Here is a 71,006-nt window from a genome sequence, read left to right as displayed (position 1 = left end):
CATATCAGAATGTACTTTACAGCCATCACCTGCAGGTGAATACTTCTTGAACATGATGACTAACCTGACATGTTGGCAGAGTGAAGAAATGCCCAGAAAAATAGGGACAGTCAAACTCAACCAGGCTGTCACACTCCTCGCTAAACAAGAGCATCTAGTATGGGGGAGGCTTCCCAACAGCGTGCCAATGTCCCCAGGGAGCACTATTGTGGTCGAACCCACATCATTCAAGACCATGCCACAAAATATTATGGTGGGTCGAGTCATTACACCCATGTGGGGCGACAGGTGGGTGCCCATGAAAGTCACTAACCTATCGGACAAACCTATCACTCTAAAGAGAAATTGCAAGCTGGCTGATGTGTCTCCCTGTCTGGCTGTGGAGGACTTCACCATTTTCCAAGGCTCCTGCAAGATGGAAGGGGGAACTCTAGGAAAGCAGCCCATCACAATCGACTCCGTGAAATTGAAGCAGAGACTACTAGATGTAGGGTTGGGAGAGATTGACATCGAACCCTGTAAAATCAGTCAAGCATCAAGAGAGGAATTAGTTCAGTTACTTATTAACTACAACGATGTGTTCTCCAAGAGTGCTCTGGTTGTGGCGAAGCCAAGGGCTTTGAGCATCGCATTCGACTCACAGATGACAGACCGTTTCGCCTACCATATCGGAGGGTTCCGCCTGCCCATTACCAGGAACTACGACAAGTGTTGACGGAAATAGAGGAACAGGAAATAATAAGGAAATCCGTGAGCGACTATGCTTCCCCTCTAGTAATGGTGTGGAAGAAAGACGGTGGGCTTCGTATATGTACAGATTTCAGATGGCTAAATGCAAGGACACACAAAGATGCACATCCACTTCCACACCAATCTGACAGTCTTGCAGCTCTAGGGGGCAACACCTACTTCAGTACGATGGACTTGACGTCAGGCTTTTACAGCATACCTATGTGTGAGGAGGACAAAAAGTATACAGCCTTCACTATATCACTGGGTCTACATGAATACAATTGAATGCTGCAGGGCCTATGCAATAGTCCAGCTTGATTTATGAGGATGATGCTTAGCATTTTTGGAGACCTAAACTTCAGTAGCCTGCTGTGCTACCTAGACGACGTCTTGGTGTTTGCACCAAGCGAAAGACAAGCCTTGGATAGATTGGAGCTGGTGTTCCAGAGACAGACAGCATAACCTGAAACTGAGTCCAAAGAAATGCAATTTCTTGCGGACGTCTGTGAAATCTTTGGGTCATGTCATTAATGGTGATGTGGTGGCTGTGGACCCGACCAAGGTGGCTGTGATATCCAAAATGATAAAGTCGGATCTAATGGAGGAAGATGGGTGCACGCCATCAGTACGAAGGATCAAATCCTTCCTAGGAATGATATTCTACTATCAACATTTCATTCCAAACTGTTCTGCTATTGCCAAGCCACTCTTCGCTCTCACTGCAGGTCTGAAGAGAAGGGGGAAGGTGAAGCCTGAGAAGCAAGCTGGCAGCTTCAGAAAGTTGAAACCTACTGACTGGACTAATGAGTGTGATTCTTCACTTAACAGCCTTAAGGAGAAGTTGTTAAACTGTGGTGTTCTTGGTCATCCGGATTTCACAAGGCCATTGATCCTGTCAATTGATGCCTCCCTGGACGGGTTGGGTGCTGTACTGTCTCAAATACCTGCTGGTGAAGATGGAGCACGTCCCATCGCTTTTGCCAGTAAAACATTGAGTGGGTCACAAAAAATATATCCTTCCCACAGACTTGAGTTTTTGGCCTTGAAATGGAGTGTGTGTGAAAAGTTTAGCCACTGGCTCAAGGGACATTCATTTACAGTTTTGACTGATAATAATACCCTCACATACATAATGACAAAACCAAAACTTGACGCCTGCGAGCAATGATGGGTAGCCAAATTGGCACCTTACTCGTTCGATCTGAAGCACATAGCAGGTACAAAGAGCGTTGTGGCTGATGCCGTCAGTAGGGACCCATTTGCCAAGTTAGTTAGTCACAGGTTGATCAGTGAGAACTATGTCAGTCTGCTTGCTGAAGCCGATGCTATAGGAGAAGATGGGATTCAAGATGTGTTTCGCTTGAAGGTCCAGAGTCACATAGTGAAAAAACAAGCAGAGACAATCTCTAAAAATCAGTCTGACAGCTGTCCGTTAACCTGTGGCTCTGCAGTAATGAAAGCGATCTGTGAAGTCTATGATCAGTGTGATGTAGCGACCAAAGCTCGAGCAGTACAGTTAGTGCAGTCTGTGCAACAACTCATATCTCCAAGCCATGACTCCCTTCCTGTGATCTCTTTTGAGGAGCTTCAGCGGAGTAAAGAACTTGATCCTACGATTTCTAAGGCTATCCTGTTTGTCAACCGCAAAAGACGTCCTTCAAGACGAGAGAGGCATGGATTTGATTCACAAACCCTTGCTCTCGTCAAGCAGGGGGAAAGGCTCAGGGTCCAAGATGGAGTGCTTTACAGGGTGACAAAGGATCCCCTGAGCAAACAAAAGAGACATCAGTATGTGCTGCCCAAAAATATGAAGGAGAAAGCACTGAGTGGTGTGCATGACCTTGCTGGCCACCAAGGGCAAGTTAGAACTCTTTTTTTGGCAACGCAGCATTTCTTCTGGCCCAAGATGGAGCATGATGTGAAGGAGAATGTCAAGTGCTGTCGGAGATGCATCCTGGCTAAGTCTCCCGAGCCGTCTGCTCGACCTCCCCTCGAAAGCATCAGAACCTCTGCGCCTATGGAGTTAGTATGTCTTGACTTTTGGAGTGCTGAGGACAACAAGCAACGTTCAGTGGATGTATTGGTTCTGACAGATCACTTCACCAAGTTAGCTCATGCCTTTCCATGCTCAAATCAAACGGCAAAGCAAGTTGCCAGAAAGATATGGGACAAGGTATTTTGTGTTTATGGATTTGCTGAGCGGATCCACACGGATCAAGGGGCCAATTTTGAGAGTGAGCTAATCACAGAACTTCTCAAGCTCTCTGGTGTCGCCAAGTCACACACAACTGCGTATCATCCCATGGGGAATGGGGGAACAAAAAGGTTAAATTGAACTCTGGGAAATATGCTTCGCTCACTCCATCTAAAAGCTAAAGAGAAATGGCCGCAGCTGATACAAACTCTAACGTTTGCCTACAATGCTACTGTACACGAAACCACTAGCTATGCTCCATTCCAGCTAATGTTTGGTCGTGTTCCGAGACTCCCTATTGATGTAATGGTCAAGCAAGTTTTGAGGGAACCTGTGGTTGTTGACTATAGTAGCTATGTCAAAACACTGATGTCCCATCTTCATGAAGCAGCGAGCATCGCTCAACGGCATACAGTTAAAGAACAACAGAAACAGGCCAAACATTATGACAGAAAAGTCAGAAGCACTCACCTGAACAAAGGAGACAGAGTGCTTCTCGCTAACAAAGGAGAAAGGGGAAAAAGTAAACTTGCCGACAAGTGGGAAGCTAAGGTATACACGGTCATTGACAGAAACCTACATACACACATATACTGCTCAAAAAAATAAAGGGAACACTGAAATAACACATCCTAGATCTGAATGAATGAAATAATCTTATTAAATACTTTTTTCTTTATATAGTTGAATGTGCTGACAACAAAATCACACAAAAATAATCAATGGAAATCCAATTTATCAACCCATGGAGGTCTGGATTTGGAGTCACACTCAAAATTAAAGTGGAAAACCACACTACAGGCTGATCCAACTTTGATGTAATGTCCTTAAAAGAAGTCAAAATGAGGCTCAGTAGTGTGTGTGGCCTCCACGTGCCTGTATGACCTCCCTACAATGCCTGGGCATGCTCCTGATGAGGTGGCGGATGGTCTCCTGAGGGATCTCCTCCCAGACCTGGACTAAAGCACCCGCCAACTCCTGGACAGTCTGCGGTGCAACGTGGCGTTGGTGGATGGAGCAAGACATGATGTCCCAGATGTGCTCAATTGGATTCAGGTCTGGGGAACGGGTGAGCAAGTCCATAGGATCAATGCCTTCCTCTTGCAGGAACTGCTGACACACTCCAGCCACATGAGGTCTAGCATTGTCTTGCATTAGGAGGAACCCAGGGCCAACCGCACCAGCATATAGTCTCACAAGGGGTCTGAGGATCTCATCTCGGTACCTAATGGCAGTCAGGCTACCTCTGGCGAGCACATGGAGGGCTGTGCGGCCCCCCAAAGAAATGCCACCCCACACCATGACTGACCCACCGCCAAACCGGTCATGCTGGAGGATGTTGCAGGCAGCAGAACGTTCTCCACGGCGTCTCCAGACTCTGTCACGTCTGTCACATGTGCTCAGTGTGAACCTGCTTCATCTGTGAAGAGCACAGGGCGCCAGTGGCGAATTTGACAATCTTGGTGTTCTCTGGCAAATGCCAAACGTCCTGCACGGTGTTGAGCTGTAAGCACGACCCCCACCTGTGGACGTCGGGCCCTCATACCACCATCATGGAGTCTGTTTCTGACCGTTTGAGCAGACACATGCACATTTGTGACCTGCTGGAGGTCATTTTGCAGGGCTCTGGCAGTGCTCCTCCTGCTCCTCCTTGCACAAAGGCGGAGGTAGCGGTCCTGCTGCTGGGTTGTTGCCCTCCTACGGCCTCCTCCACGTCTCCTGATGTACTGGCCTGTCTCCTGGTAGCGCCTCCATGCTCTGGACACTACGCTGACAGACACAGCAAAACTTCTTGCCACAGCTCGCATTGATGTGCCATCCTGGATGAGCTGCACTACCTGAGCCACTTGTGTGGGTTGTAGACTCCGTCTCATGCTACCACTAGAGTGAAAGCACCGCCAGCATTCAAAAGTGACCAAAACATCAGCCAGAAAGCATAGGAACTGAGAAGTGGTCTGTGGTCACCACTGCAGAACCACTCCTTTAATGGGGGTGTCTTGCTAATTGCCTATAATTTCCACCTGTTGTCTATTCCATTTGCACAACAGCATGTGAAATTTATTGTCAATCAGTGTTGCTTCCTAAGTGGACAGTTTGATTTCACAGAAGTTTGATTGACTTTAAGTGTTCCCTTTATTTTTTGAGCAGTGTATATAAGCTGGTGGATGATAAAGGAAACACCAAGGTGGTACATCAGAACCTTCTTCTAGTCATCAGCTTTCTGCCGGTAGAGACGCGTAAGGATGATTCACGTGAATCTTAATCAGATGGAGCTGTAGATCCAGAGTATGAGGGTCAGTCAATGGACCTTTCAGGCTTTGATGAAGAGGAAAGCTCTGTAGATATGACCAGTTCATGGATACTCAGTGGAGTAGATGACCCCACAAGTATGGAATCTTCCGAGAGACAGGAGATAGTCAGAGATGAGATGGAGCAAGAACAGTCAGCGTACAGCTGCAGGGACAATCCAACTCAAGACCGTCAAGCTCAGCTATCTCTCGATAATGAGACAGCTATTAGCATTCCTGACTATGACAGGGTAGCTGTAGTCCCTGACACAGAACCTTCAGGTATTCCTGACTCAATTGCACCAGCTGATTTAGCTAGTGACCAAGACTTACAAAGACCGGGTTCACGTGATTCGCAAGATGTGGTCAGAACACGCACTGGCAGGGTAGTGAAATCTGTAAGTCGACTTATTGAGACAATGGCTCAGAGACCATTCACTATGGAGGGCTGAGCCACCACACTAGGAAAGAAGTCCCAGTCTCTTCTAACTCTGTTTTAAAAAAAAGGTTTTCTTTATTTCTTCTGTTGTTCTGAGGAATATTCATGGATATGTAAAGCCATCTAAGTGATGTGTAGAATGGTGTCAAGGGATAATGTGATGTGAGGACGAGTGTTGTATGATGTACTTGGCATCGTATTTGTCCAGGAGGTTCTCAGGCCTGATCAACCTTAGATTCCTCTGAATCTGCCTGCAGATAGCTTGTATAGCAGAGACCAAAGATGAGATCTTGGTGTTCACTTGTGCCAGTAGTGACTCAGTAGAGTTTGGTGTCCCTTGTGTTCCATACCTTGTTTGATATGCATTCAGGATTTTGGTGAAATTCAGGAGGGGTGAATGTAACAGGTGTAAAATGTACTTTATGTATTTCACCGAAAATCCCTCATATTTATTTTAATGTATTATTTTAAGGTTATTTTAAGATGTATTTCATTGCTTTCAAGAGTGAACTATTTTATTGTATTTCTTTTCTAAATTGTGTTAATGCTGTGATGTCATCAGCAGGAGCCATGCTCTTACTCCTCAGTTTGCTCAGAGTGTGATGAGGAGAGGCAAATATACTTGTATGGAGTCCAGACTGCAGCAGTAACTTACTTTTGCCTTGTATTTGTATCCATTCCGTGCTGTCATTAAAAGAGAGAGAACCGGCTGAATTGTGTCCAGAGCCTCATCTTCCACCTACACCTTACCAGAACACAACGCAGAAAGGGACCGGTGCAGAACCAGTTACACTTGCAGCTGGAGGTTGTTAACATAGCAAAACACACAGATGGCAGTGGTTAACTTGATTGCTTGCTGACATTTATTATAGGCATCGCCAATTGACAATAACCCTAACCCCTATTCTAATCCTAACCCTGGCCCCAAACCTGAACCCTATTCTAACTCTGACCCTGCTAACTGGGAATTAGCTAGCTATGCTAATAGACATTCTATTATGCTATCTAGCTGGCTAGCATTTATTTCACCTCAGACTTTCTGCTAGTGAGGTTGCGAACTGGGCTAGCCGGTGCCTAAATTACAGCTAGAAACAAATGATCAACCATAAAGAGGAGAGATATCTTGCCGCATAGGCGGGGCATCCTGCCCTCAACATACTAACCTAGCATTTACTACTTTACTAAAAAAACAAATGTTTCTCTCTAAACAAATTTGTTTAAATCCCTGTTAGTTAGCATTTATCCTTTGCCAAAACAATCCAAACAATCCACTTTGACACCTTGTGCTAGGGACAATAAAAGGCTTCTCTAAAATGTGCCGTTTTCTCACAACACAATGCCACAGATGTGTCAAGTTTTGAGGGAGCGTGCAATTGCCATGCTGACTGCAGGAAAGTCCACCAAAGCTTTTTTTGCCAGAGAATTGACTGTTAATTTCTCTACCATAAGCAGCCTCCAACGTCAATTTAGAGAAATTGGCAGTACGTCCAACCGGCCTCACAACCGCAGACCACGTGTAACCACGCCAGCCCAGGACGTCCACATCTGGCTTCTTCACCTGAGGGACCCTGACAGCTGATGAAACTGAGGAGTATTTCTGTCTGTAATAAAGCCCTTTTGTGGGGAAAAACTCATTCTGATTGGCTTGGCCTGGCTCCTCTGTGGCTGCGCACTTGCCCTCCCAGTCCCATCCATGGCTGCGCCCCTGCCCTCCCAGTCCCACCCATGGCTGCGCCCCTGCCCAGTCCTGTGAGATCCATAGATTGGGGCCTAATGAATTTAATTCAATTGACTGATTTCCTTATATGAAATGTAACTTAGAAAAATCTTTAACCGTTGCTTGTGGCGTTTATATTTTGGTTCAGTATAGTTAACGTTAGCGAACTCTGCATTCGATACGGGGATGACTGTTTCAATGCCAATGGCCTGCTGCGATGCCCACTATATAGCACTTTTCAGATCTATTCATATATTTAGCTACGGCAGATAGCTAGATCGGTGATGAGATGATCATTCAGTATGTGCCACACCAAACTGGAAGTCTTCCGACTAGCTTGGAAAGACAGTACCGTGCAGTATCGAAGAGCCCTCACTGCTGCTCGATCATCCTATTTTCCCAACTTAATTGAGGAAAATAAGAACAATCCGAAATGTCTTTTTGATACTGTCGCAAAGCTAACTAAAAAGCAGCATTCGCAAATGGAGGATGGCTTTCACTTCAGCAGTAATAAATGTATGAACTTCTTTGAGGAAAAGATCATGATCATTAGAAAGCAAATTACGGACTCCTCTTTAAATCTGCATATTCCTCCAAAGCTCCAATGTCCTGAGTCTGCACAACTCTGCCAGGACCTAGGATCAAGGGAGATACTAAAGTGTTTTAGTACTATATCTCTTGACACAATGATGAAAATAATCATGGCCTCTAAACCCTCAAGCTGCATACTGGACCCTATGCCAACTAAACTACTGAAAGAGCTGCTTCCTGTGCTCGGCCCTCCTATGTTGAACATAATAAACGGCTCTCTATCCACCGGATGTGTACCAAGCTCACTAAAAGTGGCAGTAATAAAGCCTCTCTTGAAAAAGCCGAATCTTGACCCAGAAATTATAAAAAACTATCGGCCTATATCGAATCTTCCATTCCTCTCAAACATTTTAGAAAAAGCTGTTGCGCAGCAACTCACTGCCTTCCTGAAGACAAACAATGTATACGAAACGCTTCAGTCTGGTTTTAGACCCCATCGTAGCACTGAGACTGCACTTGTGAAGGTGGTAAATGACCTTTTAATGACGTCAGACCGAGGCTCTGCATCTGTCCTCGTGCTCCTAGATCTTAGTGCTGCTTTTGATACCATCGATCACCACATTCTTTTGGAGAGATTGGAAACCCAAATTGGTCTACATGGACAAGTTCTGGCCTGGTTTAGATCTTATCTGTCGGAAAGATATCAGTTTGTCTCTGTGAATGGTTTGTCCTCTGACAAATCAATTGTAAATGTCGGTGTTCCTCAAGGTTCCGTTTTAGCACCACTATTGTTTTCACTATATATTTTACCTCTTGGGGATGTCATTCGAAAACATAATGTTACATTTCACTGCTATGCGGACGACACACAGCTGTACATTTCAATGAAACATGGTGAAGCCCCAAAATTGCCCTCGCTAGAAGCCTGTGTTTCAGACATAAAGAAGTGGATGGCTGCAGACTTTCTACTTTTAAACTCGGACAAAACAGAGATGCTTGTTCTAGGTCCCAAGAAACAAAGAGATCTTCTGTTGAATCTGACAATCAATCTGGATGGTTGTACAGTCGTCTCAAATAAAACTGTGAAGGACCTCGGCGTTACTCTGGACCCTGATCTCTCTTTTGAAGAACATATCAAGACTGTTTCAAGGACAGCTTTTTTCCATCTACGTAACATTGCAAAAATCAGAAACTTTCTGTCCAAAAATGATGCAGAAAAATGTATCCATGCTTTTGTTACTTCTAGGCTGGACTACTGCAATGCTCTACTTTCCGGCTACCCGGATAAAGCACTAAAGAAACTTCAGTTAGTGCTAAATACGGCTGCTAGAATCCTGACTAGAACCAAAAAAATTGATCATATTACTCCAGTGCTAGCCTCTCTACACTGGCTTCCTGTTAAGGCAAGGGCTGATTTCAAGGTTTTACTGCTAACCTACAAAGCATTACATGGGCTTGCTCCTACCTATCTTTCCGATTTGGTCCTGCCGTACATACCCACACGTACGCTACGGTCACAAGACGCAGGCCTCCTAATTGTCCCTAGAATTTCTAAGCAAACGGCTGGAGGTAGGGCTTTCTCCTATAGAGCTCCATTTTTATGGAATGGTCTGCCTACCCATGTGAGAGACGTAGACTCAGTCTCAACCTTTAAGTCTTTACTGAAGACACATCTCTTCAGTAGGTCCTATGATTAAGTATAGTCTGGCCCAGGGGTGTGAAGGTGAACGGAAAGGCTGGAGCAACGAACCGCCCTTGCTGTCTCTGCCTTGCCGGTTCCCCTCTCTCCACTGGAATTCTCTGCCTCTAACCCTATTACAGGGGCTGAGTCACTGCCTTACTGGTGTTCTTCCATGCCGTCCATGGGAGGGGTACGTCACTTGAGTGGGTTGAGTCACTGACGTGGTCTTCCTGTCTGGGTTGGTGCCCCCCCCCCCCCCCTCCCCCCTTGGGTTGTGCCGTGGCGGAGATCTTTGTGGGCTATACTCGGCCTTGTCTTAGGACAGTAAGTTGGTGGTTGGAGACATCCCTCTAGTGGTGTGGGGGCTGTGCTTTGGCAAAGTGGGTGGGGTTATATCCTGCCTGTTTGGCCCTGTCCGGGGGTATCATCGGATGGGGCCACAGTGTCTTCTGATCCCTCCTGTCTCAGCCTCCAGTATTTATGCTGCAGTAGTTTATGTGTCGGGGGGCTAGGGTCAGTCTGTTACATCTGGAGTATTTCTCTTGTCTTATCCGGTGTCCTGTGTGAATTTAAATATGCTCTCTCTAATTCTCTCTTTCTCTCTTTCTTTCTTTCTTTCTTTCTTTCTCTCGGAGGACCTGAGCCCTAGGACCATGCCTCAGGACTACCTGGCATGATGACTCCTTGCTGTCCCCAGTCCACCTGGCCGTGCTGCTGCTCCAGTTTCAACTGTTCTGCCTGCGGCTATGGAACCCTGACCTGTTCACCGGACGTGCTTGTTGCACCCTCGACAACTACTATGATTATTATTATTTGACCATGCTGGTCATTTATGAACATTTTAACATCTTGACCATGTTCTGTTATAATATCCACCCGGCACAGCCAGAAGAGGACTGGCCACCCCTCATAGCCTGGTTCCTCTCTAGGTTTCTTCCTAGGTTTTTTGGCCTTTCTAGGGAGTTTTTCCTAGGGAGTTTTTCCTAGCCACCGTGCCTCTTTCACATGCATTGCTTGCTGTTTGGGGTTTTAGGCTGGGTTTCTGTACAGCACTTTGAGATATCAGCTGATGTACGAAGGGCTATATAAATACATTTGATTTGATTTGATTATGTAAACTAGCGGACTTGGCCACCAATTAAATAGCTGGTCTTACCTTAACCTTGATCAGCATTTTGACTGTCGCATAAAATACGCTTTAAATCGATGTAAAAAAATACCTAATCCACACTTAGTGTGGTACTGTCAAATTGAGCAAACCAGATTGTTCAATCTTTTTGATTCAACTTTATTTCCTGTGTAAGTCACTATTCCGTCCGTCCATCGTGTTTTGTGAGACATAGGTTCCGCTTTGCAGACTACTTTATGGGGAAAAGATGTGACTATTACAATTTTTACTTTTAAAACCCATAAAAATTCAAGGATGTTTTCAGACCAGGAAATACCAAAACTGATGACGTTGGTAAGTTTTTAGGTCTATAATTATCGCTCCTTGACCTCTCACAGGTGTTCAGAATTAAGATGATTAGGATCAATTGGTCCATAAATATTTGTAGTTTGTAGGCACTCCTAGATCATTCAGTCATGTCTCTCCTTTGGCAATGTGCAATTGTTTTGGCTGTTGTAGCAGCAAGCGCTGCCAATGAAGGTACGTCTAATAATGAACGCATAATATGATTACGCAGCGCTGAGACCATGTTAACTTGAATAGGCTACTTATCGCATGCTGACCCTTGAGATGTGAATGATGACATTATCAAATTAATATTTTTAGATTTTAATGTGGATTGTGAGAAACACTCCATTAAAGTGACATGGAAGGTCAGTCCAGAGCTGGTTGAAAATGCTGCCCGTCTTTTCCTTGGACACTGTGTTCCGTCCACATTTTCTGTTCTACCCACGGGAGAAGGGATGGCGACATTCCACTACAACCTCAATGGCTGTGCCATCAAGAAACGGGTAATGTCTGACTCTTGACCCAATGTATGCCATTTTGAATCCTGTGACGACTAATGCTTCTCCTTCTGTTCCCTAGGTGACTGGCAAAAAACACATCTATTCAACCAACCTGACTTACAGACCTGACCGAAAGCCCAAACCTGCTGCTATTAGTCACCATATTAAGTGTGTTTACATAAGGTAACCATCTATGCCAGGGGTACTCAACTCTTACCCTAAGAGGTCTGGCGCCTGCTGTCTTTCGGTTCTACTTTATCATTAATTGCACACACCTGGTGTCCCAGGTCTAAATCAGTCCCTGACTAGAGGGGAATGACTAACAAAATGCAGTGGAACTGAGTTGCGTTTTAGGGCTCTATTGGGTGTAGTGTACTGTAGCTATGGTGTTGGAATCAAATCTTCCTAAGCCTTCGCCACCTTCATTATTAAACCAAACATTCCCCCTTGTTTGTAGACCTGAGGGGTGGATTCCCCCATTCCTTATCCCTGCCTATGGTAGTGCTGAGGGTCATGGAGGATTGGTTTTCCACATGGCACTCCTCAATGGTGAGTGACTCATACAACATCAATTATTGTAAGAATATGTTCAGTCAACTTACCTGGTAAAGAAATTCCTAGCAGAGGACACTGCCCAAAGCTAGTTGAAACCTGTGGCTGTACAGTACGTATGAGCATTGCGCCCCTTCCCCTCTCTGTTGCATGTAGAAGACCTTACTGGTCTGGCTAAGACCAGCCTGTTTCCCCTGGGCTCTTTCATCCCCATCTGGGCAGCAGTGGATCAGAAGGACCATCAGCCCTTGCTGCTGCTCTTGGAGGAGTGTGTGGCGGCCACAACACCAGAACTGCAGTCTGCGAGCCTGGTGTACCCCATCATCACCAACAAGGGGTATGTACCAGACCTGGCTATGGCCATGTTTTGGTTTTTGACTGCCTAGCACTACACAGCCTACTCAAATGACCAACTCGTCATCAAGCTTTGATTATTTGAATCTGCAGTGTAGTGCTAGGGCGAAAGCCAAAATGTGCACTGGGGGGATTCATCCCATTAAAGTATGGAATACATTTTAAAGTTAGATTATTTGCTGGATGGAAGTTCTGTTTGTCTGCTCATTGCACAATGCATTTTCAGTTGCCTTGCTGATGGGAAGACGGGGAACTCCAGGTTCCTGCCTAGGTACCACTCGTCTGCTATTCTGCTTTACCTGCAGTCCTTCAAGTTTGCCCTAGGCGAGGAAGTGAGTGGACCACAAGTTCTCGGTATGACTGGGTTGTTTTCATACTGTAGCTCTTGACTGTTCTCTTTCACCCCAGGTGTATATTCATTGTAAGCTTGTTGCATGGGACCCTGAGGTTTTTGATATAGAAAAGAAGGCCTGCCACTACATTAAAGAGACTGGAGAGTAAGTATTGGTCACATTCTTTAACATTGGACCATAATGACGTTAGTGCCAATGCAACAGCCAACTTTTTTTATTCATAGATGGGAGCTGCTGGATGACCCGTCTCAAAGTGACCTCTGCAAGTGCTGTGACTCGAGTTGCAAGCCTCGGTTGAAGAGGGGTGTGGATTCAGGTATTTTGAGGCACTTCATTTCAAGCCTGAATGAACTGTTTAGTTCCATATTCATTTGAGCTGATCACTCTTGAGTTTCTGATGGGAATGCAGCTTGAAGTAATTCATTTTTTTTTTCTCAGGACCCCAGGGCCTGGTTCAAAACTCTGTTCTTGGACCGCTCACAATAGTGGAATACTCTGAAACCCGGATCCCCAGTGAATTTGTAAAATATCCTACTGTAAAACAAGGTTGGTGATTTTGGCATTGAAGACTATAGTTTACATTTAGAAATGTATCAGATTTGATGCCAAATGAACTTGAACCTGTAACCTACTCATCTGTCATTGTGTTCTGTGTTCAGTTGACTGGTTGGTGTAATGGTCTGGAACACTTTGCTTGTCAGGTGTGTGTGCTGGTTATTGGCGGTAATTTTACTGTAACATCCCCCAACGGCAATGAGATGCATGTTACTAACAATTCTTCAACCTGTTACAGGGATGGCTGTCTTTTCTGTCTCCACAGCCATCTAATTGTTGGTGGCCTGAAGGGTGTGCATCACAGTACATTTAGAGAAGTGGTGGAAACTACAACCCAGTATGGATTTGAAGTCCTTTGACTTTAGCATGTTTCAATAAAATGAGTACTTTACAATGGTTTTTGTCTCTAATGGTTGTCAAAATGCTATGATCCTGATGAGCTGTACCCTAAATCCAGTAGTGCGGAGCCGGTATCTACACAAAATAGCCAAGAGGTGACCATCTGGTTGTAAGAAGATGATCACAATGTGAGTGCTCAGTGTTTTGCGACTTTGTGTTCTGGACTACCCAGTGTCCTTTTTACTCTTGAACTGTAACACTTTCTTCTCTTGGCATAATTAGTTTGCTAATGATAGTCACAGCAGGTGTTCATGCAATGGTAAAGCTATTTGAAAGATTGTCATAAGTGAACCTGGTTATTGTTGGCTATACTTTTTCAGCAGTAGCCCACCCCAAGATCAAATTGACACAAGCCAAGTTTAGAGATTGTAGGTGGCTGATGGCCATGCTTAGGTAACAATCCAGGAAAATGGCAGCAGTTTACATTTTAGTTCAAATGTAATTATTTTATTTTTTTAAGCAAGTGCCCATCAGGGGAATTTACCCCAAAGATTATGCCTTGGTTTCAGTGCCTTTCATACATCACCTGCAAAAATGCGTACCTTTCTAACGCTTATGTTCAGTTTAACTAGACTAAGGCAAGATTTAAAATCCCAGCAGTTCAAGATTAAACTGTTTCCATCAGTTTAATATTTTTGGCACATTCATTGGAATATAACTGATTAAACATTTCATAACACTGGCATTTCCCCTCTGACAGGTCACAAATGAATCCCACCCCAGTTAAATTTCAGCATAGCTCATGAGCCCAGTATTTGCACTGTATCCGGTAACAGAACAAGCGTCACGGGTTTCGTTCTGCTTTTTTTTTTTTTTTTTTTTTTGCCTTGTCCTCCAGGAACCTCTTGTGGGGTGACGATGTCGACTGTAGCTGACTTGGCATTTTCCTTGGCCTGGGGGGCGACTCCAATATGGCCACTGTTTGTAGACCTGGTACTTTTGAACAGGAACTCATGACTATTGGTTCAATTATAATGGGCTCCCGAGTGGCGCAGCGGTCTAAGGCACTGCATTTCAGTGCGAGAGGCGTCACTAGACCCTGGTTCAACCGGCCGTGATTGGGAGTCCCGTAGGGTGGCGCACAATTTGGCCCAGCGTTGTTAGGGTCTGGCCGGGGTAGGTGGTCATTGTAAATAAGAATTTGTTCTCTACTGACTTGCCTAGTTAAATAAAATACACTGCTACTATATTTCCTAAAATGTGTGCTGACGTTTCCCTTTCTTACCAACATTTGGAGGAAGGTCACTGGAGACCTGTGGGGTGGAAGTTGTGGCAGGGGTAGAGGTCATGGTGGGTGTGAAGCCTTCAGCTTGAGCCAGACTGGTTGCTTGTGGGATATACGGATGGCTAATCCTGGGTGCCGCTACATAAAACTGTTAAAACCAGTCTATGCCTGCCAACTGCCTTTCCTTATTCAATGTGTTTTGGATTCCCATCCTCTCCGCCAGGTCAAAAGTAAGTTTTCGGACATCCCAGGGCTCTTTCCATTTTTGGGGTATGACACACCAGGTCTCATTCTAAAGAACCAATGAAAGACTGGTTACCCACCCAAATGGCCGTGGCCTGGGATTTGACCTGCTTGTCTCAGTGGCACCTCAGGGTTTTGGGTGGCACATTAAAAGCCCGGGCAGCTGCCTTAATGCCCTGCCTATGTTCAATAGCATTCAGGGCACAACGAAGCGCCTCTTCGCCATAGCCTCACAATCAGATATTTTCTTGTTAACTCATCTAAAAATAAACCAGAATTATCTTAGGAACGGTGGAGAACTGAACCTAGCCTAACCGTAAACCCTATTCTGACCCTAACCCCTATTCCTGCTAACTGGGGGATTAGCTGGCTATGATAGACATATTATGCTAACTAGCTGGCTAGCATTTATTTCACCTCAGACTTTCTGCTGGTGAGGTTGCTAGCTAGCTAACTTGGCTAGCCAGTGCCTAAATTACAGCTAGAAACAAATGATCAACCATAAAGAGATATCTTGCCGCATTGGTGTGGCAGGCGGATTCCTGCCCTCAACATACTAAGCTAACGTATTACTACTTTACTAAAAAAACAATCAAAATGCTTCTCTTTAAACAAATGGATGATTTATCTTAAGGCTTCCTTACATGTATGTATCTAACTTCATTGGAATATATCTGCAACTTTTTCTAAATTATAAATAATTAAACTCAATTGTTTTGATGGAATGACTTCAAAAATGTTGAAACAGAGGACATTTGTAGTTGATCAAGAATAGCGGCAGCCAGAGGAACTGTTGATTTTTGTTGTTGTTGTGAGTTACAGGGGGGAGGGCACGTCTTACCCCAGGGTGCGTCTCGCCCCATAGTACCCTATATCCCAGTTGATTTGATGTTGAATTTACAACACTTCTAAGCGATGAGTAAGAAATGGGAAAGTTCCAATTCCAAACAAGCTTAAGTCTCTTTCTGTACCTGTTCAAATACTCTGGAAATGCAGTATTGCTTTCTTCCTTCCATGAGATCACTAGCTATTCCATTACTTTTCCAGTGATTTTTTTTGTTTAAAAAAATTACATTTAGAAAGTTGACATAAACAAATAGTCTCGACAATTGAATTTCCTGCTACGGTGCGTTTCAAAAAAATTGCTAAAAATGCGAATTAATACATTTGAGACAGCCTGTATGCACTGCCACCTATCTGTTTCATGTCTCAGGTAGCCCTCGAAAGCCAGCATGGACAGAATGCAATAATTGTCTCATGCCATATTATAATTGCACTCCTCTAGATCTGAAAAAATTGAACGGTGAAACTTGCATCCATCCAGTCAACCATAAAAGCAAGCCAAAGCAATTCAGGCATTCTTGAAAGTCTGGACAATCCTTGTCCTGCAAATAAAACATTTTATAGCAGAAAAAAATGATTTTGCAAGCAGTAGGCATTTCTAAATAAATGCAGTGGAACTTTATAGTTAGACCTGCTGGATGATGTTCTACCTTCAGAATTATTTGTGAATTTGTGTAAACAGGCAGCCCAATTCTGGTCTTTTCCCACTCATTGGCCTTTTGCTCAATCAGATCAGATTTTGGGCAAAAGATCAGAATTGGGATGCTTGTGTAAACGCAGCCATAGAAACCACAATCAGTTTTATTGGCACAAGATTAAGGGTGTGTTCCTCTGACCAGGCTTTGCTGAGGCATGCCAGATCTTACAACGCCTGGATAAGTATCAGCTAACCACATATGTTATAGCAATCTGGTTCCTGACACACTCATTGGTTGATGCATGTACTGTCTGAGCAAGGGATCGCAACCTAATGCTGTGTTCACTAACCAAGTGGTAATTCACCATATATGACTGGGAAGATTCCACTTGAACGGGCCTCCAACTGGTAATTACTAGTGGGAAACTTGTCTATCATCCTGAGCTCCCACATGCTGACCTCTGATGTCATCTACTATGAAAATTACCTCGATAATTGCATTTTCTTCAGGTAAATGCAACAACAAAACATTACTTATAAAAAGCAATCTATTAATATGGTTTTTGAACACTATAGTTTGTTTACAAGCATGATAGCTGTACTTTTAGTTTATTGTTTATGCAGCTTGTTCGCCATTAGCCAATCGGCATTTCTCAACGAGTTCAAAGCACGGGAATGCATCCAACTAGTTACGACTTCACAACTGGTAAATTCACATCTCCCACTTGGTTACAAATGCAGCATAAGTATCTGATAATTCATTGCAAGATTGGAATGAGTTCATACTAATGATTTCCAGATCAGTGATTGATTGCCTGTGTAACAGGAGTAAAATATACTTTATGTATTTCACCGAAAATCCCTCATATTTATTTTAATTTATTATTTTAAGGTTATTTTAAGATGTATTACATTACTTTCAAGAGTGAATTATTTTATTGTATTTCTTTTCTAAATTGTGTTAATGCTGTGATGTCATCAACGGGAGCCATGCTCTTACTCCTCAGTTTGCTCAGAGCGTGAGGAGGAGAGGCAAATATACTTGTATGGAGTCCAGACTGCAGCAGTAACTTTTGCCTTGTATTTGTATCCATTCCATGCAGTCATTGAAAGAGAGACAACCGGCTGAATTGTGTCCAAAGCCTTATCTTCCACCTACACCTTACCAGAACACAATGCAGAAAGGTACCGGTGCAGAACCGGTTACATTGGTGCCGTGACCCAGATCAGCGTGGATCATTGTGAATCGTCGTTGATCAACACCAGCTTGGTCGCCGGGAGTTGCTATGCTATAAATAGGTTGGAAGTGAAATCTCTTATACACGCAAGGGGGAAAAAAGCTAATGTTTTGTTAGGTATATCTCTTAGATTAACTGATTCATTTGAAATTGTTCATACATATTTCATTTTATTTGTGTATATTGATAGTGAATATGACTTATATTGTTGGAAAAGGAGAACGTGTCTTCGGTGATGAGCTTGAACTGGTTCTTGGGAGAGGGAGATTTTCCAGGGAGTTGCCTCAGACCCCAGCTAGAACTATAGATGTAGATTCACCAAAGTTTTGCTCTACTCGGGTGCCTAACGACACACCCTCAGCTCCTGTAATTATGTCTAGTGACACTCACTCAGATAGTTCAGAGGTGGCCAGTCCTGACTTGGGAAATCTTATCACACAACTCGCCCATCAGATAGGACAGTCTATATCAGCTCAAATTAGGAAGGAAGGTGAGAGGAAGGAGGATAGCGGCGCACATGCTCAGAGCTCCAGTGCAGGCCAGACCTTCGCTGACACACCCTCCCTTAATTTATTCGGTATGAACTTGGTCATGCAGTCGGACGTGAGAGAGCCTCTATGTTTCAGAGGGGATGGGTCTGACAAGTACTCAGTACATGAATGGGAGGAACTCATGGACGTTTACCTGAGAAAGAGGGGTGTGCCGGTCATAGAACAGTCGCAGGAGATCATGTCCAAGCTTATGGGGAGAGCTAGAGACGTCATAAAGATAACACTCCGCAGCAATACATCTCTGAAACCTCACGAGAACCCAAAGTGATAATAGATATACTGAAACAACATTTCAGTGAGTTGACATATTCATCCATGCCTCTTGCCGATCTTTATAACACTTTGCCAGTACTAGGAGAAATTGCCATGGAGGACTGGATCCGGTTGAATAAGGCATTAGATGTGGCCGACGAGTGTTTGAGGAGGCAGGGTCGGAGCACCGAGGACTCCAGCCGAGAGGTAATGATGATGTTTGTGAAACACTGCCCAGATCCTTCTCTTTCTGCAGATTTAAAGTTCAAAAAAGCTGATAGGTGGACAGCAGCTGAGATACAAGAACGTCTAGATAAGTATTAGTCTGAAATGAAAGCCCAAATGTTGACCAGGTCAAAGCACCCTGCTGCTGTGAGACAGGTGGTCACACATGTCCAGATGCCTGTACTTGAAGATGAAGTGACATCTTGTCCAGTGTCTCCTAACTAGAGTGACGTAATTGTCGTGCTATAAATTCTCAGACAACCCAAAGATTCCTTGATGCCCTTCCAGACTACCTCTGCATACCCAAGGACGTCAGAGGACAAAAATCAGTTAACCACCTAACCGAGGAACTCAATTTAACCTTGCGCAATACCCTAGATGCATTTGCACCCCTAAAAACTAAAAACATTTGTCATAAGAAACTAGCTCCCTGGTATACAGGAAATACACGAGCTCTGAAGCAAGCTTACAGAAAATTGGAATGGAAATGGCGCCACACCAAACTGGAAGTCTTCCGACTAGCTTGGAAAGACAGTACCGTGCAGTATCGAAGAACCCTCACTGCTGCTCGATCATCCTATTTTCCAACTTAATTGAGGAAAATAAGAACAATCCGAAATTTCTTTTTGATACTGTCGCAAAGTTAACCTAAAAGCAGCATTCCCCAAGAGAGGATGGCTCTCACTTCAGCAGTGATGAATTCATGAACTTCTTTGAGGAAAAGATCATGATCATTAGAAAGCAAATTACGGACTCCTCTTTAAATCAGTGTATTCCTCCAAAGCTCCGTTGTCCTGAGTCTGCACAACCCTGCCAGGACCTAGGATCAAGGGAGACACTAAAGTGCTTTAGTACTATATCTCTTGACACAATGATGAAAATAATCATGGCCTCTAAACCTTCAAGCTGCATACTGGACCCTATTCTAATTAAACTACTGAAAGAGCTGCTTTCTGTGCTTGGCCCTCCTATGTTGAACATAATAAACGGCTCTCTATCCACCGGATGTGTACCAAACTCACTAAAAGTGGCAGTAATAAAGCCTCTCTTGAAAAAGCCAAATCTTGACCCAGAAATTATAAAAAACTATCGGCCTATATCGAATCTTCCATTCCTCTCAAAAATATTTGAAAAAGCTGTTGCGCAGCAACTCACTGCCTTCCTGAAGACAAACAATGTACACGAAACGCTTCAGTCTGGTTTTAGACCCCATCATAGCACTGAGACTGCACTTGTGAAGGTGGTAAATGACCTTTTAATGACGTCAGACCGAGGTTCTGCGTCTGTGCTCGTGCTCCTAGATCTTAGTGCTGCTTTTGATACCATCGATCACCACATTCTTTTGGAGAGATTGGAAACCCAAATTGGTCTACAAGGACAAGTTCTGGCCTGGTTTAGGTCTTATCTGTCGGAAAGATATCAGTTTGTCTCTGTGAATGGTTTGTCCTCTGACAAATCAACTGTAAATTTCGGTGTTCCTCAAGGTTCCGTTTTAGGACCACTATTGTTTTCACTATATATTTTACCTCGTGGGGATGTCATTCGAAAACATAATGTTAAATTTCACTGCTATGCGGATGACACACAGCTGTACATTTCAATGAAACATGGTGAAGCCCCAAAATTGCCCTCGCTAGAAGCCTGTGTCTCAGACATAAGGAAGTGGATGACTGCAAACTTTCTACTCTTAAACTCGGACAAAACAGAGATGCTTGTTCTAGGTCCCAAGAAACAAAGAGATCTTCTGTTGAATCTGACAATTAATCTGGATGGTTGTACAGTCGTCTCAAATAAAACTGTGAAGGACCTCGGTGTTACTCTGGACCCTGATCTCTCTTTTGAAGAACATATCAAGACTGTTTCAAGGACAGCTTTTTTCCATCTACGTAACATTGCAAAAATCTGAAACTTTCTGTCCAAAAATGACGCAGAAAAATGTATCCATGCCTTTGTTACTTCTAGGTTGGACTACTGCAATGCTCTACTTTCCGGCTACCCGGATAAAGCACTAAATAAACTTCAGTTAGTGCTAAATACGGCTGCTAGAATCCTGACTAGAACCAAAAAATTTGATCATATTACTCCAGTGCTAGCCTCCCTACACTGGCTTCCTGTTAAGGCAAGGGCTGATTTCAAGGTTTTACTGCTAACCTACAAAGCATTACATGGGCTTGCTCCTACCTATCTTTCCGATTTGGTCCTGCCGTACATACCTACACGTACGCTACGGTCACAAGACGCGGGCCTCCTAATTGCTCCTAGAATTTCTAAGCAAACAGCTGGAGGCAGGGCTTTCTTCTATAGCTCCATTTTTATGGAATAGCTCGCCTACCCATGTGAGAGACGCAGACTCAGTCTCAACCTTTAAGTCTTTACTGAAGACACATCTCTTCAGTAGGTCCTATGATTAAGTGTAGTCTGGCCCAGGGGTGTGAAGGTGAACGGAAAGGCTGGAGCAACGAACCGCCCTTGCTGTCTCTGCCTGGCCGGTTTCCCCTCTTTCCACTGGGATTCTCTGCCTCTACCCCTATTACGGGGGCTGAGTCACTGGCTTACTGGTGTTCTTCCATGCCGTCCCTGGGAGGGGTGCGTCACTTGAGTGGGTTGAGTCACTGACGTGGTCTTCCTTTCTGGGTTGGTGCCCCCCCTTGGGCTGTGCCTTGGCGGAGATCTTTGTGGGCTATACTCGGCCTTGTCCCGGGATGGTATGTTGGTGGCTGGAGATATCCCTCCAGTGGTGTGGAGGCTGTGCTTTGGCAAAGTGGGTGGGGTAATATCCTACCTGTTTGGCCCTGTCCGGGGGTTTCATCGGATGGGGCCACAGTGTCTCCTGACCCCTCCTGTCTCAGCCTCCAGTATTTATGCTGCAGTAGTTTATGTGTCGGGGGGCTAGGGTCAGTCTGTCACATCTGGAGTATTTCTCTTGTCTTTTCCGGTGTCCTGTGTGAATTGAAATATGCTCTCTCTAATTATCTCTTTCTCTTTCTTTCTTTCTTTCTCTCTCTCGGAGCACCTGAGCCCTAGGACCATGCCTCAGGACTACCTGGCTTGATGACTCCTTGCTGTCCCCAGTTCACCTGGCCGTGCTGCTGCTCCAGTACCAACTGTTCTGCCTGCAGCTATGGAACCCTGACCTGTTCACCGGACGTGCTACCTGTCCCAGACCTGCTGTTTTCAACTCTCTAGAGACAGCAGGAGCGGTAGAGATACTCTCAAAGATCGGCTATGAAAAAGCCAACTGACACTTACTCTTGTGTTACTGACTTGTTGCACCCTCGACAACTACTATGATTATTATTATTTGACAATGCTGGTCATTTATGAACATTTGAACATCTAGGCCATGTGCTGTTATAATCTCCACCCGGCACAGCCAGAAGAGGACTGGCCACCCCTCATAACCTGGTACCTCTCTAGGTTTCTTCCTAGGTTTTGGCCTTTCTAGGGAGTTTTTCCTAGCCACCGTTCTTCTACAACTGCATTGCTTGCTGTTTGGGGTTTTAGGCTGGGTTTCTGTTGATAAGCTTACTTGATTGTGTGCTAAAGCAGAACACTCAGACAACAGTAAGACCACAGCACCAATCTAACCAAGGGTACTCTTACAGGAAGTATTGCAAGGTGTGTAACGGTTCAAACCACTCAACACTTGCACACAGTAGAAGGGAGGGTCTGTGTTTGTCATGCTTTGAGTCAGGTCACTGGAAGAAAAACTGTCCGAAGTCTGGGCCTAGATACAGTGAAGAGGACACATGAGCAACCAATGGAGCAAAGCCGTTAAACTAGCGGGTCCGCATTTGGAGGGGGGATATGCGGCTCAAGAGAAACAAACCCTTGAGTGTGATGAAGATTTAGAACGACGATATGTGAACGCATGTAGTACAGCACCAGAAGGAGTTCGGGTCATAGCGCAGAATATACAAAGAGTAACGCCATTTGATGAACTGTTTCATGCCCCAGTCACTGTAAATAACCAGTTCCAAATGAAAGGGATGCTTGACACTGGCTCCATGGCCTGTACTTTAAGCGAAGCAGCAGAACAAAGAATGCTTTCGGAAAATATTAGTCTAGAGAAGAAGCCACTATCAGAGCCAGTCACTCCTTGGTGTAGGGGGGAAAACGGCACAACCAAAATGCATGTATGAAGTTGACCTTAACGTGTATGGGATTAGTTGTTTAGTCCCAGGTCAGCATGATGATCTCATTCTCGGTACAAACTTGATAAAACACCTTACGCATCAAATGAAGGGTACTGACGAGTACTGGAGACTCATATCAGAATGTACTTTACAGCCATCACCTGCAGGTGAATACTTCTTGAACATGATGACTAACCTGACATGTTGGCAGAGTGAAGAAATGCCCAGAAAAATAGGGACAGTCAAACTCAACCAGGCTGTCACACTCCTCGCTAAACAAGAGCATCTAGTATGGGGGAGGCTTCCCAACAGCGTGCCAATGTCCCCAGGGAGCACTATTGTGGTCGAACCCACATCATTCAAGACCATGCCACAAAATATTATTGTGGGTCGAGTCATTACACCCATGTGGGGCGACAGGTGGGTGCCCATGAAAGTCACTAACCTATCGGACAAACCTATCACTTCTAAAGAGAAATTGCAAGCTGGCTGATGTGTCTCCCTGTCTGGCTGTGGAGGACTTCACCATTTTCCAAGGCTCCTGCAAGATGGAAGGGGGAACTCTAGGAAAGCAGCCCATCACAATCGACTCCGTGAAATTGAAGCAGAGACTACTAGATGTAGGGTTGGGAGAGATTGACATCGAACCCTGTAAAATCAGTCAAGCATCAAGAGAGGAATTAGTTCAGTTACTTATTAACTACAACGATGTGTTCTCCAAGAGTGCTCTGGTTGTGGCGAAGCCAAGGGCTTTGAGCATCGCATTCGACTCACAGATGACAGACCGTTTCGCCTACCATATCGGAGGGTTCCGCCTGCCCATTACCAGGAACTACGACAAGTGTTGACGGAAATAGAGGAACAGGAAATAATAAGGAAATCCGTGAGCGACTATGCTTCCCCTCTAGTAATGGTGTGGAAGAAAGACGGTGGGCTTCGTATATGTACAGATTTCAGATGGCTAAATGCAAGGACACACAAAGATGCACATCCACTTCCACACCAATCTGACAGTCTTGCAGCTCTAGGGGGCAACACCTACTTCAGTACGATGGACTTGACGTCAGGCTTTTACAGCATACCTATGTGTGAGGAGGACAAAAAGTATACAGCCTTCACTATATCACTGGGTCTACATGAATACAATTGAATGCTGCAGGGCCTATGCAATAGTCCAGCTTGATTTATGAGGATGATGCTTAGCATTTTTGGAGACCTAAACTTCAGTAGCCTGCTGTGCTACCTAGACGACGTCTTGGTGTTTGCACCAAGCGAAAGACAAGCCTTGGATAGATTGGAGCTGGTGTTCCAGAGACAGACAGCATAACCTGAAACTGAGTCCAAAGAAATGCAATTTCTTGCGGACGTCTGTGAAATCTTTGGGTCATGTCATTAATGGTGATGTGGTGGCTGTGGACCCGACCAAGGTGGCTGTGATATCCAAAATGATAAAGTCGGATCTAATGGAGGAAGATGGGTGCACGCCATCAGTACGAAGGATCAAATCCTTCCTAGGAATGATATTCTACTATCAACATTTCATTCCAAACTGTTCTGCTATTGCCAAGCCACTCTTCGCTCTCACTGCAGGTCTGAAGAGAAGGGGGAAGGTGAAGCCTGAGAAGCAAGCTGGCAGCTTCAGAAAGTTGAAACCTACTGACTGGACTAATGAGTGTGATTCTTCACTTAACAGCCTTAAGGAGAAGTTGTTAAACTGTGGTGTTCTTGGTCATCCGGATTTCACAAGGCCATTGATCCTGTCAATTGATGCCTCCCTGGACGGGTTGGGTGCTGTACTGTCTCAAATACCTGCTGGTGAAGATGGAGCACGTCCCATCGCTTTTGCCAGTAAAACATTGAGTGGGTCACAAAAAATATATCCTTCCCACAGACTTGAGTTTTTGGCCTTGAAATGGAGTGTGTGTGAAAAGTTTAGCCACTGGCTCAAGGGACATTCATTTACAGTTTTGACTGATAATAATACCCTCACATACATAATGACAAAACCAAAACTTGACGCCTGCGAGCAATGATGGGTAGCCAAATTGGCACCTTACTCGTTCGATCTGAAGCACATAGCAGGTACAAAGAGCGTTGTGGCTGATGCCGTCAGTAGGGACCCATTTGCCAAGTTAGTTAGTCACAGGTTGATCAGTGAGAACTATGTCAGTCTGCTTGCTGAAGCCGATGCTATAGGAGAAGATGGGATTCAAGATGTGTTTCGCTTGAAGGTCCAGAGTCACATAGTGAAAAAACAAGCAGAGACAATCTCTAAAAATCAGTCTGACAGCTGTCCGTTAACCTGTGGCTCTGCAGTAATGAAAGCGATCTGTGAAGTCTATGATCAGTGTGATGTAGCGACCAAAGCTCGAGCAGTACAGTTAGTGCAGTCTGTGCAACAACTCATATCTCCAAGCCATGACTCCCTTCCTGTGATCTCTTTTGAGGAGCTTCAGCGGAGTAAAGAACTTGATCCTACGATTTCTAAGGCTATCCTGTTTGTCAACCGCAAAAGACGTCCTTCAAGACGAGAGAGGCATGGATTTGATTCACAAACCCTTGCTCTCGTCAAGCAGGGGGAAAGGCTCAGGGTCCAAGATGGAGTGCTTTACAGGGTGACAAAGGATCCCCTGAGCAAACAAAAGAGACATCAGTATGTGCTGCCCAAAAATATGAAGGAGAAAGCACTGAGTGGTGTGCATGACCTTGCTGGCCACCAAGGGCAAGTTAGAACTCTTTTTTTGGCAACGCAGCATTTCTTCTGGCCCAAGATGGAGCATGATGTGAAGGAGAATGTCAAGTGCTGTCGGAGATGCATCCTGGCTAAGTCTCCCGAGCCGTCTGCTCGACCTCCCCTCGAAAGCATCAGAACCTCTGCGCCTATGGAGTTAGTATGTCTTGACTTTTGGAGTGCTGAGGACAACAAGCAACGTTCAGTGGATGTATTGGTTCTGACAGATCACTTCACCAAGTTAGCTCATGCCTTTCCATGCTCAAATCAAACGGCAAAGCAAGTTGCCAGAAAGATATGGGACAAGGTATTTTGTGTTTATGGATTTGCTGAGCGGATCCACACGGATCAAGGGGCCAATTTTGAGAGTGAGCTAATCACAGAACTTCTCAAGCTCTCTGGTGTCGCCAAGTCACACACAACTGCGTATCATCCCATGGGGAATGGGGGAACAAAAAGGTTAAATTGAACTCTGGGAAATATGCTTCGCTCACTCCATCTAAAAGCTAAAGAGAAATGGCCGCAGCTGATACAAACTCTAACGTTTGCCTACAATGCTACTGTACACGAAACCACTAGCTATGCTCCATTCCAGCTAATGTTTGGTCGTGTTCCGAGACTCCCTATTGATGTAATGGTCAAGCAAGTTTTGAGGGAACCTGTGGTTGTTGACTATAGTAGCTATGTCAAAACACTGATGTCCCATCTTCATGAAGCAGCGAGCATCGCTCAACGGCATACAGTTAAAGAACAACAGAAACAGGCCAAACATTATGACAGAAAAGTCAGAAGCACTCACCTGAACAAAGGAGACAGAGTGCTTCTCGCTAACAAAGGAGAAAGGGGAAAAAGTAAACTTGCCGACAAGTGGGAAGCTAAGGTATACACGGTCATTGACAGAAACCTACATACACACATATACTGCTCAAAAAAATAAAGGGAACACTGAAATAACACATCCTAGATCTGAATGAATGAAATAATCTTATTAAATACTTTTTTCTTTATATAGTTGAATGTGCTGACAACAAAATCACACAAAAATAATCAATGGAAATCCAATTTATCAACCCATGGAGGTCTGGATTTGGAGTCACACTCAAAATTAAAGTGGAAAACCACACTACAGGCTGATCCAACTTTGATGTAATGTCCTTAAAAGAAGTCAAAATGAGGCTCAGTAGTGTGTGTGGCCTCCACGTGCCTGTATGACCTCCCTACAATGCCTGGGCATGCTCCTGATGAGGTGGCGGATGGTCTCCTGAGGGATCTCCTCCCAGACCTGGACTAAAGCACCCGCCAACTCCTGGACAGTCTGCGGTGCAACGTGGCGTTGGTGGATGGAGCAAGACATGATGTCCCAGATGTGCTCAATTGGATTCAGGTCTGGGGAACGGGTGAGCAAGTCCATAGGATCAATGCCTTCCTCTTGCAGGAACTGCTGACACACTCCAGCCACATGAGGTCTAGCATTGTCTTGCATTAGGAGGAACCCAGGGCCAACCGCACCAGCATATAGTCTCACAAGGGGTCTGAGGATCTCATCTCGGTACCTAATGGCAGTCAGGCTACCTCTGGCGAGCACATGGAGGGCTGTGCGGCCCCCCAAAGAAATGCCACCCCACACCATGACTGACCCACCGCCAAACCGGTCATGCTGGAGGATGTTGCAGGCAGCAGAACGTTCTCCACGGCGTCTCCAGACTCTGTCACGTCTGTCACATGTGCTCAGTGTGAACCTGCTTCATCTGTGAAGAGCACAGGGCGCCAGTGGCGAATTTGACAATCTTGGTGTTCTCTGGCAAATGCCAAACGTCCTGCACGGTGTTGAGCTGTAAGCACGACCCCCACCTGTGGACGTCGGGCCCTCATACCACCATCATGGAGTCTGTTTCTGACCGTTTGAGCAGACACATGCACATTTGTGACCTGCTGGAGGTCATTTTGCAGGGCTCTGGCAGTGCTCCTCCTGCTCCTCCTTGCACAAAGGCGGAGGTAGCGGTCCTGCTGCTGGGTTGTTGCCCTCCTACGGCCTCCTCCACGTCTCCTGATGTACTGGCCTGTCTCCTGGTAGCGCCTCCATGCTCTGGACACTACGCTGACAGACACAGCAAAACTTCTTGCCACAGCTCGCATTGATGTGCCATCCTGGATGAGCTGCACTACCTGAGCCACTTGTGTGGGTTGTAGACTCCGTCTCATGCTACCACTAGAGTGAAAGCACCGCCAGCATTCAAAAGTGACCAAAACATCAGCCAGAAAGCATAGGAACTGAGAAGTGGTCTGTGGTCACCACTGCAGAACCACTCCTTTAATGGGGGTGTCTTGCTAATTGCCTATAATTTCCACCTGTTGTCTATTCCATTTGCACAACAGCATGTGAAATTTATTGTCAATCAGTGTTGCTTCCTAAGTGGACAGTTTGATTTCACAGAAGTTTGATTGACTTTAAGTGTTCCCTTTATTTTTTGAGCAGTGTATATAAGCTGGTGGATGATAAAGGAAACACCAAGGTGGTACATCAGAACCTTCTTCTAGTCATCAGCTTTCTGCCGGTAGAGACGCGTAAGGATGATTCACGTGAATCTTAATCAGATGGAGCTGTAGATCCAGAGTATGAGGGTCAGTCAATGGACCTTTCAGGCTTTGATGAAGAGGAAAGCTCTGTAGATATGACCAGTTCATGGATACTCAGTGGAGTAGATGACCCCACAAGTATGGAATCTTCCGAGAGACAGGAGATAGTCAGAGATGAGATGGAGCAAGAACAGTCAGCGTACAGCTGCAGGGACAATCCAACTCAAGACCGTCAAGCTCAGCTATCTCTCGATAATGAGACAGCTATTAGCATTCCTGACTATGACAGGGTAGCTGTAGTCCCTGACACAGAACCTTCAGGTATTCCTGACTCAATTGCACCAGCTGATTTAGCTAGTGACCAAGACTTACAAAGACCGGGTTCACGTGATTCGCAAGATGTGGTCAGAACACGCACTGGCAGGGTAGTGAAATCTGTAAGTCGACTTATTGAGACAATGGCTCAGAGACCATTCACTATGGAGGGCTGAGCCACCACACTAGGAAAGAAGTCCCAGTCTCTTCTAACTCTGTTTTAAAAAAAGGTTTTCTTTATTTCTTCTGTTGTTCTGAGGAATATTCATGGATATGTAAAGCCATCTAAGTGATGTGTAGAATGGTGTCAAGGGATAATGTGATGTGAGGACGAGTGTTGTATGATGTACTTGGCATCGTATTTGTCCAGGAGGTTCTCAGGCCTGATCAACCTTAGATTCCTCTGAATCTGCCTGCAGATAGCTTGTATAGCAGAGACCAAAGATGAGATCTTGGTGTTCACTTGTGCCAGTAGTGACTCAGTAGAGTTTGGTGTCCCTTGTGTTCCATACCTTGTTTGATATGCATTCAGGATTTTGGTGAAATTCAGGAGGGGTGAATGTAACAGGTGTAAAATGTACTTTATGTATTTCACCGAAAATCCCTCATATTTATTTTAATGTATTATTTTAAGGTTATTTTAAGATGTATTTCATTGCTTTCAAGAGTGAACTATTTTATTGTATTTCTTTTCTAAATTGTGTTAATGCTGTGATGTCATCAGCAGGAGCCATGCTCTTACTCCTCAGTTTGCTCAGAGTGTGATGAGGAGAGGCAAATATACTTGTATGGAGTCCAGACTGCAGCAGTAACTTACTTTTGCCTTGTATTTGTATCCATTCCGTGCTGTCATTAAAAGAGAGAGAACCGGCTGAATTGTGTCCAGAGCCTCATCTTCCACCTACACCTTACCAGAACACAACGCAGAAAGGGACCGGTGCAGAACCAGTTACACTTGCAGCTGGAGGTTGTTAACATAGCAAAACACACAGATGGCAGTGGTTAACTTGATTGCTTGCTGACATTTATTATAGGCATCGCCAATTGACAATAACCCTAACCCCTATTCTAATCCTAACCCTGGCCCCAAACCTGAACCCTATTCTAACTCTGACCCTGCTAACTGGGAATTAGCTAGCTATGCTAATAGACATTCTATTATGCTATCTAGCTGGCTAGCATTTATTTCACCTCAGACTTTCTGCTAGTGAGGTTGCGAACTGGGCTAGCCGGTGCCTAAATTACAGCTAGAAACAAATGATCAACCATAAAGAGGAGAGATATCTTGCCGCATAGGCGGGGCATCCTGCCCTCAACATACTAACCTAGCATTTACTACTTTACTAAAAAAACAAATGTTTCTCTCTAAACAAATTTGTTTAAATCCCTGTTAGTTAGCATTTATCCTTTGCCAAAACAATCCAAACAATCCACTTTGACACCTTGTGCTAGGGACAATAAAAGGCTTCTCTAAAATGTGCCGTTTTCTCACAACACAATGCCACAGATGTGTCAAGTTTTGAGGGAGCGTGCAATTGCCATGCTGACTGCAGGAAAGTCCACCAAAGCTTTTTTTGCCAGAGAATTGACTGTTAATTTCTCTACCATAAGCAGCCTCCAACGTCAATTTAGAGAAATTGGCAGTACGTCCAACCGGCCTCACAACCGCAGACCACGTGTAACCACGCCAGCCCAGGACGTCCACATCTGGCTTCTTCACCTGAGGGACCCTGACAGCTGATGAAACTGAGGAGTATTTCTGTCTGTAATAAAGCCCTTTTGTGGGGAAAAACTCATTCTGATTGGCTTGGCCTGGCTCCTCTGTGGCTGCGCACTTGCCCTCCCAGTCCCATCCATGGCTGCGCCCCTGCCCTCCCAGTCCCACCCATGGCTGCGCCCCTGCCCAGTCCTGTGAGATCCATAGATTGGGGCCTAATGAATTTAATTCAATTGACTGATTTCCTTATATGAAATGTAACTTAGAAAAATCTTTAACCGTTGCTTGTGGCGTTTATATTTTGGTTCAGTATAGTTAACGTTAGCGAACTCTGCATTCGATACGGGGATGACTGTTTCAATGCCAATGGCCTGCTGCGATGCCCACTATATAGCACTTTTCAGATCTATTCATATATTTAGCTACGGCAGATAGCTAGATCGGTGATGAGATGATCATTCAGTATGTGCCACACCAAACTGGAAGTCTTCCGACTAGCTTGGAAAGACAGTACCGTGCAGTATCGAAGAGCCCTCACTGCTGCTCGATCATCCTATTTTCCCAACTTAATTGAGGAAAATAAGAACAATCCGAAATGTCTTTTTGATACTGTCGCAAAGCTAACTAAAAAGCAGCATTCGCAAATGGAGGATGGCTTTCACTTCAGCAGTAATAAATGTATGAACTTCTTTGAGGAAAAGATCATGATCATTAGAAAGCAAATTACGGACTCCTCTTTAAATCTGCATATTCCTCCAAAGCTCCAATGTCCTGAGTCTGCACAACTCTGCCAGGACCTAGGATCAAGGGAGATACTAAAGTGTTTTAGTACTATATCTCTTGACACAATGATGAAAATAATCATGGCCTCTAAACCCTCAAGCTGCATACTGGACCCTATGCCAACTAAACTACTGAAAGAGCTGCTTCCTGTGCTCGGCCCTCCTATGTTGAACATAATAAACGGCTCTCTATCCACCGGATGTGTACCAAGCTCACTAAAAGTGGCAGTAATAAAGCCTCTCTTGAAAAAGCCGAATCTTGACCCAGAAATTATAAAAAACTATCGGCCTATATCGAATCTTCCATTCCTCTCAAACATTTTAGAAAAAGCTGTTGCGCAGCAACTCACTGCCTTCCTGAAGACAAACAATGTATACGAAACGCTTCAGTCTGGTTTTAGACCCCATCGTAGCACTGAGACTGCACTTGTGAAGGTGGTAAATTACCTTTTAATGACGTCAGACCGAGGCTCTGCATCTGTCCTCGTGCTCCTAGATCTTAGTGCTGCTTTTGATACCATCGATCACCACATTCTTTTGGAGAGATTGGAAACCCAAATTGGTCTACATGGACAAGTTCTGGCCTGGTTTAGATCTTATCTGTCGGAAAGATATCAGTTTGTCTCTGTGAATGGTTTGTCCTCTGACAAATCAATTGTAAATGTCGGTGTTCCTCAAGGTTCCGTTTTAGCACCACTATTGTTTTCACTATATATTTTACCTCTTGGGGATGTCATTCGAAAACATAATGTTACATTTCACTGCTATGCGGACGACACACAGCTGTACATTTCAATGAAACATGGTGAAGCCCCAAAATTGCCCTCGCTAGAAGCCTGTGTTTCAGACATAAAGAAGTGGATGGCTGCAGACTTTCTACTTTTAAACTCGGACAAAACAGAGATGCTTGTTCTAGGTCCCAAGAAACAAAGAGATCTTCTGTTGAATCTGACAATCAATCTGGATGGTTGTACAGTCGTCTCAAATAAAACTGTGAAGGACCTCGGCGTTACTCTGGACCCTGATCTCTCTTTTGAAGAACATATCAAGACTGTTTCAAGGACAGCTTTTTTCCATCTACGTAACATTGCAAAAATCAGAAACTTTCTGTCCAAAAATGATGCAGAAAAATGTATCCATGCTTTTGTTACTTCTAGGCTGGACTACTGCAATGCTCTACTTTCCGGCTACCCGGATAAAGCACTAAAGAAACTTCAGTTAGTGCTAAATACGGCTGCTAGAATCCTGACTAGAACCAAAAAAATTGATCATATTACTCCAGTGCTAGCCTCTCTACACTGGCTTCCTGTTAAGGCAAGGGCTGATTTCAAGGTTTTACTGCTAACCTACAAAGCATTACATGGGCTTGCTCCTACCTATCTTTCCGATTTGGTCCTGCCGTACATACCCACACGTACGCTACGGTCACAAGACGCAGGCCTCCTAATTGTCCCTAGAATTTCTAAGCAAACGGCTGGAGGTAGGGCTTTCTCCTATAGAGCTCCATTTTTATGGAATGGTCTGCCTACCCATGTGAGAGACGTAGACTCAGTCTCAACCTTTAAGTCTTTACTGAAGACACATCTCTTCAGTAGGTCCTATGATTAAGTATAGTCTGGCCCAGGGGTGTGAAGGTGAACGGAAAGGCTGGAGCAACGAACCGCCCTTGCTGTCTCTGCCTTGCCGGTTCCCCTCTCTCCACTGGAATTCTCTGCCTCTAACCCTATTACAGGGGCTGAGTCACTGCCTTACTGGTGTTCTTCCATGCCGTCCATGGGAGGGGTACGTCACTTGAGTGGGTTGAGTCACTGACGTGGTCTTCCTGTCTGGGTTGGTGCCCCCCCCCCCCCCCTCCCCCCTTGGGTTGTGCCGTGGCGGAGATCTTTGTGGGCTATACTCGGCCTTGTCTTAGGACAGTAAGTTGGTGGTTGGAGACATCCCTCTAGTGGTGTGGGGGCTGTGCTTTGGCAAAGTGGGTGGGGTTATATCCTGCCTGTTTGGCCCTGTCCGGGGGTATCATCGGATGGGGCCACAGTGTCTTCTGATCCCTCCTGTCTCAGCCTCCAGTATTTATGCTGCAGTAGTTTATGTGTCGGGGGGCTAGGGTCAGTCTGTTACATCTGGAGTATTTCTCTTGTCTTATCCGGTGTCCTGTGTGAATTTAAATATGCTCTCTCTAATTCTCTCTTTCTCTCTTTCTTTCTTTCTTTCTTTCTTTCTTTCTCTCGGAGGACCTGAGCCCTAGGACCATGCCTCAGGACTACCTGGCATGATGACTCCTTGCTGTCCCCAGTCCACCTGGCCGTGCTGCTGCTCCAGTTTCAACTGTTCTGCCTGCGGCTATGGAACCCTGACCTGTTCACCGGACGTGCTTGTTGCACCCTCGACAACTACTATGATTATTATTATTTGACCATGCTGGTCATTTATGAACATTTTAACATCTTGACCATGTTCTGTTATAATATCCACCCGGCACAGCCAGAAGAGGACTGGCCACCCCTCATAGCCTGGTTCCTCTCTAGGTTTCTTCCTAGGTTTTTTGGCCTTTCTAGGGAGTTTTTCCTAGGGAGTTTTTCCTAGCCACCGTGCCTCTTTCACATGCATTGCTTGCTGTTTGGGGTTTTAGGCTGGGTTTCTGTACAGCACTTTGAGATATCAGCTGATGTACGAAGGGCTATATAAATACATTTGATTTGATTTGATTATGTAAACTAGCGGACTTGGCCACCAATTAAATAGCTGGTCTTACCTTAACCTTGATCAGCATTTTGACTGTCGCATAAAATACGCTTTAAATCGATGTAAAAAAATACCTAATCCACACTTAGTGTGGTACTGTCAAATTGAGCAAACCAGATTGTTCAATCTTTTTGATTCAACTTTATTTCCTGTGTAAGTCACTATTCCGTCCGTCCATCGTGTTTTGTGAGACATAGGTTCCGCTTTGCAGACTACTTTATGGGGAAAAGATGTGACTATTACAATTTTTACTTTTTAAAACCCATAAAAATTCAAGGATGTTTTCAGACCAGGAAATACCAAAACTGATGACGTTGGTAAGTTTTTAGGTCTATAATTATCGCTCCTTGACCTCTCACAGGTGTTCAGAATTAAGATGATTAGGATCAATTGGTCCATAAATATTTGTAGTTTGTAGGCACTCCTAGATCATTCAGTCATGTCTCTCCTTTGGCAATGTGCAATTGTTTTGGCTGTTGTAGCAGCAAGCGCTGCCAATGAAGGTACGTCTAATAATGAACGCATAATATGATTACGCAGCGCTGAGACCATGTTAACTTGAATAGGCTACTTATCGCATGCTGACCCTTGAGATGTGAATGATGACATTATCAAATTAATATTTTTAGATTTTAATGTGGATTGTGAGAAACACTCCATTAAAGTGACATGGAAGGTCAGTCCAGAGCTGGTTGAAAATGCTGCCCGTCTTTTCCTTGGACACTGTGTTCCGTCCACATTTTCTGTTCTACCCACGGGAGAAGGGATGGCGACATTCCACTACAACCTCAATGGCTGTGCCATCAAGAAACGGGTAATGTCTGACTCTTGACCCAATGTATGCCATTTTGAATCCTGTGACGACTAATGCTTCTCCTTCTGTTCCCTAGGTGACTGGCAAAAAACACATCTATTCAACCAACCTGACTTACAGACCTGACCGAAAGCCCAAACCTGCTGCTATTAGTCACCATATTAAGTGTGTTTACATAAGGTAACCATCTATGCCAGGGGTACTCAACTCTTACCCTAAGAGGTCTGGCGCCTGCTGTCTTTCGGTTCTACTTTATCATTAATTGCACACACCTGGTGTCCCAGGTCTAAATCAGTCCCTGACTAGAGGGGAATGACTAACAAAATGCAGTGGAACTGAGTTGCGTTTTAGGGCTCTATTGGGTGTAGTGTACTGTAGCTATGGTGTTGGAATCAAATCTTCCTAAGCCTTCGCCACCTTCATTATTAAACCAAACATTCCCCCTTGTTTGTAGACCTGAGGGGTGGATTCCCCCATTCCTTATCCCTGCCTATGGTAGTGCTGAGGGTCATGGAGGATTGGTTTTCCACATGGCACTCCTCAATGGTGAGTGACTCATACAACATCAATTATTGTAAGAATATGTTCAGTCAACTTACCTGGTAAAGAAATTCCTAGCAGAGGACACTGCCCAAAGCTAGTTGAAACCTGTGGCTGTACAGTACGTATGAGCATTGCGCCCCTTCCCCTCTCTGTTGCATGTAGAAGACCTTACTGGTCTGGCTAAGACCAGCCTGTTTCCCCTGGGCTCTTTCATCCCCATCTGGGCAGCAGTGGATCAGAAGGACCATCAGCCCTTGCTGCTGCTCTTGGAGGAGTGTGTGGCGGCCACAACACCAGAACTGCAGTCTGCGAGCCTGGTGTACCCCATCATCACCAACAAGGGGTATGTACCAGACCTGGCTATGGCCATGTTTTGGTTTTTGACTGCCTAGCACTACACAGCCTACTCAAATGACCAACTCGTCATCAAGCTTTGATTATTTGAATCTGCAGTGTAGTGCTAGGGCGAAAGCCAAAATGTGCACTGGGGGGATTCATCCCATTAAAGTATGGAATACATTTTAAAGTTAGATTATTTGCTGGATGGAAGTTCTGTTTGTCTGCTCATTGCACAATGCATTTTCAGTTGCCTTGCTGATGGGAAGACGGGGAACTCCAGGTTCCTGCCTAGGTACCACTCGTCTGCTATTCTGCTTTACCTGCAGTCCTTCAAGTTTGCCCTAGGCGAGGAAGTGAGTGGACCACAAGTTCTCGGTATGACTGGGTTGTTTTCATACTGTAGCTCTTGACTGTTCTCTTTCACCCCAGGTGTATATTCATTGTAAGCTTGTTGCATGGGACCCTGAGGTTTTTGATATAGAAAAGAAGGCCTGCCACTACATTAAAGAGACTGGAGAGTAAGTATTGGTCACATTCTTTAACATTGGACCATAATGACGTTAGTGCCAATGCAACAGCCAACTTTTTTTATTCATAGATGGGAGCTGCTGGATGACCCGTCTCAAAGTGACCTCTGCAAGTGCTGTGACTCGAGTTGCAAGCCTCGGTTGAAGAGGGGTGTGGATTCAGGTATTTTGAGGCACTTCATTTCAAGCCTGAATGAACTGTTTAGTTCCATATTCATTTGAGCTGATCACTCTTGAGTTTCTGATGGGAATGCAGCTTGAAGTAATTCATTTTTTTTTTTCTCAGGACCCCAGGGCCTGGTTCAAAACTCTGTTCTTGGACCGCTCACAATAGTGGAATACTCTGAAACCCGGATCCCCAGTGAATTTGTAAAATATCCTACTGTAAAACAAGGTTGGTGATTTTGGCATTGAAGACTATAGTTTACATTTAGAAATGTATCAGATTTGATGCCAAATGAACTTGAACCTGTAACCTACTCATCTGTCATTGTGTTCTGTGTTCAGTTGACTGGTTGGTGTAATGGTCTGGAACACTTTGCTTGTCAGGTGTGTGTGCTGGTTATTGGCGGTAATTTTACTGTAACATCCCCCAACGGCAATGAGATGCATGTTACTAACAATTCTTCAACCTGTTACAGGGATGGCTGTCTTTTCTGTCTCCACAGCCATCTAATTGTTGGTGGCCTGAAGGGTGTGCATCACAGTACATTTAGAGAAGTGGTGGAAACTACAACCCAGTATGGATTTGAAGTCCTTTGACTTTAGCATGTTTCAATAAAATGAGTACTTTACAATGGTTTTTGTCTCTAATGGTTGTCAAAATGCTATGATCCTGATGAGCTGTACCCTAAATCCAGTAGTGCGGAGCCGGTATCTACACAAAATAGCCAAGAGGTGACCATCTGGTTGTAAGAAGATGATCACAATGTGAGTGCTCAGTGTTTTGCGACTTTGTGTTCTGGACTACCCAGTGTCCTTTTTACTCTTGAACTGTAACACTTTCTTCTCTTGGCATAATTAGTTTGCTAATGATAGTCACAGCAGGTGTTCATGCAATGGTAAAGCTATTTGAAAGATTGTCATAAGTGAACCTGGTTATTGTTGGCTATACTTTTTCAGCAGTAGCCCACCCCAAGATCAAATTGACACAAGCCAAGTTTAGAGATTGTAGGTGGCTGATGGCCATGCTTAGGTAACAATCCAGGAAAATGGCAGCAGTTTACATTTTAGTTCAAATGTAATTATTTTATTTTTTTAAGCAAGTGCCCATCAGGGGAATTTACCCCAAAGATTATGCCTTGGTTTCAGTGCCTTTCATACATCACCTGCAAAAATGCGTACCTTTCTAACGCTTATGTTCAGTTTAACTAGACTAAGGCAAGATTTAAAATCCCAGCAGTTCAAGATTAAACTGTTTCCATCAGTTTAATATTTTTGGCACATTCATTGGAATATAACTGATTAAACATTTCATAACACTGGCATTTCCCCTCTGACAGGTCACAAATGAATCCCACCCCAGTTAAATTTCAGCATAGCTCATGAGCCCAGTATTTGCACTGTATCCGGTAACAGAACAAGCGTCACGGGTTTCGTTCTGCCTTTTTTTTTTTTTTTTTTGCCTTGTCCTCCAGGAACCTCTTGTGGGGTGACGATGTCGACTGTAGCTGACTTGGCATTTTCCTTGGCCTGGGGGGCGACTCCAATATGGCCACTGTTTGTAGACCTGGTACTTTTGAACAGGAACTCATGACTATTGGTTCAATTATAATGGGCTCCCGAGTGGCGCAGCGGTCTAAGGCACTGCATTTCAGTGCGAGAGGCGTCACTAGACCCTGGTTCAACCGGCCGTGATTGGGAGTCCCGTAGGGTGGCGCACAATTTGGCCCAGCGTTGTTAGGGTCTGGCCGGGGTAGGTGGTCATTGTAAATAAGAATTTGTTCTCTACTGACTTGCCTAGTTAAATAAAATACACTGCTACTATATTTCCTAAAATGTGTGCTGACGTTTCCCTTTCTTACCAACATTTGGAGGAAGGTCACTGGAGACCTGTGGGGTGGAAGTTGTGGCAGGGGTAGAGGTCATGGTGGGTGTGAAGCCTTCAGCTTGAGCCAGACTGGTTGCTTGTGGGATATACGGATGGCTAATCCTGGGTGCCGCTACATAAAACTGTTAAAACCAGTCTATGCCTGCCAACTGCCTTTCCTTATTCAATGTGTTTTGGATTCCCATCCTCTCCGCCAGGTCAAAAGTAAGTTTTCGGACATCCCAGGGCTCTTTCCATTTTTGGGGTATGACACACCAGGTCTCATTCTAAAGAACCAATGAAAGACTGGTTACCCACCCAAATGGCCGTGGCCTGGGATTTGACCTGCTTGTCTCAGTGGCACCTCAGGGTTTTGGGTGGCACATTAAAAGCCCGGGCAGCTGCCTTAATGCCCTGCCTATGTTCAATAGCATTCAGGGCACAACGAAGCGCCTCTTCGCCATAGCCTCACAATCAGATATTTTCTTGTTAACTCATCTAAAAATAAACCAGAATTATCTTAGGAACGGTGGAGAACTGAACCTAGCCTAACCGTAAACCCTATTCTGACCCTAACCCCTATTCCTGCTAACTGGGGGATTAGCTGGCTATGATAGACATATTATGCTAACTAGCTGGCTAGCATTTATTTCACCTCAGACTTTCTGCTGGTGAGGTTGCTAGCTAGCTAACTTGGCTAGCCAGTGCCTAAATTACAGCTAGAAACAAATGATCAACCATAAAGAGATATCTTGCCGCATTGGTGTGGCAGGCGGATTCCTGCCCTCAACATACTAAGCTAACGTATTACTACTTTACTAAAAAAACAATCAAAATGCTTCTCTTTAAACAAATGGATGATTTATCTTAAGGCTTCCTTACATGTATGTATCTAACTTCATTGGAATATATCTGCAACTTTTTCTAAATTATAAATAATTAAACTCAATTGTTTTGATGGAATGACTTCAAAAATGTTGAAACAGAGGACATTTGTAGTTGATCAAGAATAGCGGCAGCCAGAGGAACTGTTGATTTTTGTTGTTGTTGTGAGTTACAGGGGGGAGGGCACGTCTTACCCCAGGGTGCGTCTCGCCCCATAGTACCCTATATCCCAGTTGATTTGATGTTGAATTTACAACACTTCTAAGCGATGAGTAAGAAATGGGAAAGTTCCAATTCCAAACAAGCTTAAGTCTCTTTCTGTACCTGTTCAAATACTCTGGAAATGCAGTATTGCTTTCTTCCTTCCATGAGATCACTAGCTATTCCATTACTTTTCCAGTGATTTTTTTTGTTTAAAAAAATTACATTTAGAAAGTTGACATAAACAAATAGTCTCGACAATTGAATTTCCTGCTACGGTGCGTTTTCAAAAAAATTGCTAAAAATGCGAATTAATACATTTGAGACAGCCTGTATGCACTGCCACCTATCTGTTTCATGTCTCAGGTAGCCCTCGAAAGCCAGCATGGACAGAATGCAATAATTGTCTCATGCCATATTATAATTGCACTCCTCTAGATCTGAAAAAATTGAACGGTGAAACTTGCATCCATCCAGTCAACCATAAAAGCAAGCCAAAGCAATTCAGGCATTCTTGAAAGTCTGGACAATCCTTGTCCTGCAAATAAAACATTTTATAGCAGAAAAAAATGATTTTGCAAGCAGTAGGCATTTCTAAATAAATGCAGTGGAACTTTATAGTTAGACCTGCTGGATGATGTTCTACCTTCAGAATTATTTGTGAATTTGTGTAAACAGGCAGCCCAATTCTGGTCTTTTCCCACTCATTGGCCTTTTGCTCAATCAGATCAGATTTTGGGCAAAAGATCAGAATTGGGATGCTTGTGTAAACGCAGCCATAGAAACCACAATCAGTTTTATTGGCACAAGATTAAGGGTGTGTTCCTCTGACCAGGCTTTGCTGAGGCATGCCAGATCTTACAACGCCTGGATAAGTATCAGCTAACCACATATGTTATAGCAATCTGGTTCCTGACACACTCATTGGTTGATGCATGTACTGTCTGAGCAAGGGATCGCAACCTAATGCTGTGTTCACTAACCAAGTGGTAATTCACCATATATGACTGGGAAGATTCCACTTGAACGGGCCTCCAACTGGTAATTACTAGTGGGAAACTTGTCTATCATCCTGAGCTCCCACATGCTGACCTCTGATGTCATCTACTATGAAAATTACCTCGATAATTGCATTTTCTTCAGGTAAATGCAACAACAAAACATTACTTATAAAAAGCAATCTATTAATATGGTTTTTGAACACTATAGTTTGTTTACAAGCATGATAGCTGTACTTTTAGTTTATTGTTTATGCAGCTTGTTCGCCATTAGCCAATCGGCATTTCTCAACGAGTTCAAAGCACGGGAATGCATCCAACTAGTTACGACTTCACAACTGGTAAATTCACATCTCCCACTTGGTTACAAATGCAGCATAAGTATCTGATAATTCATTGCAAGATTGGAATGAGTTCATACTAATGATTTCCAGATCAGTGATTGATTGCCTGTGTAACAGGAGTAAAATATACTTTATGTATTTCACCGAAAATCCCTCATATTTATTTTAATTTATTATTTTAAGGTTATTTTAAGATGTATTACATTACTTTCAAGAGTGAATTATTTTATTGTATTTCTTTTCTAAATTGTGTTAATGCTGTGATGTCATCAACGGGAGCCATGCTCTTACTCCTCAGTTTGCTCAGAGCGTGAGGAGGAGAGGCAAATATACTTGTATGGAGTCCAGACTGCAGCAGTAACTTTTGCCTTGTATTTGTATCCATTCCATGCAGTCATTGAAAGAGAGACAACCGGCTGAATTGTGTCCAAAGCCTTATCTTCCACCTACACCTTACCAGAACACAATGCAGAAAGGTACCGGTGCAGAACCGGTTACATTGGTGCCGTGACCCAGATCAGCGTGGATCATTGTGAATCGTCGTTGATCAACACCAGCTTGGTCGCCGGGAGTTGCTATGCTATAAATAGGTTGGAAGTGAAATCTCTTATACACGCAAGGGGGAAAAAAGCTAATGTTTTGTTAGGTATATCTCTTAGATTAACTGATTCATTTGAAATTGTTCATACATATTTCATTTTATTTGTGTATATTGATAGTGAATATGACTTATATTGTTGGAAAAGGAGAACGTGTCTTCGGTGATGAGCTTGAACTGGTTCTTGGGAGAGGGAGGTTTTCCAGGGAGTTGCCTCAGACCCCAGCTAGAACTATAGATGTAGATTCACCAAAGTTTTGCTCTACTCGGGTGCCTAACGACACACCCTCAGCTCCTGTAATTATGTCTAGTGACACTCACTCAGATAGTTCAGAGGTGGCCAGTCCTGACTTGGGAAATCTTATCACACAACTCGCCCATCAGATAGGACAGTCTATATCAGCTCAAATTAGGAAGGAAGGTGAGAGGAAGGAGGATAGCGGCGCACATGCTCAGAGCTCCAGTGCAGGCCAGACATTCGCTGACACACCCTCCCTTAATTTATTCGGTATGAACTTGGTCATGCAGTCAGACGTGAGAGAGCCTCTATGTTTCAGAGGGGATGGGTCTGACAAGTACTCAGTACATGAATGGGAGGAACTCATGGACGTTTACCTGAGAAAGAGGGGTGTGCCGGTCATAGAACAGTCGCAGGAGATCATGTCCAAGCTTATGGGGAGAGCTAGAGACGTCATAAAGATAACACTCCGCAGCAATACATCTCTGAAACCTCACGAGAACCCCAAAGTGATAATAGATATACTGAAACAACATTTCAGTGAGTTGACATATTCATCCATGCCTCTTGCCGATCTTTATAACACTTTGCCAGTACTAGGAGAAAATTGCCATGGAGGACTGGATCCGGTTGAACAAGGCATTAGATGTGGCCGACGAGTGTTTGAGGAGGCAGGGTCGGAGCACCGAGGACTCCAGCCGAGAGGTAATGATGATGTTTGTGAAACACTGCCCAGATCCTTCTCTTTCTGCAGATTTAAAGTTCAAAAAAGCTGATAGGTGGACAGCAGCTGAGATACAAGAACGTCTAGATAAGTATTAGTCTGAAATGAAAGCCCAAATGTTGACCAGGTCAAAGCACCCTGCTGCTGTGAGACAGGTGGTCACACATGTCCAGATGCCTGTACTTGAAGATGAAGTGACATCTTGTCCAGTGTCTCCTAACCAGAGTGAGGTAATTGTCGTGCTATAAATTCTCAGACAACCCAAAGATTCCTTGATGCCCTTCCAGACTCCCTCTGCCTACCCAAGGACGTCAGAGGACAAAAAACAGTTAACCACCTAACCGAGGAACTCAATTTAACCTTGCGCAATACCCTAGATGCAGTTGCACCCCTAAAAACTAAAAACATTTGTCATAAGAAACTAGCTCCCTGGTATACAGAAAATACACGAGCTCTGAAGCAAGCTTACAGAAAATTGGAACGGAAATGGCGCCACACCAAACTGGAAGTCTTCCGACTAGCTTGGAAAGACAGTACCGTGCAGTATCGAAGAGCCCTCACTGCTGCTCGATCATCCTATTTTTCCAACTTAATTGAGGAAAATAAGAACAATCCGAAATTTCTTTTTGATACTGTCGCAAAGTTAACTAAAAAGCAGCATTCCCCAAGAGAGGATGGCTCTCACTTCAGCAGTGATGAATTCATGAACTTCTTTGAGGAAAAGATCATGATCATTAGAAAGCAAATTACAGACTCCTCCTTAAATCTGAGTATTCCTCCAAAGCTCCGTTGTCCTGAGTCTGCACAACCCTGCCAGGACCTAGGATCAAGGGAGACACTAAAGTGCTTTAGTACTATATCTCTTGACACAATGATGGAAATAATCATGGCCTCTAAACCTTCAAGCTGCATACTGGACCCTATTGCAACTAAACTACTGAAAGAGCTGCTTTCTGTGCTTGGCCCTCCTATGTTGAACATAATAAACGGCTCTCTATCCACCGGATGTGTACCAAGCTCACTAAAAGTGGCAGTAATAAAGCCTCTCTTGAAAAAGCCGAATCTTGACCCAGAAATTATAAAAAACTATCGGCCTATATCGAATCTTCCATTCCTCTCAAAAAAATTTGAAAAAGCTGTTGCGCAGCAACTCACTGCCTTCCTGAAGACAAACAATGTATACGAAACGCTTCAGTCTGGTTTTAGACCCCATCATAGCACTGAGACTGCACTTGTGAAGGTGGTAAATTACCTTTTAATGACGTCAGACCGAGGCTCTGCATCTGTCCTCGTGCTCCTAGATCTTAGTGCTGCTTTTGATACCATCGATCACCACATTCTTTTGGAGAGATTGGAAACCCAAATTGGTCTACATGGACAAGTTCTGGCCTGGTTTAGATCTTATCTGTCGGAAAGATATCAGTTTGTCTCTGTGAATGGTTTGTCCTCTGACAAATCAATTGTAAATGTCGGTGTTCCTCAAGGTTCCGTTTTAGCACCACTATTGTTTTCACTATATATTTTACCTCTTGGGGATGTCATTCGAAAACATAATGTTACATTTCACTGCTATGCGGACGACACACAGCTGTACATTTCAATGAAACATGGTGAAGCCCCAAAATTGCCCTCGCTAGAAGCCTGTGTTTCAGACATAAAGAAGTGGATGGCTGCAGACTTTCTACTTTTAAACTCGGACAAAACAGAGATGCTTGTTCTAGGTCCCAAGAAACAAAGAGATCTTCTGTTGAATCTGACAATCAATCTGGATGGTTGTACAGTCGTCTCAAATAAAACTGTGAAGGACCTCGGCGTTACTCTGGACCCTGATCTCTCTTTTGAAGAACATATCAAGACTGTTTCAAGGACAGCTTTTTTCCATCTACGTAACATTGCAAAAATCAGAAACTTTCTGTCCAAAAATGATGCAGAAAAATGTATCCATGCTTTTGTTACTTCTAGGCTGGACTACTGCAATGCTCTACTTTCCGGCTACCCGGATAAAGCACTAAAGAAACTTCAGTTAGTGCTAAATACGGCTGCTAGAATCCTGACTAGAACCAAAAAAATGTATCATATTACTCCAGTGCTAGCCTCTCTACACTGGCTTCCTGTTAAGGCAAGGGCTGATTTCAAGGTTTTACTGCTAACCTACAAAGCATTACATGGGCTTGCTCCTACCTATCTTTCCGATTTGGTCCTGCCGTACATACCCACACGTACGCTACGGTCACAAGACGCAGGCCTCCTAATTGTCCCTAGAATTTCTAAGCAAACGGCTGGAGGTAGGGCTTTCTCCTATAGAGCTCCATTTTTATGGAATGGTCTGCCTACCCATGTGAGAGACGTAGACTCAGTCTCAACCTTTAAGTCTTTACTGAAGACACATCTCTTCAGTAGGTCCTATGATTAAGTATAGTCTGGCCCAGGGGTGTGAAGGTGAACGGAAAGGCTGGAGCAACGAACCGCCCTTGCTGTCTCTGCCTTGCCGGTTCCCCTCTCTCCACTGGAATTCTCTGCCTCTAACCCTATTACAGGGGCTGAGTCACTGCCTTACTGGTGTTCTTCCATGCCGTCCATGGGAGGGGTACGTCACTTGAGTGGGTTGAGTCACTGACGTGGTCTTCCTGTCTGGGTTGGTGCCCCCCCCCCCCCTCCCCCCTTGGGTTGTGCCGTGGCGGAGATCTTTGTGGGCTATACTCGGCCTTGTCTTAGGACAGTAAGTTGGTGGTTGGAGACATCCCTCTAGTGGTGTGGGGGCTGTGCTTTGGCAAAGTGGGTGGGGTTATATCCTGCCTGTTTGGCCCTGTCCGGGGGTATCATCGGATGGGGCCACAGTGTCTTCTGATCCCTCCTGTCTCAGCCTCCAGTATTTATGCTGCAGTAGTTTATGTGTCGGGGGGCTAGGGTCAGTCTGTTACATCTGGAGTATTTCTCTTGTCTTATCCGGTGTCCTGTGTGAATTTAAATATGCTCTCTCTAATTCTCTCTTTCTCTCTTTCTTTCTTTCTTTCTTTCTTTCTTTCTCTCGGAGGACCTGAGCCCTAGGACCATGCCTCAGGACTACCTGGCATGATGACTCCTTGCTGTCCCCAGTCCACCTGGCCGTGCTGCTGCTCCAGTTTCAACTGTTCTGCCTGCGGCTATGGAACCCTGACCTGTTCACCGGACGTGCTTGTTGCACCCTCGACAACTACTATGATTATTATTATTTGACCATGCTGGTCATTTATGAACATTTTAACATCTTGACCATGTTCTGTTATAATATCCACCCGGCACAGCCAGAAGAGGACTGGCCACCCCTCATAGCCTGGTTCCTCTCTAGGTTTCTTCCTAGGTTTTTTGGCCTTTCTAGGGAGTTTTTCCTAGGGAGTTTTTCCTAGCCACCGTGCCTCTTTCACATGCATTGCTTGCTGTTTGGGGTTTTAGGCTGGGTTTCTGTACAGCACTTTGAGATATCAGCTGATGTACGAAGGGCTATATAAATACATTTGATTTGATTTGATTATGTAAACTAGCGGACTTGGCCACCAATTAAATAGCTGGTCTTACCTTAACCTTGATCAGCATTTTGACTGTCGCATAAAATACGCTTTAAATCGATGTAAAAAAATACCTAATCCACACTTAGTGTGGTACTGTCAAATTGAGCAAACCAGATTGTTCAATCTTTTTGATTCAACTTTATTTCCTGTGTAAGTCACTATTCCGTCCGTCCATCGTGTTTTGTGAGACATAGGTTCCGCTTTGCAGACTACTTTATGGGGAAAAGATGTGACTATTACAATTTTTACTTTTAAAACCCATAAAAATTCAAGGATGTTTTCAGACCAGGAAATACCAAAACTGATGACGTTGGTAAGTTTTTAGGTCTATAATTATCGCTCCTTGACCTCTCACAGGTGTTCAGAATTAAGATGATTAGGATCAATTGGTCCATAAATATTTGTAGTTTGTAGGCACTCCTAGATCATTCAGTCATGTCTCTCCTTTGGCAATGTGCAATTGTTTTGGCTGTTGTAGCAGCAAGCGCTGCCAATGAAGGTACGTCTAATAATGAACGCATAATATGATTACGCAGCGCTGAGACCATGTTAACTTGAATAGGCTACTTATCGCATGCTGACCCTTGAGATGTGAATGATGACATTATCAAATTTATATTTTTAGATTTTAATGTGGATTGTGAGAAACACTCCATTAAAGTGACATGGAAGGTCAGTCCAGAGCTGGTTGAAAATGCTGCCCGTCTTTTCCTTGGACACTGTGTTCCGTCCACATTTTCTGTTCTACCCACGGGAGAAGGGATGGCGACATTCCACTACAACCTCAATGGCTGTGCCATCAAGAAACGGGTAATGTCTGACTCTTGACCCAATGTATGCCATTTTGAATCCTGTGACGACTAATGCTTCTCCTTCTGTTCCCTAGGTGACTGGCAAAAAACACATCTATTCAACCAACCTGACTTACAGACCTGACCGAAAGCCCAAACCTGCTGCTATTAGTCACCATATTAAGTGTGTTTACATAAGGTAACCATCTATGCCAGGGGTACTCAACTCTTACCCTAAGAGGTCTGGCGCCTGCTGTCTTTCGGTTCTACTTTATCATTAATTGCACACACCTGGTGTCCCAGGTCTAAATCAGTCCCTGACTAGAGGGGAATGACTAACAAAATGCAGTGGAACTGAGTTGCGTTTTAGGGCTCTATTGGGTGTAGTGTACTGTAGCTATGGTGTTGGAATCAAATCTTCCTAAGCCTTCGCCACCTTCATTATTAAACCAAACATTCCCCCTTGTTTGTAGACCTGAGGGGTGGATTCCCCCATTCCTTATCCCTGCCTATGGTAGTGCTGAGGGTCATGGAGGATTGGTTTTCCACATGGCACTCCTCAATGGTGAGTGACTCATACAACATCAATTATTGTAAGAATATGTTCAGTCAACTTACCTGGTAAAGAAATTCCTAGCAGAGGACACTGCCCAAAGCTAGTTGAAACCTGTGGCTGTACAGTACGTATGAGCATTGCGCCCCTTCCCCTCTCTGTTGCATGTAGAAGACCTTACTGGTCTGGCTAAGACCAGCCTGTTTCCCCTGGGCTCTTTCATCCCCATCTGGGCAGCAGTGGATCAGAAGGACCATCAGCCCTTGCTGCTGCTCTTGGAGGAGTGTGTGGCGGCCACAACACCAGAACTGCAGTCTGCGAGCCTGGTGTACCCCATCATCACCAACAAGGGGTATGTACCAGACCTGGCTATGGCCATGTTTTGGTTTTTGACTGCCTAGCACTACACAGCCTACTCAAATGACCAACTCGTCATCAAGCTTTGATTATTTGAATCTGCAGTGTAGTGCTAGGGCGAAAGCCAAAATGTGCACTGGGGGGATTCATCCCATTAAAGTATGGAATACATTTTAAAGTTAGATTATTTGCTGGATGGAAGTTCTGTTTGTCTGCTCATTGCACAATGCATTTTCAGTTGCCTTGCTGATGGGAAGACGGGGAACTCCAGGTTCCTGCCTAGGTACCACTCGTCTGCTATTCTGCTTTACCTGCAGTCCTTCAAGTTTGCCCTAGGCGAGGAAGTGAGTGGACCACAAGTTCTCGGTATGACTGGGTTGTTTTCATACTGTAGCTCTTGACTGTTCTCTTTCACCCCAGGTGTATATTCATTGTAAGCTTGTTGCATGGGACCCTGAGGTTTTTGATATAGAAAAGAAGGCCTGCCACTACATTAAAGAGACTGGAGAGTAAGTATTGGTCACATTCTTTAACATTGGACCATAATGACGTTAGTGCCAATGCAACAGCCAACTTTTTTTATTCATAGATGGGAGCTGCTGGATGACCCGTCTCAAAGTGACCTCTGCAAGTGCTGTGACTCGAGTTGCAAGCCTCGGTTGAAGAGGGGTGTGGATTCAGGTATTTTGAGGCACTTCATTTCAAGCCTGAATGAACTGTTTAGTTCCATATTCATTTGAGCTGATCACTCTTGAGTTTCTGATGGGAATGCAGCTTGAAGTAATTCATTTTTTTTTTCTCAGGACCCCAGGGCCTGGTTCAAAACTCTGTTCTTGGACCGCTCACAATAGTGGAATACTCTGAAACCCGGATCCCCAGTGAATTTGTAAAATATCCTACTGTAAAACAAGGTTGGTGATTTTGGCATTGAAGACTATAGTTTACATTTAGAAATGTATCAGATTTGATGCCAAATGAACTTGAACCTGTAACCTACTCATCTGTCATTGTGTTCTGTGTTCAGTTGACTGGTTGGTGTAATGGTCTGGAACACTTTGCTTGTCAGGTGTGTGTGTGTGTGTGCTGGTTATTGGCGGTCATTTTACTGTAACATCCCCCAACGGCAATGAGATGCATGTTACTAACAATTCTTCAACCTGTTACAGGGATGGCTGTCTTTTCTGTCTCCACAGCCATCTAATTGTTGGTGGCCTGAAGGGTGTGCATCACAGTACATTTAGAGAAGTGGTGGAAACTACAACCCAGTATGGATTTGAAGTCCTTTGACTTTAGCATGTTTCAATAAAATGAGTACTTTACAATGGTTTTTGTCTCTAATGGTTGTCAAAATGCTATGATCCTGATGAGCTGTACCCTAAATCCAGTAGTGCGGAGCCGGTATCTACACAAAATAGCCAAGAGGTGACCATCTGGTTGTAAGAAGATGATCACAATGTGAGTGCTCAGTGTTTTGCGACTTTGTTCTGGACTACCCAGTGTCCTTTTTACTCTTGAACTGTAACACTTTCTTCTCTTGGCATAATTAGTTTGCTAATGATAGTCACAGCAGGTGTTCATGCAATGGTAAAGCTATTTGAAAGATTGTCATAAGTGAACCTGGTTATTGTTGGCTATACTTTTTCAGCAGTAGCCCACCCCAAGATCAAATTGACACAAGCCAAGTTTAGAGCTTGTAGGTGGCTGATGGCCATGCTTAGGTAACAATCCAGGAAAATGGCAGCAGTTTACATTTTAGTTCAAATGTAATTATTTTATTTTTTTAAGCAAGTGCCCATCAGGGGAATTTACCCCAAAGATTATGCCTTGGTTTCAGTGCCTTTCATACATCACCTGCAAAAATGCGTACCTTTCTAACGCTTATGTTCAGTTTAACTAGACTAAGGCAAGATTTAAAATCCCAGCAGTTCAAGATTAAACTGTTTCCATCAGTTTAATATTTTTGGCACATTCATTGGAATATAACTGATTAAACATTTCATAACACTGGCATTTCCCCTCTGACAGGTCACAAATGAATCCCACCCCAGTTAAATTTCAGCATAGCTCATGAGCCCAGTATTTGCACTGTATCCGGTAACAGAACAAGCGTCACGGGTTTCGTTCTGCCTTTGCTTTTTTTTTTTTTTTTTTTTGCCTTGTCCTCCAGGAACCTCTTGTGGGGTGACGATGTCGACTGTAGCTGACTTGGCATTTTCCTTGGCCTGGGGGGCGACTCCAATATGGCCACTGTTTGTAGACCTGGTACTTTTGAACAGGAACTCATGACTATTGGTTCAATTATAATGGGCTCCCGAGTGGCGCAGCGGTCTAAGGCACTGCATTTCAGTGCGAGAGGCGTCACTAGACCCTGGTTCAACCGGCCGTGATTGGGAGTCCCGTAGGGTGGCGCACAATTTGGCCCAGCGTTGTTAGGGTTTGGCCGGGGTAGGTGGTCATTGTAAATAAGAATTTGTTCTCTACTGACTTGCCTAGTTAAATAAAATACACTGCTACTATATTTCCTCAAATGTGTGCTGACGTTTCCCTTTCTTACCAACATTTGGAGGAAGGTCACTGGAGACCTGTGGGGTGGAAGTTGTGGCAGGGGTAGAGGTCATGGTGGGTGTGAAGCCTTCAGCTTGAGCCAGACTGGTTGCTTGTGGGATATACGGATGGCTAATCCTGGGTGCCGCTACATAAAACTGTTAAAACCAGTCTATGCCTGCCAACTGCCTTTCCTTATTCAATGTGTTTTGGATTCCCATCCTCTCCGCCAGGTCAAAAGTAAGTTTTCGGACATCCCAGGGCTCTTTCCATTTTTGGGGTATGACACACCAGGTCTCATTCTAAAGAACCAATGAAAGACTGGTTACCCACCCAAATGGCCGTGGCCTGGGATTTGACCTGCTTGTCTCAGTGGCACCTCAGGGTTTTGGGTGGCACATTAAAAGCCCGGGCAGCTGCCTTAATGCCCTGCCTATGTTCAATAGCATTCAGGGCACAACGAAGCGCCTCTTCGCCATAGCCTCACAATCAGATATTTTCTTGTTAACTCATCTAAAAATAAACCAGAATTATCTTAGGAACGGTGGAGAACTGAACCTATTCTGACCCTAACCCCTATTCCTGCTAACTGGGGGATTAGCTGGCTATGATAGACATATTATGCTAACTAGCTGGCTAGCATTTATTTCACCTCAGACTTTCTGCTGGTGAGGTTGCTAGCTAGCTAACTTGGCTAGCCAGTGCCTAAATTACAGCTAGAAACAAATGATCAACCATAGAGATATCTTGCCGCATTGGTGTGGCAGGCGGATTCCTGCCCTCAACATACTAAGCTAACGTATTACTACTTTACTAAAAAAACAATCAAAATGCTGCTCTTTAAACAAATGGATGATTTATCTTAAGGCTTCCTTACATGTATGTATCTAACTTCATTGGAATATATCTGCAACTTTTTCTAAATTATAAATAATTAAACTCAATTGTTTTGATGGAATGACTTCAAAAATGTTGAAACAGAGGACATTTGTAGTTGATCAAGAATAGCGGCAGCCAGAGGAACTGTTGATTTTTGTTGTTGTTGTTGTGAGTTACAGGGGGGAGGGCACGTCTTACCCCAGGGTGCGTCTCGCCCCATAGTACCCTATATCCCAGTTGATTTGATGTTGAATTTACAACACTTCTAAGCGATGAGTAAGAAATGGGAAAGTTCCAATTCCAAACAAGCTTAAGTCTCTTTCTGTACCTGTTCAAATACTCTGGAAATGCAGTATTGCTTTCTTCCTTCCATGAGATCACTAGCTATTCCATTACTTTTCCAGTGATTTTTTTTGTTTAAAAAAATTACATTTAGAAAGTTGACATAAACAAATAGTCTCGACAATTGAATTTCCTGCTACGGTGCGTTTTCAAAAAAATTGCTAAAAATGCGAATTAATACATTTGAGACAGCCTGTATGCACTGCCACCTATCTGTTTCATGTCTCAGGTAGCCCTCGAAAGCCAGCATGGACAGAATGCAATAATTGTCTCATGCCATATTATAATTGCACTCCTCTAGATCTGAAAAAATTGAACGGTGAAACTTGCATCCATCCAGTCAACCATAAAAGCAAGCCAAAGCAATTCAGGCATTCTTGAAAGTCTGGACAATCCTTGTCCTGCAAATAAAACATTTTATAGCAGAAAAAAATGATTTTGCAAGCAGTAGGCATTTCTAAATAAATGCAGTGGAACTTTATAGTTAGACCTGCTGGATGATGTTCTACCTTCAGAATTATTTGTGAATTTGTGTAAACAGGCAGCCCAATTCTGGTCTTTTCCCACTCATTGGCCTTTTGCTCAATCAGATCAGATTTTGGGCAAAAGATCAGAATTGGGATGCTTGTGTAAACGCAGCCATAGAAACCACAATCAGTTTTATTGGCACAAGATTAAGGGTGTGTTCCTCTGACCAGTCTTTGCGGAGGCATGCCAGATCTTACAACGCCTGGATAAGTATCAGCTAACCACATATGTTATAGCAATCTGGTTCCTGACACACTCATTGGTTGATGCATGTACTGTCTGAGCAAGGGATCGCAACCTAATGCTGTGTTCACTAACCAAGTGGTAATTCACCATATATGACTGGGAAGATTCCACTTGAACGGGCCTCCAACTGGTAATTACTAGTGGGAAACTTGTCTATCATCCTGAGCTCCCACATGCTGACCTCTGATGTCATCTACTATGAAAATTACCTCGATAATTGCATTTTCTTCAGGTAAATGCAACAACAAAACATTACTTATAAAAAGCAATCTATTAATATGGTTTTTGAACACTATAGTTTGTTTACAAGCATGATAGCTGTACTTTTAGTTTATTGTTTATGCAGCTTGTTCGCCATTAGCCAATCGGCATTTCTCAACGAGTTCAAAGCACGGGAATGCATCCAACTAGTTACGACTTCACAACTGGTAAATTCACATCTCCCACTTGGTTACAAATGCAGCATAAGTATCTGATAATTCATTGCAAGATTGGAATGAGTTCATACTAATGATTTCCAGATCAGTGATTGATTGCCTGTGTAACAGGAGTAAAATATACTTTATGTATTTCACCGAAAATCCCTCATATTTATTTTAATTTATTATTTTAAGGTTATTTTAAGATGTATTACATTACTTTCAAGAGTGAATTATTTTATTGTATTTCTTTTCTAAATTGTGTTAATGCTGTGATGTCATCAACGGGAGCCATGCTCTTACTCCTCAGTTTGCTCAGAGCGTGAGGAGGAGAGGCAAATATACTTGTATGGAGTCCAGACTGCAGCAGTAACTTTTGCCTTGTATTTGTATCCATTCCATGCAGTCATTGAAAGAGAGACAACCGGCTGAATTGTGTCCAAAGCCTTATCTTCCACCTACACCTTACCAGAACACAATGCAGAAAGGTACCGGTGCAGAACCGGTTACATTGGTGCCGTGACCCAGATCAGCGTGGATCATTGTGAATCGTCGTTGATCAACACCAGCTTGGTCGCCGGGAGTTGCTATGCTATAAATAGGTTGGAAGTGAAATCTCTTATACACGCAAGGGGGAAAAAAGCTAATGTTTTGTTAGGTATATCTCTTAGATTAACTGATTCATTTGAAATTGTTCATACATATTTCATTTTATTTGTGTATATTGATAGTGAATATGACTTATATTGTTGGAAAAGGAGAACGTGTCTTCGGTGATGAGCTTGAACTGGTTCTTGGGAGAGGGAGGTTTTCCAGGGAGTTGCCTCAGACCCCAGCTAGAACTATAGATGTAGATTCACCAAAGTTTTGCTCTACTCGGGTGCCTAACGACACACCCTCAGCTCCTGTAATTATGTCTAGTGACACTCACTCAGATAGTTCAGAGGTGGCCAGTCCTGACTTGGGAAATCTTATCACACAACTCGCCCATCAGATAGGACAGTCTATATCAGCTCAAATTAGGAAGGAAGGTGAGAGGAAGGAGGATAGCGGCGCACATGCTCAGAGCTCCAGTGCAGGCCAGACATTCGCTGACACACCCTCCCTTAATTTATTCGGTATGAACTTGGTCATGCAGTCAGACGTGAGAGAGCCTCTATGTTTCAGAGGGGATGGGTCTGACAAGTACTCAGTACATGAATGGGAGGAACTCATGGACGTTTACCTGAGAAAGAGGGGTGTGCCGGTCATAGAACAGTCGCAGGAGATCATGTCCAAGCTTATGGGGAGAGCTAGAGACGTCATAAAGATAACACTCCGCAGCAATACATCTCTGAAACCTCACGAGAACCCCAAAGTGATAATAGATATACTGAAACAACATTTCAGTGAGTTGACATATTCATCCATGCCTCTTGCCGATCTTTATAACACTTTGCCAGTACTAGGAGAAAATTGCCATGGAGGACTGGATCCGGTTGAACAAGGCATTAGATGTGGCCGACGAGTGTTTGAGGAGGCAGGGTCGGAGCACCGAGGACTCCAGCCGAGAGGTAATGATGATGTTTGTGAAACACTGCCCAGATCCTTCTCTTTCTGCAGATTTAAAGTTCAAAAAAGCTGATAGGTGGACAGCAGCTGAGATACAAGAACGTCTAGATAAGTATTAGTCTGAAATGAAAGCCCAAATGTTGACCAGGTCAAAGCACCCTGCTGCTGTGAGACAGGTGGTCACACATGTCCAGATGCCTGTACTTGAAGATGAAGTGACATCTTGTCCAGTGTCTCCTAACCAGAGTGAGGTAATTGTCGTGCTATAAATTCTCAGACAACCCAAAGATTCCTTGATGCCCTTCCAGACTCCCTCTGCCTACCCAAGGACGTCAGAGGACAAAAAACAGTTAACCACCTAACCGAGGAACTCAATTTAACCTTGCGCAATACCCTAGATGCAGTTGCACCCCTAAAAACTAAAAACATTTGTCATAAGAAACTAGCTCCCTGGTATACAGAAAATACACGAGCTCTGAAGCAAGCTTACAGAAAATTGGAACGGAAATGGCGCCACACCAAACTGGAAGTCTTCCGACTAGCTTGGAAAGACAGTACCGTGCAGTATCGAAGAGCCCTCACTGCTGCTCGATCATCCTATTTTTCCAACTTAATTGAGGAAAATAAGAACAATCCGAAATTTCTTTTTGATACTGTCGCAAAGTTAACTAAAAAGCAGCATTCCCCAAGAGAGGATGGCTCTCACTTCAGCAGTGATGAATTCATGAACTTCTTTGAGGAAAAGATCATGATCATTAGAAAGCAAATTACAGACTCCTCCTTAAATCTGAGTATTCCTCCAAAGCTCCGTTGTCCTGAGTCTGCACAACCCTGCCAGGACCTAGGATCAAGGGAGACACTAAAGTGCTTTAGTACTATATCTCTTGACACAATGATGGAAATAATCATGGCCTCTAAACCTTCAAGCTGCATACTGGACCCTATTGCAACTAAACTACTGAAAGAGCTGCTTTCTGTGCTTGGCCCTCCTATGTTGAACATAATAAACGGCTCTCTATCCACCGGATGTGTACCAAGCTCACTAAAAGTGGCAGTAATAAAGCCTCTCTTGAAAAAGCCGAATCTTGACCCAGAAATTATAAAAAACTATCGGCCTATATCGAATCTTCCATTCCTCTCAAAAAAATTTGAAAAAGCTGTTGCGCAGCAACTCACTGCCTTCCTGAAGACAAACAATGTATACGAAACGCTTCAGTCTGGTTTTAGACCCCATCATAGCACTGAGACTGCACTTGTGAAGGTGGTAAATTACCTTTTAATGACGTCAGACCGAGGCTCTGCATCTGTCCTCGTGCTCCTAGATCTTAGTGCTGCTTTTGATACCATCGATCACCACATTCTTTTGGAGAGATTGGAAACCCAAATTGGTCTACATGGACAAGTTCTGGCCTGGTTTAGATCTTATCTGTCGGAAAGATATCAGTTTGTCTCTGTGAATGGTTTGTCCTCTGACAAATCAATTGTAAATGTCGGTGTTCCTCAAGGTTCCGTTTTAGCACCACTATTGTTTTCACTATATATTTTACCTCTTGGGGATGTCATTCGAAAACATAATGTTACATTTCACTGCTATGCGGACGACACACAGCTGTACATTTCAATGAAACATGGTGAAGCCCCAAAATTGCCCTCGCTAGAAGCCTGTGTTTCAGACATAAAGAAGTGGATGGCTGCAGACTTTCTACTTTTAAACTCGGACAAAACAGAGATGCTTGTTCTAGGTCACAAGAAACAAAGAGATCTTCTGTTGAATCTGACAATCAATCTGGATGGTTGTACAGTCGTCTCAAATAAAACTGTGAAGGACCTCGGCGTTACTCTGGACCCTGATCTCTCTTTTGAAGAACATATCAAGACTGTTTCAAGGACAGCTTTTTTCCATCTACGTAACATTGCAAAAATCAGAAACTTTCTGTCCAAAAATGATGCAGAAAAATGTATCCATGCTTTTGTTACTTCTAGGCTGGACTACTGCAATGCTCTACTTTCCGGCTACCCGGATAAAGCACTAAAGAAACTTCAGTTAGTGCTAAATACGGCTGCTAGAATCCTGACTAGAACCAAAAAAATGTATCATATTACTCCAGTGCTAGCCTCTCTACACTGGCTTCCTGTTAAGGCAAGGGCTGATTTCAAGGTTTTACTGCTAACCTACAAAGCATTACATGGGCTTGCTCCTACCTATCTTTCCGATTTGGTCCTGCCGTACATACCCACACGTACGCTACGGTCACAAGACGCAGGCCTCCTAATTGTCCCTAGAATTTCTAAGCAAACGGCTGGAGGTAGGGCTTTCTCCTATAGAGCTCCATTTTTATGGAATGGTCTGCCTACCCATGTGAGAGACGTAGACTCAGTCTCAACCTTTAAGTCTTTACTGAAGACACATCTCTTCAGTAGGTCCTATGATTAAGTATAGTCTGGCCCAGGGGTGTGAAGGTGAACGGAAAGGCTGGAGCAACGAACCGCCCTTGCTGTCTCTGCCTTGCCGGTTCCCCTCTCTCCACTGGAATTCTCTGCCTCTAACCCTATTACAGGGGCTGAGTCACTGCCTTACTGGTGTTCTTCCATGCCGTCCATGGGAGGGGTACGTCACTTGAGTGGGTTGAGTCACTGACGTGGTCTTCCTGTCTGGGTTGGTGCCCCCCCCCCCCCCTCCCCCCTTGGGTTGTGCCGTGGCGGAGATCTTTGTGGGCTATACTCGGCCTTGTCTTAGGACAGTAAGTTGGTGGTTGGAGACATCCCTCTAGTGGTGTGGGGGCTGTGCTTTGGCAAAGTGGGTGGGGTTATATCCTGCCTGTTTGGCCCTGTCCGGGGGTATCATCGGATGGGGCCACAGTGTCTTCTGATCCCTCCTGTCTCAGCCTCCAGTATTTATGCTGCAGTAGTTTATGTGTCGGGGGGCTAGGGTCAGTCTGTTACATCTGGAGTATTTCTCTTGTCTTATCCGGTGTCCTGTGTGAATTTAAATATGCTCTCTCTAATTCTCTCTTTCTCTCTTTCTTTCTTTCTTTCTTTCTTTCTTTCTCTCGGAGGACCTGAGCCCTAGGACCATGCCTCAGGACTACCTGGCATGATGACTCCTTGCTGTCCCCAGTCCACCTGGCCGTGCTGCTGCTCCAGTTTCAACTGTTCTGCCTGCGGCTATGGAACCCTGACCTGTTCACCGGACGTGCTTGTTGCACCCTCGACAACTACTATGATTATTATTATTTGACCATGCTGGTCATTTATGAACATTTTAACATCTTGACCATGTTCTGTTATAATATCCACCCGGCACAGCCAGAAGAGGACTGGCCACCCCTCATAGCCTGGTTCCTCTCTAGGTTTCTTCCTAGGTTTTTTGGCCTTTCTAGGGAGTTTTTCCTAGGGAGTTTTTCCTAGCCACCGTGCCTCTTTCACATGCATTGCTTGCTGTTTGGGGTTTTAGGCTGGGTTTCTGTACAGCACTTTGAGATATCAGCTGATGTACGAAGGGCTATATAAATACATTTGATTTGATTTGATTATGTAAACTAGCGGACTTGGCCACCAATTAAATAGCTGGTCTTACCTTAACCTTGATCAGCATTTTGACTGTCGCATAAAATACGCTTTAAATCGATGTAAAAAAATACCTAATCCACACTTAGTGTGGTACTGTCAAATTGAGCAAACCAGATTGTTCAATCTTTTTGATTCAACTTTATTTCCTGTGTAAGTCACTATTCCGTCCGTCCATCGTGTTTTGTGAGACATAGGTTCCGCTTTGCAGACTACTTTATGGGGAAAAGATGTGACTATTACAATTTTTACTTTTAAAACCCATAAAAATTCAAGGATGTTTTCAGACCAGGAAATACCAAAACTGATGACGTTGGTAAGTTTTTAGGTCTATAATTATCGCTCCTTGACCTCTCACAGGTGTTCAGAATTAAGATGATTAGGATCAATTGGTCCATAAATATTTGTAGTTTGTAGGCACTCCTAGATCATTCAGTCATGTCTCTCCTTTGGCAATGTGCAATTGTTTTGGCTGTTGTAGCAGCAAGCGCTGCCAATGAAGGTACGTCTAATAATGAACGCATAATATGATTACGCAGCGCTGAGACCATGTTAACTTGAATAGGCTACTTATCGCATGCTGACCCTTGAGATGTGAATGATGACATTATCAAATTTATATTTTTAGATTTTAATGTGGATTGTGAGAAACACTCCATTAAAGTGACATGGAAGGTCAGTCCAGAGCTGGTTGAAAATGCTGCCCGTCTTTTCCTTGGACACTGTGTTCCGTCCACATTTTCTGTTCTACCCACGGGAGAAGGGATGGCGACATTCCACTACAACCTCAATGGCTGTGCCATCAAGAAACGGGTAATGTCTGACTCTTGACCCAATGTATGCCATTTTGAATCCTGTGACGACTAATGCTTCTCCTTCTGTTCCCTAGGTGACTGGCAAAAAACACATCTATTCAACCAACCTGACTTACAGACCTGACCGAAAGCCCAAACCTGCTGCTATTAGTCACCATATTAAGTGTGTTTACATAAGGTAACCATCTATGCCAGGGGTACTCAACTCTTACCCTAAGAGGTCTGGCGCCTGCTGTCTTTCGGTTCTACTTTATCATTAATTGCACACACCTGGTGTCCCAGGTCTAAATCAGTCCCTGACTAGAGGGGAATGACTAACAAAATGCAGTGGAACTGAGTTGCGTTTTAGGGCTCTATTGGGTGTAGTGTACTGTAGCTATGGTGTTGGAATCAAATCTTCCTAAGCCTTCGCCACCTTCATTATTAAACCAAACATTCCCCCTTGTTTGTAGACCTGAGGGGTGGATTCCCCCATTCCTTATCCCTGCCTATGGTAGTGCTGAGGGTCATGGAGGATTGGTTTTCCACATGGCACTCCTCAATGGTGAGTGACTCATACAACATCAATTATTGTAAGAATATGTTCAGTCAACTTACCTGGTAAAGAAATTCCTAGCAGAGGACACTGCCCAAAGCTAGTTGAAACCTGTGGCTGTACAGTACGTATGAGCATTGCGCCCCTTCCCCTCTCTGTTGCATGTAGAAGACCTTACTGGTCTGGCTAAGACCAGCCTGTTTCCCCTGGGCTCTTTCATCCCCATCTGGGCAGCAGTGGATCAGAAGGACCATCAGCCCTTGCTGCTGCTCTTGGAGGAGTGTGTGGCGGCCACAACACCAGAACTGCAGTCTGCGAGCCTGGTGTACCCCATCATCACCAACAAGGGGTATGTACCAGACCTGGCTATGGCCATGTTTTGGTTTTTGACTGCCTAGCACTACACAGCCTACTCAAATGACCAACTCGTCATCAAGCTTTGATTATTTGAATCTGCAGTGTAGTGCTAGGGCGAAAGCCAAAATGTGCACTGGGGGGATTCATCCCATTAAAGTATGGAATACATTTTAAAGTTAGATTATTTGCTGGATGGAAGTTCTGTTTGTCTGCTCATTGCACAATGCATTTTCAGTTGCCTTGCTGATGGGAAGACGGGGAACTCCAGGTTCCTGCCTAGGTACCACTCGTCTGCTATTCTGCTTTACCTGCAGTCCTTCAAGTTTGCCCTAGGCGAGGAAGTGAGTGGACCACAAGTTCTCGGTATGACTGGGTTGTTTTCATACTGTAGCTCTTGACTGTTCTCTTTCACCCCAGGTGTATATTCATTGTAAGCTTGTTGCATGGGACCCTGAGGTTTTTGATATAGAAAAGAAGGCCTGCCACTACATTAAAGAGACTGGAGAGTAAGTATTGGTCACATTCTTTAACATTGGACCATAATGACGTTAGTGCCAATGCAACAGCCAACTTTTTTTATTCATAGATGGGAGCTGCTGGATGACCCGTCTCAAAGTGACCTCTGCAAGTGCTGTGACTCGAGTTGCAAGCCTCGGTTGAAGAGGGGTGTGGATTCAGGTATTTTGAGGCACTTCATTTCAAGCCTGAATGAACTGTTTAGTTCCATATTCATTTGAGCTGATCACTCTTGAGTTTCTGATGGGAATGCAGCTTGAAGTAATTCATTTTTTTTTTCTCAGGACCCCAGGGCCTGGTTCAAAACTCTGTTCTTGGACCGCTCACAATAGTGGAATACTCTGAAACCCGGATCCCCAGTGAATTTGTAAAATATCCTACTGTAAAACAAGGTTGGTGATTTTGGCATTGAAGACTATAGTTTACATTTAGAAATGTATCAGATTTGATGCCAAATGAACTTGAACCTGTAACCTACTCATCTGTCATTGTGTTCTGTGTTCAGTTGACTGGTTGGTGTAATGGTCTGGAACACTTTGCTTGTCAGGTGTGTGTGTGTGTGTGCTGGTTATTGGCGGTCATTTTACTGTAACATCCCCCAACGGCAATGAGATGCATGTTACTAACAATTCTTCAACCTGTTACAGGGATGGCTGTCTTTTCTGTCTCCACAGCCATCTAATTGTTGGTGGCCTGAAGGGTGTGCATCACAGTACATTTAGAGAAGTGGTGGAAACTACAACCCAGTATGGATTTGAAGTCCTTTGACTTTAGCATGTTTCAATAAAATGAGTACTTTACAATGGTTTTTGTCTCTAATGGTTGTCAAAATGCTATGATCCTGATGAGCTGTACCCTAAATCCAGTAGTGCGGAGCCGGTATCTACACAAAATAGCCAAGAGGTGACCATCTGGTTGTAAGAAGATGATCACAATGTGAGTGCTCAGTGTTTTGCGACTTTGTTCTGGACTACCCAGTGTCCTTTTTACTCTTGAACTGTAACACTTTCTTCTCTTGGCATAATTAGTTTGCTAATGATAGTCACAGCAGGTGTTCATGCAATGGTAAAGCTATTTGAAAGATTGTCATAAGTGAACCTGGTTATTGTTGGCTATACTTTTTCAGCAGTAGCCCACCCCAAGATCAAATTGACACAAGCCAAGTTTAGAGCTTGTAGGTGGCTGATGGCCATGCTTAGGTAACAATCCAGGAAAATGGCAGCAGTTTACATTTTAGTTCAAATGTAATTATTTTATTTTTTTAAGCAAGTGCCCATCAGGGGAATTTACCCCAAAGATTATGCCTTGGTTTCAGTGCCTTTCATACATCACCTGCAAAAATGCGTACCTTTCTAACGCTTATGTTCAGTTTAACTAGACTAAGGCAAGATTTAAAATCCCAGCAGTTCAAGATTAAACTGTTTCCATCAGTTTAATATTTTTGGCACATTCATTGGAATATAACTGATTAAACATTTCATAACACTGGCATTTCCCCTCTGACAGGTCACAAATGAATCCCACCCCAGTTAAATTTCAGCATAGCTCATGAGCCCAGTATTTGCACTGTATCCGGTAACAGAACAAGCGTCACGGGTTTCGTTCTGCCTTTGCTTTTTTTTTTTTTTTTTTTTGCCTTGTCCTCCAGGAACCTCTTGTGGGGTGACGATGTCGACTGTAGCTGACTTGGCATTTTCCTTGGCCTGGGGGGCGACTCCAATATGGCCACTGTTTGTAGACCTGGTACTTTTGAACAGGAACTCATGACTATTGGTTCAATTATAATGGGCTCCCGAGTGGCGCAGCGGTCTAAGGCACTGCATTTCAGTGCGAGAGGCGTCACTAGACCCTGGTTCAACCGGCCGTGATTGGGAGTCCCGTAGGGTGGCGCACAATTTGGCCCAGCGTTGTTAGGGTTTGGCCGGGGTAGGTGGTCATTGTAAATAAGAATTTGTTCTCTACTGACTTGCCTAGTTAAATAAAATACACTGCTACTATATTTCCTCAAATGTGTGCTGACGTTTCCCTTTCTTACCAACATTTGGAGGAAGGTCACTGGAGACCTGTGGGGTGGAAGTTGTGGCAGGGGTAGAGGTCATGGTGGGTGTGAAGCCTTCAGCTTGAGCCAGACTGGTTGCTTGTGGGATATACGGATGGCTAATCCTGGGTGCCGCTACATAAAACTGTTAAAACCAGTCTATGCCTGCCAACTGCCTTTCCTTATTCAATGTGTTTTGGATTCCCATCCTCTCCGCCAGGTCAAAAGTAAGTTTTCGGACATCCCAGGGCTCTTTCCATTTTTGGGGTATGACACACCAGGTCTCATTCTAAAGAACCAATGAAAGACTGGTTACCCACCCAAATGGCCGTGGCCTGGGATTTGACCTGCTTGTCTCAGTGGCACCTCAGGGTTTTGGGTGGCACATTAAAAGCCCGGGCAGCTGCCTTAATGCCCTGCCTATGTTCAATAGCATTCAGGGCACAACGAAGCGCCTCTTCGCCATAGCCTCACAATCAGATATTTTCTTGTTAACTCATCTAAAAATAAACCAGAATTATCTTAGGAACGGTGGAGAACTGAACCTATTCTGACCCTAACCCCTATTCCTGCTAACTGGGGGATTAGCTGGCTATGATAGACATATTATGCTAACTAGCTGGCTAGCATTTATTTCACCTCAGACTTTCTGCTGGTGAGGTTGCTAGCTAGCTAACTTGGCTAGCCAGTGCCTAAATTACAGCTAGAAACAAATGATCAACCATAGAGATATCTTGCCGCATTGGTGTGGCAGGCGGATTCCTGCCCTCAACATACTAAGCTAACGTATTACTACTTTACTAAAAAAACAATCAAAATGCTGCTCTTTAAACAAATGGATGATTTATCTTAAGGCTTCCTTACATGTATGTATCTAACTTCATTGGAATATATCTGCAACTTTTTCTAAATTATAAATAATTAAACTCAATTGTTTTGATGGAATGACTTCAAAAATGTTGAAACAGAGGACATTTGTAGTTGATCAAGAATAGCGGCAGCCAGAGGAACTGTTGATTTTTGTTGTTGTTGTTGTGAGTTACAGGGGGGAGGGCACGTCTTACCCCAGGGTGCGTCTCGCCCCATAGTACCCTATATCCCAGTTGATTTGATGTTGAATTTACAACACTTCTAAGCGATGAGTAAGAAATGGGAAAGTTCCAATTCCAAACAAGCTTAAGTCTCTTTCTGTACCTGTTCAAATACTCTGGAAATGCAGTATTGCTTTCTTCCTTCCATGAGATCACTAGCTATTCCATTACTTTTCCAGTGATTTTTTTTGTTTAAAAAAATTACATTTAGAAAGTTGACATAAACAAATAGTCTCGACAATTGAATTTCCTGCTACGGTGCGTTTTCAAAAAAAATTGCTAAAAATGCGAATTAATACATTTGAGACAGCCTGTATGCACTGCCACCTATCTGTTTCATGTCTCAGGTAGCCCTCGAAAGCCAGCATGGACAGAATGCAATAATTGTCTCATGCCATATTATAATTGCACTCCTCTAGATCTGAAAAAATTGAACGGTGAAACTTGCATCCATCCAGTCAACCATAAAAGCAAGCCAAAGCAATTCAGGCATTCTTGAAAGTCTGGACAATCCTTGTCCTGCAAATAAAACATTTTATAGCAGAAAAAAATGATTTTGCAAGCAGTAGGCATTTCTAAATAAATGCAGTGGAACTTTATAGTTAGACCTGCTGGATGATGTTCTACCTTCAGAATTATTTGTGAATCATCGTTTATTTGAAAAAAAACACAGTTTCCATCATGCAAGAAGTTTGCCCAAATAAAAATTGTGTCAATCTTCAGAAAATGTATCCTATATCTGCCATTTCTACACTTGTAGCAATGATATTTTTTGAAACATTGCTTTTGCTGAATAAGCCTGGGTCAATGGAAACCTGCCTACTGATCTGATAAGACAGATATGACTGCGTTTAAACAGGCAGCCCAATTCTGGTCTTTTCCCACTCATTGGCCTTTTGCTCAATTAGATCAGATTTTGGGCAAAAGATCAGAATTGGGATGCTTGTGTAAACGCAGCCATAGAAACCACAATCAGTTTTATTGGCACAAGATTAAGGGTGTGTTCCTCTGACCAGGCTTTGCTGAGGCATGCCAGATCTTACAACGCCTGGATAAGTATCAGCTAACCACATATGTTATAGCAATCTGGTTCCTGACACACTCATTGGTTGATGCATGTACTGTCTGAGCAAGGGATCGCAACCTAATGCTGTGTTCACTAACCAAGTGGTAATTCACCATATATGACTGGGAAGATTCCACTTGAACGGGCCTCCAACTGGTAATTACTAGTGGGAAACTTGTCTATCATCCTGAGCTCCCACATGCTGACCTCTGATGTTATCTACCATGAAAATTACCTCAATAACAGAATTTTCTTCAGTTAAATGCAACAACAAAACATTACTTATAAAAGCAATCTATTAATATGTTTTTTTAACACTACAGTTTGTTTACAAGCATGACTTTTATCGTTTATGCAGTTTGTTGGCCATTATGTCAGGAGCGTCGTACAAAGTTGACCAAGGCATGCTCATCTTCCTTTTTATTTTGTCAAATGTGAACACTTAGAACAAAAATAACAAACAACGACAAAAATAGTCCTGTAAGGCTACACAGCTATACACGGAACAACTACCCAAAAAACCCATGGCAAAACACCCCTACTAAATAGGACCTTCAATAAGAGGCAACGAGGAACAGCTGTCTCCAATTGAAGGTCAACCCAATAAACTAGAAAATAAAGGAAAGCCGCACACTCTAAGAGCTCAGATGCAAAAATGTAATAACCAACGTTGACAGCGAAGCTGTCTTCATCAGGGTATCATCACAAACACTGCGAGATGAGTCATTTATATAGTGTCAAGACACACAGGTGTTTGTAATCATGGCCAAGTATGGCCTAATATCATTGGTTAACTCATATTTTAAAAAATGGCATACAAAGAACATACAAAAAGACAAACAAATGGATAGCACCTCGCCTTTATAGGTGTGCGTTTCTTTTTTCTAGATTGTTCTGTTACCCAGTTAACAGCACCCTATCGACTAAAAAGCTCTAATACGATGCCGAATGACAATTATTTTCCTGACACTGGTCACAGACCCAAACAAGATTACTTTGAATATAGCCTAAAGGAGCGTGATAAAATCATTGTTTCGGAGTCCCTTTTTGACATGCCGGGAGGTAATTCTGACCTCTCGAAATAACTGTTACATTTATCTAAGCGCCAGACGAGAATGCATTTACATACAGTCACTCGTAGTGATTACGTGCGTCAAGGCATTATTCCACGGGGACTCAGGTGGCAAAAAGAGCCATCATTGGGACAGCGCACAGATGATTTCTGTGAGCGCTGGTGTGCCATCCTGAACAAGTGCTCTATTGATTTAATGACATTAATTGTTGACCAGTTGAAAAAGGATTTTAGTGAAATGGATAATACGATTAAAGACAAACGCACAGCTCTACAAATAGCTGTTAATGATGATGGCATATTCAATGAACTGATGAAAACTAACCAAGCGCTCCAGGACAAGCTGTCTACAGAAATAAAGGAACTTAAAATCAAGAAATTCAACCAAGACAAAAAAGACAAGGCCGAGGATAAAGTCTACTTTTGGAGAAACCCTGACAAAGGAGGTCCTGCTCCTCCCCATGGCAGACGCAGGAGTGATGACACTTACTTTGATCCACCCCCGTCTGACCAACACTCTACAACTAGCGCCTCATCGGCTTCCAGTGGCAGTTTTTTTTATTCAACGAGAGACTGGGCCAACGGAAGGGCGCAGGTGGCCGCAGGCACGCGCATCGACGAGATGCCGCATCCCGACGGGGTAAGAAGAAACGACTATCAGAGGCAGAGGAGACCGTTCACACGGTCCCAGAACCCACGGGACTGAGTGTCTTTAATTTATCAAGCAAGATATTGAGCCCTGCCCATGTCTCTTTGCTTAATAAAGGGTTCTCTTTTGTGCCTACAACACAGTGTAACGATTTTGACGTTAAGGTAGACATGTTCAATTTTTTTTTAGAAACATCCGTTTAAGGGAATACTTTAGCTCCCCCAATCCTGACACTTCTATTGAACCAGTAGGTTACTTACCTGTACATACTCCAACTCATTTTAGAAGCAAGAGTTATTTTGTACCTCCAGCCAATCGCAATTACTCTATCGAGACATATTGCAGACTTGTTGAAAAAGATGTTGCTCATCTCCTTAAGAATAAACAGGACTTCAAATCTTTCCATAATTTATCTAAGGATGAAAAACAAGCTTTGCTTGATTTACAATCCGATACGTCAGTCCTTATTCGTCCTGCTGATAAGGGTGGGTCGGTTGTACTCATGGATAGGACAGCTTATGTAAATGAGTGTCATAGACAACTGCTTGACAATACCTTTTACAAGAAACTCAGAACTGACCCTACTTCCCAATTTCAGAATACTATCTTTACTGTCCTAGATGGTTATTTAAATTCTGGTCAGATAACCAAAAAAGAATATGACTTTCTGGCCATTCAACACCCTAAAATTGCCACTTTCTATACTTTGCCGAAATTACACAAGAATGTTACAAACCCTCCAGGGCGCCCTATTGTAGCGGGCATTGATGCAGTAACGGCCCCTCTATCTACTTTTGTTGACTTTTTTATTAGACCACTCGCAGAACAGCTCCCCTCCTTTGTAAAGGACACCAGCAGTATGATCTCTATTATTGAATCTCTCGAGCCTCTCCCTGAGAACACCTTGTTAGTTACTTTTGATGTTGAGTCGTTATACACAAATATTCCACACGAGGGCGGTATTGAAGCCATGGAACATTTTCTTCTGCAACGTGACCCTAATGAGCTACCTTCCAGTGCCTGCATTGTAACGTTGGCTGAAATAGTACTCACACATAACTATTTCATGTTTCTAAATGATTTCTTTATTCAGACGAAGGGTACTGCTATGGGATCCCCCATGGCTCCTAACTATGCTAATTTGTATGTGGGTTACATGGAGAAACAATCCATTTTCAACCCTCTCAAAAATGTTTTCTTGCCTAACATCATTATTTGGAAACGGTATATTGACGATATTTTTGTTCTATGGAGGGGTGATGCAGAACTGCTTCAGGCGTTTTATGCTTTTCTTAACTCCTGTTCTGAACATTTGAGATTTACTATGCAATCTGATACACGTCAAATCAGTTTTCTTGATCTTCTGATCTTGTGTGAAGATAATGTTTTATACACTGATCTTTACAGGAAACCTACTGATCGTAACAGTTTGTTGAGGGCTGATAGTTGTCACCCACTTCCCTTGAAAAATAGTTTGCCCTACAGCCAATTCTGTCGAATCAAAAGAATTTGTATTAAACAATCAGATTGACAGAAATATGGCTGAGACTCAGGATAAGTTCAAGGAGAGGGGGTACAACAATGATCAGATTAATATTGCCATTGAGAAAATTCAAAACAAAACGAGACATGACCTTTTTCAAGGTCAGTCTCGCAAAAAGACGCACTCTTGCGTTCTCACTACCCGCTATTCAAAGTGCTCTGAACAAATTAAAGGAATCATTCACAAACATTGGCACATTCTGAAATATGATGATAGTCTCGGTAATGTGTTTTCTGATCTTCCCCTGGTCGTATTCTCGCGGGGCAGAAATCTCAGAGACCAATTGGTACACTCTGATTTACCACCCCAAGATATTCCTGAACAACGCCTATTTGCGCCCATACTGGATGGAAATTACAAGTGTAATGGCTGTGCTCAATGCAATGGCACTTATAAATGTAGATCCTTCAAACACCCCCAAACAGGGAAATCTATCCCAATTAAAGGTGTTATTACGTGTTCCACTAAGGCAGTTATTTACCTTATAACTTGTCTCTGTGGTAAAAAGTATGGGGGTAAAACAAAGCGTGAATTAAAAGTACGTATCTCAGAGCACCGTAGCACCATCAGGTGCAAAAACTTGACTTACCCAGTTGCGGCCCACTTTTTGGAGGCAAACCATTCGATTTCGTCTCTGCGTTATATTGGCATTGAACATGTCACCCTCCCGAGGAGAGGGGGAGACCTTGATAATTTATTGTTAAAACGAGAGGCTGCCTGGATCTTTAATTTAAAGACCCTTGCTCCCTTCGGTCTCAACATAGACTTTGATCTGAAGCCATTCTTGTGATTATTGTGATTTTGCCATTGTAATTGTTTGTTAGATACATTTTAGACTACAAATGCTATGATCGTATGCTATCCATTTGTTTGTCTTTTTGTAATGTTCTTTGTATGCCATTTTTTAAAATATGAGTTAACCAATGATATTAGGCCATACTTGGCCATGATTACAAACACCTGTGTGTCTTGACACTATATAAATGACTCATCTCGCAGTGTTTGTGATGATACCCTGATGAAGACAGCTTCGCTGTCGAAACGTTGGTTATTAAATTTTTGCATCTGAGCTCTTAAAGTGTAAGGCTTTCCTTTATTTTCTAGTGTTCTACTCCGCTAGCCAGCACCTCGCCTTTATAGGTGTGCGTTTCTTTTTTCTAGATTAACCCAATAAACTAAACAGAAATAGAAGAACTAGAACAAACATAGAAATATATTAACATAGAACATAATCCCCCAAAAAACGAAACACACAAAACAAACACACCCCTGCCACATCCTGACCAACTTCAATAACAAAATGACCCCTTTACTGGTCAGGACGTGACACATTAGCCAATCGGCGTTTCTCAATGAGTTCAAAGCACTGGAATGGATCCAACTAGTATTTACGACTTCACAACTGGTAAATGAACAACTCCCACTTGGTTACGAACACAGCATAAGTATCTGATAGTTCATTGCAAGACTGGAATGAGTTTATACTAATGATTTCCAGATCAGTGATTGATTGCCTGCAGCTGGAGGTTGTTAACATAGCAAAACACACAGATGGCCGTGGTTAACTTGATTGCTTGCTGACAATTATTATAGGCATCACCAACCAAACTTCGGCATTCAATCATGATGGCTGTATTTTGCTGCACGGTGGCTTTCCTATGCATGGATTTTTCTGCCATTGTGGTTAAAGAAGGTAATTTGTGTCATCTTTGTCTTTCATGTAGGCCTATTGTGTTTCTAATGTTAACTGTACTAGAACAAAAAGCAGCAGATGTTTTTTTCTCCTGGCAGATATGGCAGTAGACTGTGGCCCTAATTCAGTCACTCTGAGATGGAGGGCAGCCAGGTCACAGATGGATCCCTCACTCCTCTGTCTGGGAGGCTGTTATCCCTTCAGTGTCTCTGCTGGGGAGGCCATGTTCCACGTGGAACTAAATTATTCACTTCAGGAGGATGGTAGGCTTTAGCAAATGTACCAATGTGTATTTGGTAAGATTTAGGGTTGTTGAACTCCCTCCTTCCTCACTACAGGTGACTGGGGACACTGATGTACTTGAATGAGCTTACCTATGTCTGCTCCCAAAGCTCACCTTAACTGTCTTTCAGTCTTACCTAGTTTGTGCCTATGACAGGTGAGATGAGGCTTTTTGTGTACCCCTAATGAATATTTCTTAAATGGTTATATCGTGTACTAATGCTGGACAACTAGTCCAACCCTGAACTTGCACTGTCAGCTACATGTTTAATATATTTCCTTTACTGTAGGCCTGTAGATTGGATACCTCCCATACTTGTTAGTCTCAAACGGGTAGGTTTTTGAGACTACTAGTAAGCTTGACGTTAACAGATGTATGACTGCCCATATGATGTATAGCCTGCAGATGACTTCTCTGGACCATATCAGTCTAGGGAATATCCCCTTGGCTCCTTCATCCACATCTTGGCAACAGTGGAGCAGAAGGCCCATCAGCCCTTGTTGCTGCTTTTAGAGGAGTGTGGCCACCGCAACACCAGAGCTGCAGCCGGCGGGCTCTGTGTACCCCATCACCAAGGGGTATGTACAATTGGCTTATACAGGATGTGACTTGGGCTTTTGTGCTGTGTGGCTTCATGGGGTGAACCATTCCTCACTGTCAAGTGGTTTGCCATCAGATGTCTTGTGGATAGCATGACTTCAAACTCAAAGTTTGAACCAAGACAAACCTCAAGTCTGTCTCTGCAAGCTTTCAACTTCGCCATTGTAGAAGTGGGTAAACTTATCGGACTTACATTTTGACACTGCTGAATATGAGCACTAATATCCCTTATCTCTTCTCAGGTCTATATACACTGCAAGCTTTTGGCCTGGGACCCCAGCTGCCTTGACACCAGCAGGAAGGCCTGCCATTACGTGCATGGGTAAAAAATATTGTATATGCTGATTCAATTTTAAACAACTTTTTCTGAAAGGAGGGACTACTTGAACTTGCCCAAGTATCTCATTTGGAGAGAAACAGTGCCATTAAACTCTTGACTTCATTTTAATTTTTTAATCAGTTGGGAGCTCCTTGATGACCCCTCCCATAGTAGCCTCTGTAGCTGCTGTGACTCCAGCTGCAAGTCTCAGAAGGGAAGTAGCATCAGGTATTACATGACTTGAGTGGGGTGCAGAAAGAATTTACTTATCGTCCCAGGGCACTAGAATGCCATGTCAGAAAAAAATAAGACATGTCCAGCCACGCTTTTCAATGCTTAAATTATCTTTTAGGTCAACTTGGGCTAACTAAAAATGCTGTCCTTGGTCCACTTATAACCACTGGCCTGTGAGGTTAAGCAGATTTGTTTTTTACACCCCAAATGATCATGTCAAAGTTCCTTTTTGTGTGTGTTCTGTTTCATTGACATGTTAGCCTAACTGTACTTGTGTGTTTCAGGTATGAACCTGAGTCCAGCTGGGAGATGGGCAGCCAGCTACTGCGCATGCCCTGACTCTGGAATGGCTGCTGTTCACTTGATTAGAAATAAATATTACTTTAATGTGAAGCTTCTTGGTTTTATACTCAATTGTTACCTAAGGTCACGCACATTAAACCTGACTGTGCCATATGAGCTTAAACTTTGTTTTGCAAGCAGGTCATTGTGCTGATGCGACGCTAGTAAATGGTTTGAAGGCTTTTATTAAACCAAGAGCGTTTAGGCAATTGTATGGTGAACTATGCTTTAAAGGAGAAGAGCAGAAATCCATGGACTGTGATAGGCTTGACTTCATGATCTCAAACCAGATGACTTGTTTCAAGGCTCATGTAAATCTCTTT

The 71,006-nt window shown here is 43.7% G+C and overlaps 4 protein-coding genes across 4 annotated transcripts; all 4 read left to right on the top strand.

Annotated features, from left to right (window-relative positions):
- Positions 1-11,124: 11,124 nt before the first annotated feature.
- Positions 11,125-13,746, top strand: LOC145860343 (zona pellucida sperm-binding protein 3-like). The gene is made up of 11 exons (XM_082960950.1): positions 11,125-11,230; positions 11,357-11,541; positions 11,618-11,721; positions 11,996-12,087; positions 12,247-12,427; positions 12,671-12,776; positions 12,853-12,941; positions 13,022-13,113; positions 13,236-13,343; positions 13,457-13,498; positions 13,591-13,746. The coding sequence occupies exons 1-10, from the start codon at positions 11,167-11,169 to the stop codon at positions 13,471-13,473; spliced, it is 1,038 nt and encodes a 345-aa protein (XP_082817076.1). The 5' UTR covers positions 11,125-11,166; the 3' UTR covers positions 13,474-13,498; positions 13,591-13,746.
- A 20,616-nt stretch (positions 13,747-34,362) lies between these two features.
- On the top strand, positions 34,363-36,985 carry LOC145860302 (zona pellucida sperm-binding protein 3-like). The gene is made up of 11 exons (XM_082960662.1): positions 34,363-34,468; positions 34,595-34,779; positions 34,856-34,959; positions 35,234-35,325; positions 35,485-35,665; positions 35,909-36,014; positions 36,091-36,179; positions 36,260-36,351; positions 36,475-36,582; positions 36,696-36,737; positions 36,830-36,985. Exons 1-10 carry the CDS (start codon positions 34,405-34,407, stop codon positions 36,710-36,712), a joined length of 1,038 nt encoding a protein of 345 aa, XP_082816788.1. The 5' UTR covers positions 34,363-34,404; the 3' UTR covers positions 36,713-36,737; positions 36,830-36,985.
- Positions 36,986-46,146: 9,161 nt separating this feature from the next.
- On the top strand, positions 46,147-48,780 carry LOC106569435 (zona pellucida sperm-binding protein 3-like). Its single transcript, XM_045694282.2, has 11 exons — positions 46,147-46,252; positions 46,379-46,563; positions 46,640-46,743; positions 47,018-47,109; positions 47,269-47,449; positions 47,693-47,798; positions 47,875-47,963; positions 48,044-48,135; positions 48,258-48,365; positions 48,479-48,520; positions 48,621-48,780. The coding sequence occupies exons 1-10, from the start codon at positions 46,189-46,191 to the stop codon at positions 48,493-48,495; spliced, it is 1,038 nt and encodes a 345-aa protein (XP_045550238.1). The 5' UTR covers positions 46,147-46,188; the 3' UTR covers positions 48,496-48,520; positions 48,621-48,780.
- A 9,146-nt stretch (positions 48,781-57,926) lies between these two features.
- LOC106598348 (zona pellucida sperm-binding protein 3-like) lies at positions 57,927-60,560 on the top strand. The gene is made up of 11 exons (XM_014189392.3): positions 57,927-58,032; positions 58,159-58,343; positions 58,420-58,523; positions 58,798-58,889; positions 59,049-59,229; positions 59,473-59,578; positions 59,655-59,743; positions 59,824-59,915; positions 60,038-60,145; positions 60,259-60,300; positions 60,401-60,560. The coding sequence occupies exons 1-10, from the start codon at positions 57,969-57,971 to the stop codon at positions 60,273-60,275; spliced, it is 1,038 nt and encodes a 345-aa protein (XP_014044867.2). The 5' UTR covers positions 57,927-57,968; the 3' UTR covers positions 60,276-60,300; positions 60,401-60,560.
- The last annotated feature ends 10,446 nt before the right edge of the window (positions 60,561-71,006 follow it).

This window comes from Salmo salar, chromosome 14 (assembly GCF_965601325.2).
Source record: "Salmo salar chromosome 14, fSalSal1, whole genome shotgun sequence".
Lineage (NCBI taxonomy): Eukaryota > Metazoa > Chordata > Actinopteri > Salmoniformes > Salmonidae > Salmo > Salmo salar.
Note: the sequence above shows the minus strand (reverse complement) of the source record. Positions and strands in the feature narration are given on the sequence as shown.

Coding starts and splice junctions, on each gene's coding strand:
- LOC145860343 (XM_082960950.1), top strand. CDS start 11,167: ATGTCTCTCCTTTGGCAATGTGCAATTGTTTTGGCTGTTGTAGCAGCA. Junction 11,231..11,356: donor AGCAAGCGCTGCCAATGAAG/GTACGTCTAATA, acceptor TAATATTTTTAG/ATTTTAATGTGGATTGTGAG. Junction 11,722..11,995: donor ATTAAGTGTGTTTACATAAG/GTAACCATCTAT, acceptor CCTTGTTTGTAG/ACCTGAGGGGTGGATTCCCC.
- LOC145860302 (XM_082960662.1), top strand. CDS start 34,405: ATGTCTCTCCTTTGGCAATGTGCAATTGTTTTGGCTGTTGTAGCAGCA. Junction 34,469..34,594: donor AGCAAGCGCTGCCAATGAAG/GTACGTCTAATA, acceptor TAATATTTTTAG/ATTTTAATGTGGATTGTGAG. Junction 35,326..35,484: donor CCACATGGCACTCCTCAATG/GTGAGTGACTCA, acceptor TGTTGCATGTAG/AAGACCTTACTGGTCTGGCT.
- LOC106569435 (XM_045694282.2), top strand. CDS start 46,189: ATGTCTCTCCTTTGGCAATGTGCAATTGTTTTGGCTGTTGTAGCAGCA. Junction 46,564..46,639: donor GCTGTGCCATCAAGAAACGG/GTAATGTCTGAC, acceptor TCTGTTCCCTAG/GTGACTGGCAAAAAACACAT. Junction 48,136..48,257: donor GAAGAGGGGTGTGGATTCAG/GTATTTTGAGGC, acceptor TTTTTTTCTCAG/GACCCCAGGGCCTGGTTCAA.
- LOC106598348 (XM_014189392.3), top strand. CDS start 57,969: ATGTCTCTCCTTTGGCAATGTGCAATTGTTTTGGCTGTTGTAGCAGCA. Junction 58,033..58,158: donor AGCAAGCGCTGCCAATGAAG/GTACGTCTAATA, acceptor TTATATTTTTAG/ATTTTAATGTGGATTGTGAG. Junction 58,344..58,419: donor GCTGTGCCATCAAGAAACGG/GTAATGTCTGAC, acceptor TCTGTTCCCTAG/GTGACTGGCAAAAAACACAT.